Source organism: Miscanthus floridulus, chromosome 13 (genome assembly GCF_019320115.1).
Source record: "Miscanthus floridulus cultivar M001 chromosome 13, ASM1932011v1, whole genome shotgun sequence".
Classification (NCBI taxonomy): Eukaryota; Viridiplantae; Streptophyta; class Magnoliopsida; order Poales; family Poaceae; genus Miscanthus; species Miscanthus floridulus.
This window is the reverse complement of record NC_089592.1, coordinates 80207225-80279313: the sequence shown is the minus strand read 5'-3', so window position 1 is coordinate 80279313 and position 72089 is coordinate 80207225. Positions and strand designations below refer to the sequence as shown.

At 47.0% G+C, this 72089-nt stretch overlaps 3 protein-coding genes and 2 pseudogenes across 3 annotated transcripts in view; 1 reads left to right on the top strand and 4 right to left on the bottom strand.

Moving 5' to 3' along the window:
- Nucleotides 1-5572, bottom strand: part of LOC136502287 (protein NUCLEAR FUSION DEFECTIVE 4-like) — a 5923-nt gene extending 351 nt beyond the window's left edge. Inside the window, exons 1-3 of the mRNA XM_066497738.1 lie at nt 4933-5572; nt 1639-2576; nt 1-596 (exon numbers count right to left, since the gene is read on the bottom strand). The exon at nt 1-596 is cut by the window's left edge and continues 351 nt beyond it. Of these exons, the coding sequence (XP_066353835.1) occupies nt 83-596; nt 1639-2576; nt 4933-5268 (1788 nt within the window). The 5' untranslated portion in view covers nt 5269-5572 and the 3' untranslated portion in view covers nt 1-82. The remainder of the gene's footprint in view (nt 597-1638; nt 2577-4932) is intronic.
- A 3750-nt stretch (nt 5573-9322) lies between these two features.
- LOC136499068 (FACT complex subunit SPT16-like) lies at nt 9323-14194 on the bottom strand (annotated as a pseudogene).
- Nucleotides 14195-39133: 24939 nt separating this feature from the next.
- LOC136500572 (nascent polypeptide-associated complex subunit alpha-like protein 1) lies at nt 39134-41878 on the bottom strand. The gene is made up of 4 exons (XM_066495948.1): nt 41720-41878; nt 40533-40611; nt 39703-39833; nt 39134-39614 (listed from the first exon to the last, which is right to left on the bottom strand). Exons 1-4 carry the CDS (start codon nt 41789-41791, stop codon nt 39276-39278), a joined length of 621 nt encoding a protein of 206 aa, XP_066352045.1. The 5' UTR covers nt 41792-41878; the 3' UTR covers nt 39134-39275.
- Nucleotides 41879-44476: 2598 nt separating this feature from the next.
- LOC136500763 (nuclear transport factor 2-like) lies at nt 44477-47130 on the top strand. Its single transcript, XM_066496190.1, has 2 exons — nt 44477-44961; nt 46770-47130. The coding sequence occupies exons 1-2, from the start codon at nt 44659-44661 to the stop codon at nt 46839-46841; spliced, it is 375 nt and encodes a 124-aa protein (XP_066352287.1). The 5' UTR covers nt 44477-44658; the 3' UTR covers nt 46842-47130.
- Nucleotides 47131-48286: 1156 nt separating this feature from the next.
- LOC136499128 (MADS-box transcription factor 51-like) lies at nt 48287-70762 on the bottom strand (annotated as a pseudogene).
- Between the last annotated feature and the right edge of the window lie 1327 nt (nt 70763-72089).

Below are 72089 nucleotides of genomic sequence, written 5' to 3'. Positions count from 1 at the left end.
CCAACACTATACTATACCTGTACAGGCATGAGGGTACCACAGACTGAATTCAAAATTGAAGTATGTTTTGATGGTTGATCTTTCAAGTACGCGGTTTCCCATATAGGCTTGTGTACACAATCTTTGTCCGATAGACCAGGATCAAGCTCAAGCCAAAAGCAATGATGCAGAACCCAGACATGATCAGGGATGAGAGGAAGAAACAGATGGCGCCCTCACACTTCGATGACTGAGAGGCTTCAGAGACTATGTTAACCACTCTGCCACTCATTGCCAGCAACGTAGAGTTGTGGCGCTGCTGAGCCTGCTTTGCTGCTTCAGCGTCATAGATGCCACTGGCGATAACCCCTGAGAATACCAGGGACCCTGCTGGGTTTGCGACTGTGAGGAAATTATACAGTGCTCCGAAACTTTTCACCCCAAACAGTTCAGAGGCTGCGGCTGGCACAATGGCCCAGTGGGCACCGTAGCCTACTCCGACAAGCAGCGTGCCAATGTACATTGTCCCAGGCCAAGCCATTGCAAAGTTGAAGTGCCCGATCGCCATCAGGACTTGAGCTATTGCTAATGCAATTGCCCTTGGATATGCATAATCTCTGAAAACAGGTCAAGGAATGCAAAAGGATCAGAGAAGAAAAGAGTTGATGTGAATAAAAAACACCCTAAATAAATTAAGAGTTCAGCAACTTGGAGTTATACTTTTGGTTAATTCGTGATTGCAAACTAAATAACACAGTATTGCAAGTTTAGTTCACATGTTACTTTGTTCTGTTCTGTTTGTGGATCCAGCACTGAATATTTATGTTTCAATCTATTTAGTATACACTATAGTTCTGTTCTGTTTGTTAGCTCCAGAAATTAATCTCTATGTTTCAGTTTCCTCGTCTCTGCTATGCATTTGTCAGGGTGGTGTACCACTTTTGTCGACCTTCATAATCAGCTCTCAGTATCAATCCGAAAATCTATATCAGGCAAGAAATTTATTCTTAAACAACATTATGGCAGCATTCGGCCTGTGACCGGAAGGTCATGGGTTCGAGTCGCGGTCTCCTCGCATTGCACAGGCTAGGATACGGCTTGCCACTAACACCCTTCCCCAGACCCCGCACAGAGCGGGAGCTCTCTGCACTGGGTACGCCTTTTTTTTTAACATTATGGCAGCAACAAACACCAGGTACAATTTGGTACACCTTTTGTTCCAAAAGGAAGGTGTTTTAGTTTTATCTTAAGTCAAACCTAACATTGACCAAGTTTATAAAAGAAAATTAACATCTACAATACCAAATAAATGCACTATCAAGAAATATTTTTTTGAGCTGTGTATCTTTGCATTAGAGAGAAGCGAGAGAGACCGTTCCCTTACAAGCAACCGAACTGACTCACCTAAGAGAAAAGAATGGGTTTAATTAAACTAACTTGATGTTTTAGATGGTGATGCATTTTTCTATAAACTTTGTCAAAGTTACAGAAGTTTGACTTAGGGCAAAACTAAAACACCCTACATTTTGGAACGGATGGAGTAAAAACATAGGTCAACATGGAAGGTGACTATGCTGCCAAAAAACATTTGAAAACAAAATATTTATAAGATGGCATGCGAAATAAATTCTATTCAGCAAAGAAGCATAACAATCTTACTTGACAATAATCTCTGAGAAGTACCCTCCACCAATACGTCCAAGAAAGTTCCAGATGCTAATCATTGACACAAAAATGTGGGTTTCCTCGTAACCCAATGACTGGCTCATTTGCCCAAGATTATCAATCACAGTGAGACCAGATCCAGAGCCCAGCAGAAGAGAGAAAAATAGAAGCCAGAAATCTGCCTTGATGAGCGCTTGCATCAGTGTGAAATCCTCTCCTCTCCGTGGACCTTTCCTCCTCTTAACCCTGACAGCACCAACAGCAGCTGCCTGAAATAACCTTGTCTGCAATTCTGCTATCCTTTTTTGCCTCTCTGAAGCTGGAAGTAAATCAACGTCCTTTGGCTTTTCATCCTCCACCTCGCTGAGTATAACCTCCTGTTGCTCCTCAGAAGATGTTGATGCAGTTGGTTCTTCTTTCCGAGGTGATGGCAATAATAGTGCATACAAAGTCTCATCATCATCCGAAAAGAAGCTGAGTAGAACTGGGATGACTATTGGAACTAATAAAAAGATTATTAGAATGATGGTCAACAAGATAGTCACTGACTGGCTTAAGTCAACAAGGTCTTCCAATAACATGACACCCATAAGATAAGCGGCCAAGAGCAAGCAGACGCTGTATACAAATGTGAAACTTGTGGCATCAGAAGGCCGCACTTGTCTGTGGCCTCCAACAGGTCTTACAATGAACATTAAAGCTATAACAACCATTGTTGGGCCAACTGCAACCATGAAGATCAGTGCGGCATCATCAGGAGAGTGTACAATTGCATAAATCTGCGTTAGAATTGCACCACTTAATCCAGCGAATCCTTTGAGGATACCAACAATTGGTCCACGGCTCTTGGGGAAGTTCTGAACACATGAGACAAGTGCAGCAGTGTTGAAGTATGTCTCACCATTGTTACCGATGAAGATTAGAATGCACATCTGGGGAAGGATGGTAAACTCTTAGTATGACACCCACATAAAGGCAATTCAAGTCAAGAAATATAAAAGGTCAATAACAATTTCACTTTGCCCATGTGGCGATTAGCAAAAGGTCCGGTTTTGGAGGCCAAAAGCTGAATAGGGACTTGGAATCCTGTGCCAGAATGTACCGTAGCAGTTGGTTCTTATGTTAATAAAGCGTAGCGTCAGGTAAAAAGCACATTTGGTTTCATATATTGCTTTTTTCCCTTATGTTTGTCATGTGATTTGTGAGAGATAACAGGAAAAATCCCAGAAAATTAACAGTAGATCCACCTAACATTCAGTCAGTGAGACTCAAAACCATGATAGCTAGCCACAACCATACTGTTGGATTACACAGCCTGGAAAAACAATGGCAAGTAGACTAGCCATCAGTTTGCTACTAACTAATTATGCAGATGCGTTGCACACGCATGCTAGTGACAGATTGTTTGCAGTCTAGACATTACTTTTTCCTGATTTATTTTAACAAATTTAGGCACCTCCATGTAGCCATATTTGGCTTACCAGTCAAATTCATATTGAAGGTGCATTGTGAAACGCATAAAGGAAATGGCAAATATCGAGAGGCAACAACAGGGATGCACACTATTCAAAAGGTTACATGTTATCATTTATGTCATACAGTTGAAAGAAATTGTTTCTAAGCAGAACTCTCAGGATCTTTCTTGAGAGCATGAACAAAAAAAAGTGAGCATCAAACTTCCATAATTTTAGATGAAGGTTTCGTAGGAACAGAAATGACTAAAACTAATCAAACTATATGTTATCTTGTTCTTTCTCAAGGACAAATAAGACAGCACAACGTTTCTTTACAGGTGGGAATCAACTAGAGGTGTTATGTTATAAATAGTATTGATCATTAGCCTCTACTTATCATCTAATCCAAGAAAAGAAATAGTTCAGTTTCTTAAATAAAAATGCAAAATAATGTCAACTCTCTATCTATGTGGTATGAACTATAATGTTGCTTGAAATAATATCAACTAACTCGATGCTTTTATGGAAGGGCTGTAGCCTTGTTTGAAACAAAGGGAGATTTGGCATGACAAATCTCAGTTCCTGATCTTGAAACATTTTTTTTTTCTGGAACCTTATCTTGATCTTAGGTATTTCAATAGTTCAAGTTATAGTGGCAACATGAACCAGAACACCTTTTGAAGCCCTAAGGAATGCCATTCTTTCTGTAGAAAGAGATAAGATAACAACTATACATCTCTAATACTTTCTTAACAAAGAAGGAATCCTGTGATGTCATTTAACTTTCTGTACCCCTAAAACAAATCAAGTAACCTGCTGCAACTATATTTGATACAAAGAGAGTAATCAGTGCTGATGTTATAGATTGCAAATTAAGGGAGCAGAATAAGATACCACACTTAAATCACTGTATGATTTACCCTGACGTCATAGCATATACAGGAAATTTTAGATAATAAGGTACAGCTAGAGGCACATGGAAAGCAGGACAGCGACCACATTGACAAGAGACGTACACCTTAGACAACAATTAACCATATTCAATAGGTCGTATGTCAAATTGTCCAATGCAACTTCGAGAAGTTCAGCATTATAAGAGTATCCATTTCCACAATAACTATAACGTCGAGTTCAGCTACAGCAGTGTCCTAAAACAAAAGGAACCAGCTCAGCTGTCCTTTTCTAAGTGAAGAAGTTCAAGTGCTACTCTGCATCCCCGAGGTCCGAGGGCCGAGGGCATGCAGTCTTTTGTATGGTTAGAAATGATTAGTAACAGCATGTTTTGAAACCATGTGAGCAAGAATATTACGGGCATGATCCCGACCTCTGAAAGTTCAACCGCAGCAAAATCTGCAGAACTGGCCCTGTTCGTTTCGCTGAAATTTAGCTTACGCTGATTCGTTGCGAGAGAAAAACGCTGTCCGTTCGCTGAAAAGTAACGCTGAAGTAGTTTGTCAGTATCGATCATCACGGGACACTGGTACCATATGAAACCGAAAGCTTGGAATTTCAACGACGACTGCAATTTGGAAACCGAAAATTCCAATATATATTCCACAGAAGCATCGTGCACGATTCAATCAACAACAGTCACGCGCAAGAAAATGTAAGGAAAATTCAGCCACAAAAAATTGTAAGGAAGTTTAAGCGTTGGTAGAGCGAGCACAGGCGATCGCGACATGCAACCAAGTAATGCAGCCGCAGCCCGCAGGCGCAGGGCAACGGGGGAAAAGAGAATGGAACGGAAGCATCGAACGTGCAGTAACAGGGAAGCGGTGAAAAAAAAAGTAATAATATACAGCGATGAGAAAATGAAGAGGCGTGGGGATCTCACCGCCCAGAGCGGGGGCACGGGGACGCGGCGCGTGACGGCGAGCCAGACCCACCCGTACCCGACGAGGTTCTGCGCGGCGCCGACGAGGAGCGCGGCCCAGAGCGGGAGCACGGCGCAGAGCGTGCCGGCGAGGAAGCCGACGCTGTCGCCGAGGTCCTTGGCGACGCCGAGCCCGGCCACCTGGCGCTGGTTGTACCCGAGCGAGGCCTTGATCACGGGCGAGAGGCTGCCGAAGAGGTATCCGACCCCAGCGCAGGACTGCATCCACATCGCCGCCACGAACACCAGCCACCGGTTCCGCAGGAACCCGCGCATCCGGCTGCCCACCTCCGCCATTGCGCTTCCCGGGCCCCGGACTCGGAGCTCCGACCCCACCCCTGACGCCGCGATGCCCCGCGCGCGCGCGCGGCGATTCAGAACGGACGAGGCGGCGGCGCGACGGACGGACGGACGGGGTTGGGATCTTCTGGGCACGCTCGGATCGTTGTGCGGCACGGCAGGCTCCGGCGCGGCAGCGGTCGCCGTGGCCTTTTGTGGGTTGCCGAATGAATGCCGATAAGCGTGCGTGTGTGGGTGGGTGTCCCAGCCCTGCCTGCCCCAGTGTCGCGGATACAAAAATGACGGACGGGGACGGGGACGGGGACGGGGTCGGGGTCGGGGTCGGGCGGCTAGGGTGGTGGGCGGGTAGGCCCCCTTCTGACTGGGAGCGATGGCGACTCGGCTAGACCGCCGCGAGAGGAGGAGGCCGAAGGCCAAGGCAGGCGAGGCGACAAACACGGGAAAGCCAAGCCTAGCCTTTTCCTCCGTTGCGCGCTTCACGCACGCCTTTACTCGATGGCACGGGCCAAGGCCCAGCTAGCGGGCGACCGGGCTTTTGCTGCGAATGCCGCCTGCCGGTGGGTAACCGACTGAACTGAACGGTGTCCGCGCTCGACGGTGTGGCCCGCGCGCGAGTCGCGACGCCGTGTTGCCCGCCGGGGGAAAGACACCAAGCGGATGCGTTTCATGTCAGTTGCCGGCTTTTGGCGCTTGAACGACGGTGAGCTTAGGGGAAAGTTCCAACGCCGGTCTCAGTCGGTCGGTAGTCCACTTGACTTGACGCCGGAGAATGGCTGTTTGTGCCGTCTGCGTCTTCTGCGGCGTGTCCTTGCCTGCCGTGTGCCGTGCATGCCTGCTGTCGTTTTTCCTTGGTGGGCCGTGGGCCGATGACATACACGACTGGTGATCTATATTTTATTTCTGCGTAATAATAAACTAGTACTCCTGTCTGTTAAGATGGTATATGCTACACGTCAGCCGTGTCTATTCAGCGCTTGCCATTTTGGCTCCGTTCGCTGGTCTAAAACTTGATTGAAATTGGCTGAGAACACTGTTCTGATTGAATTATTGTTTGAGAAAAATACAATTCCGGCTAAAAAAAAACCGAACAACCGAACAGGGCCTTTAGCTAATGTGTGAGCCGGACAAAATATAGCGATTTTGGATGGATGCCTGGCTATCATCATCTATCTCTACTAGTCTCTGCACCGTGGACGACTCCAACGAACCACCGTTCTCAATCCAGAGTAGAGCTAACAATGACAGTCGTGCCCGTGGGGGCGGGTATCCGCAGCCGCAGGTTTCGTACCCGATGGGTATGAGCACGGGCAAAAACTCACCCACGGATATTTAAGAGTAGGCTAATCGTTGTAGGCATTGCTTCTTGGTTAACTACATTGTTCGCTATAATTCTAGGAACTCATTATAAAATATAAATACCAATCACATGTAATGGCCACAAATTCGGTTAGCACATATGCAAGGTGTACGAGCAAATACCATAAATCAACATGACAACATATTCATGCTCTGCCAAAAGAAACTCATGACACGTGAGAAGGAGGTACTAGCCGTATGTTTTTACTACACTATGTAGTAGCAACCTACGCACAATTTTAGATGTGTACGTAACATGGATCTAAAGGGATCTAGATTACACTGAGCATAGGGATATCATATAGGAGATCAGAACTTCTAATTCACATTACCATGAACAAAGATAATAAAGGAGCCACTTCTGTAAGCTAATATATAGTTCAAAGTTTTACTGACAATCTGGAGCTGGACAATTTGTTGAATCTATTTGAAACAACAAAAGATGCTATATCAAGAGAGCATGGGTGCGTGGGTCTCTTCTATGCTCTACATACCTGCAAGATAAGTCGGTAGTCGGGTAGTGCATAGTTAGGATTCAAGATATATTAAAACCACGCATTTTGTATATATAAACGGAAACACCCCAATACATTGTAAGAATCATCAGTTGAGTTGTCTTGGCAGTGTGAAACTAAATATAGGCCATATTCGCTTTGCTGAAAAGCCATGGCTGAAAGTACTGTTCGCTGATTTATTATAAGAGAAAAACACTGTTTATTCGCTGAAATAGTACGGCTCATAAGACATGTGAACAGGGCCATAGTAACAAAGGTCAACTATTACTCTTTGTGGATGATCAGGTTTACATCATGAATAATGGCAGGACAAAATGCCCATGGGAAGTAGTGGGCAAAGACAACTCACATGGTAAGTTCATATCTTAGGCTGCAAATACCAACCAGGTCATGGAGCAAATGGCTGAAGTGTGAAGGAAACATGCATGAATTTTGTGATATTAAAGCTTTAACTCTGACATAGCAATTCTAAGTGAACTTAAAATAATTGCACCAGGTACTAAAGCTCATATTTGGAGGTGTTATAGCAATATTAATCTGATGAAAGTTTGGACTGCAGTAAACTTCACCAGGGAGGCAAAATTGGTTAGCGTCATACTTGTTTATAACACAAAACATATGAATAAAGATCCTCAAAGCCGCAGTGCTCAAAAGAGCCTAACTGTGTCCACCATATGTTGCACTAAACCAAGTAAACCAATATAAATGATTAGAAATCTAATGTCAATAGAAGAGGGGCAGACCCAGTGCCGGAGGCTCCCACATGAGTGGAGTCTGGGGAAGGGAAAAACCGAGGCTTAAGCCTTCCTCCTGCAAAATCTACGGAGAAGCTGCTTCGAACCCGCGACCTGGTGACTCAGTGAGACAACTTTCACCACTGCACCAGGCCTGCCCTTCAATTATATGTTGGTAAATCTAATGTCAATAGGAGTAGATTAATTATAGGCTGAAATCGAGAATCTGAACCGATGCAGACATGTATATGTTGGTATGTAGTGATGTTCAGAAATGTCTATCAGATGGTTGAATGGTGCATTCCTTATTTCAGCAGTTGTAGCACATTGCAAACATGTATATGTTGGTATGTAGTGATGTTCAGAAATATCAGAACAAAAATAGACTAATCTGACAATGAACTAACCTCAGAGGTGCAAAAGACAATGTAGTGCAGAACTAAACAGTGATGGTCCATGTAGTGGAACAGCATGCACGTCCTTGAAAAGAAATAAGAGAAGATGAGCATTTTGGTACAATTTCAGCTTTCTCGTTGATGCTGGCAACCACATACTCGGAAGACACCATCACCAACCCTTCAAATGATGTGTTATCCTAGGAATACTTGGAGACCTCGCCCACCAACCTCAACTTTAAAGCAGCAAAAACCATGAGATTCGAGCTGTGTACTTACTTTCTCAAGAACAATATTGGCTGATACTGATAATCATGTCAAGGAAGCATTTTGCAACACTGAAGGGTCAGAAAGATGAAAAATTGAGAGATCCATGAAGTTCAAACATTATTGACAGCACGTGCAGAAAAATGGAAGTGCGAGGAAAGTGCCATGACTAAACCAGCAAAAGAGAATGGCATAGCTTGTGCGAAACTTGCAGGACTATTCTCTAAGTAGGAACAGATCAGAAATTCAGATCTAATGAAATCGAAGGATACTTGGATATTTAAGTTGGTATGGTTCCTGTCCTTCCACACTGATAGATTTATTCACAAAAATTCATCTTTATTAGATGGAATGGAATTCAGATTCACTCTACATGGATATATATTATTAAGTAATGAGCACTTCATTCCAAGTCAAAGAAGTTTCCACTCACCATGCCCTCTCCCTGTGCACACACCGGAGCACACTTGACATCCTAGTCAAATGCAATCACCATAACATTCCAGAATCCAAACTGGACGCTAAACTTCATAGGCAAACAGATCGATGTAGTTGATGCTACACAGGATGCACCGATGCACACAGAAAACAGAAAAGAAAAGGCAACCAGAAAAAAATTAGGGAAAGTAAACTTTTATCCTATCCCAATGCTTCCACATGCAACAAACATCCTCCTTGTTGCCATATACGATTACAAGTACCAAGGATCAACTGCAAGCATAAATAAAACTTATACAGCCCATAGGTCCACCTAACTAGGAAAATATTACAGGCAATGAGGATATTAACAAATCCATCAACTTAGATTTCCTTTCCTCAATGATGCAAGTTCAACGCTCATTTCATCCACTAAAGTTCAGCTGTCACATTTCACCTAAATAGGCTAAGCTACTGCAGATAATACCAAGATAATCTAGATATAACAAACAACACTCCTACAGACATGTCTACTCCGGGGACGGAGGTTCAGGAAGCAGCCACGGTGCCACGGCAACCGGTAGGTACCACTAACCTGAACTTCCTTCTTGGAGGCAGCGCTCCCTTGAAGCTGCTGCGCTCTGGCACATGCAACTTGCTGAAGGTAGCTTTCACCTGAACTTTGGCTTCTTGGAGGGCGGCGCTCCCTTGAAGCTGCTGCGCTCCGGTGCACGTGACTTGCTGAAGGTCTTTGCCTTGCGGCGCCTCCTCTCCTCCTCACTGTCCGACTCTGCACCATTCTCACGGTCCGCGTTGCTTGCCTCACGTTCCAGTTCCTCCCAGGTCTTGCCCTTCTCCTCCTCTGAGTCCTCAACTGACTCATCATCATCATCATCGTCAGATTCCACCAAGGACTCGCTATCGGAGTCATCATCTTCTGACTCGGACTCAGGCTCAGCGTCGGACGGTACATAGCCTTGGTCTGATTCCTCTGTATCACCAGTCTCTGAGTCGCTCGCCTCCATGTTCAGGAACTCCCAGCCGCCATCGTCAATGAACTTCTGAGGATCATCAATTATAGTTTTCAGGATAGGACGCCAGTTCAGATTCAACCTGCTCTCGTAGTACTTGAGGTCAGTTGTGTCCAGCCATTCCTTTATCGCGTCAAGCGATGCTGAAGGGATGGAATCAATGCGAAGAACATCCTTCTTGAAGTCCTTGAACACGATAGCCATGTCAAAGTTCTTCGTTCCAAAGCCCACCCTCTCCAGATTAACAATCTCTATCTCGCTCAGGCTCACCACAAGGAAGGGAGTCTCAATCAGCTCAACCAAACATGTAGAAGTTGGAATGCATGAAAGCGGAAGCTTTATATGGGACACCATGGAACCCAAGCTCTCTAAGTGGGACATCAAACTCCAGGTCAAGCCCCTTGAACTGTGGTTGCGACCAGTGGTCATTAACCTTGTTCACAAAGTTCTGGAAATCCATGTTTATTCTGTTCTTCCTATCCCTCTCACGCTGCTCTTCTTCAATCTCATCAGGATCAAGTGCCGATCTTCTACTGCCCCCAAGAGTCTGTACAACATCCATAACTTCAACATAGAACTGGACATCCTTTGTCTTTTTGTTTCCAACCATGATATGGTTGTGCAGATGGAAGTGAAGGAGAGTAATCATTTCTTTCTCTGCAGGCTGGAAAAAGGCATGCTTTATATTTCCATACATGATGTCCACAGCGCTCATCAGACCTTGAAGTAGAATATCTGAAACCATTGAAATGAGCCTCAAGATTTCCTGTGAGCTTCCTCCCACGACCACCAAATGCAGGTCGTATCCACACATCAGAAAGTTTCATCATCTTCATTCTGTTGTTTCCCATCTGAAGTTTCTCCTGGGTAACAAGAGTTGCCCTTTCAGCTCTCTCCGACTCCCTTGAAGCAACTTGCCTCCTCAACGTTTTGATCTGCTGAACAACTTCACTGCTATGTCGTGGATCTTTTGAGCGGAATGTAATTTCTTTCAGATAGATAGCACCTTGAGAATTCAGCTTGCTATCATTTGAGAATGGCATGCCAGGCACATTGAAGAAGATGCGGATAGTGCAGGTGCGGTTGTCCTGGTGGCTGGTCACACTCTTGACAGTAGAAACATGGAAAGGAACCATACTGCCATAAATAGGTAAGAGGACAGCTTCATTCTTCTGATCTACTTGGATCACCAAATCTCTTACAAATGGTACATCATTAACATTCTTATATGCAACAAGCTCATTTGAAGCCCTCGCAGGACCACGTCCCTCACCAGATCCAGAACCACCCCCAGCAAGCCTTCTAGCAGTCTCTTCATTCTTTTGGCGAGCAAGTTCAGCCTGGTGCTGTCTCCGGAGCTCTTCCTTCGACATCTCCTGGTTGTCCGACCTGAGAGTTGCCTTGGTTGGCACGACATCTATGGTCTTCGACTCTATCTTCACCTCAGCAGCATCATCATCATCTTCGTTGAACGAATAAGCAACATCTTTGACTGCCTTGGAGCAAGGTGCTGTTAAGATCTCGTGTCCTCTTTCCTTGACTAAAACTGTATCAGCTAACAACAGTGAAAACTGCTTTGTCTTCTCACTGGTTGTTTCTGCCTGGACGTTATGCAAACCAAGGGATACATTAAAAACCATTCCCTGTTTTATCCTACGATCATTCTTGGCATTCAGATTTAAGCCAGATTCTCGGAATTCAAGGCCTATTCCAGTTCCAGCTGACTTTGTTAGATTAGGAAGAAGTTTAGGGGCATCCCTCTCAATCACTGCCACTGCAGCTTGATAAACTGCACTCATCTGATTGCCTGGTTTCACTTGTTCAACAGCAGCTTCATGAGCTTTCAAAAGGGTCTCATATGCTTTACTCTGCGTAGGGGTAGCATCAATAAGATATGTCCGAGCAACATTTGAACAATAGCTACTGTATTTGGAACCAATTGCACAGATGATAACACTTGCTGAATCATAATACAAGTACTCGTCGTTGCTAGACGCACCAGGCTTCAGATCAAACTTACCCCCACTTTGAAAGACTGGAGGGTAGCATATATCAACATTATCAGGCTTCAATTTCACCTTAACCTTGAGCGGATCAAGAATAGCCTTCTCTGTGTCATCCATCAACGATGAGTGTGAGACTTTCTTCTCCTCATCGATAACCTTCTCCAACTTAGGAACCACAAAATTTTTCAGAATAGATGAAGTTAAGTAAGCAGCCTTCTTCACACACGTGATCTCTGTGGTGTCCTTCACAGCAAAGAGCTCAGAGAAGCCGTTTGTTACATCTGCAAGTCGTAGGCCTGATCTGGATAACTTTTCTGTCCATGTTTCAAGAAGCTTACCCTCAGGTACCTCTTTGGCAATGTGTCCAACAACTGGCTTGTCTGATTTCGATTGACTACGAGCAGCCTGCACTATGTTATCCATCAAGTCAGAACCATCACCACTCTTGGTTTTCACATGCAACACAATGTCAGCACCAACAGCCTCGTTTGCCGCCTTCTTGAGGGTCCCAATAAGATTTGCTTTCTTCTGACTGCATAAAACATGTATTTGCTTGTGCATGAAGACAATTAGTCGTTTCTGGAAATTCATATCCAAGTAACCAAATATCCAGGGCAGATGATTTCAAATAACGAAGATCATCAGAAGGAGGTGGGGTAGCAATGGCAATAGCATCAGACGAGCTCCAAAGGTCAGACTTGTGCTCCTTCCAATGGTCATAGAATACCTTCAGTCGCTTACTGAAGTTATCTAGATTAATTGTATAGGCGCCAGATCCCCCTTTGGCATTACCATTATCAGCCATCTTTGTCAATAAGCTAACATTAACCAAGGCAACTGCAGAAAGAATTGATCCGAAGTTAGCAAGCAAGAAAATCACAAGGTTATCCTAACAGTAAGCTATGAAAGTGTGAGCATTAGGAAATACTTGAGAACAAAACAAAAATTGTGCAGGCAAATACGATGGAGCAGTAGCCATGCAGAATATGAAAATTGACAGTGGTTATCAAAATAACACTTCCTTATAGAAAGGAGAGCAACTTGCATGTTACTTCAATTACTATCGATTAGCTATAGTCACAACACGCAATCATTGTCCCAATAACAGCAACACTGCATACAAAGACATTCCTTTTAACATAATACAAAAGGATATTTTCCTAGTCCATAATTGCAATCTTAAAAGCAATATCAATTTCCACGAATCCGATTGGGAAGGGGAATTGGAATCCTTAGGATTTACTTCACCGAAACAGGCCTGCAGTGACTGCAAAACCATGAATATAAATATCTATACAGCTGATAACGAATGTACCAAACCACTTGGATCTATTACTTCAATAAATGTTAAAAATGCTTGTTTTGTGTATCTATTAAGCCATGGTGGTGAAGAAAAAAATATTTAACGGGAGCATTTCAATAATCTGGTATTTGAGACACAGATGATATGCCAATCATGTCGTATAGAACAATTTCAAAAGTTCTATTACTTTGCAATCTACTTTAACTACTTAAGTTCTATTACAGCACAGCGGGTCTCAGATTCTCAAATATAGCAGTCTCAGATTTAGGAAATTAACAGAAGGCATTCAGGCTCGCATCAAGTTTGTTCTTCCTCATTTGTCTTATTCTCATCCACACACCGAGCCGGAGAAATTACAAACCAAAAGACACAGCTTGCACTAGCACTACTCGTATTTGGAGACATATTTGGAGGCGCCATCTATTGCATACAATAAGCATGGTAAACCCTAATCAGTACGAGGAAGTGGGGAACATGAAAAATCAAGCAACGAGAAGTCATCAAGAACTGCAGAAATAGACTAGATCGAGAATGAGAAGGGGAAAGTGGTGGACAACGAAATCAAGCAACGAGAAGTCAAGAACTGCAGAAACAGAGTAGTTCGAGAATGGGGAACGGGATGAACTCACGGGTGGTCGCCGGATCGACGTTGCGGGGGCGCAGGATCGTCCCAGGCGGCTGGCGAGCATGGGCGGGGGGTCGTCGCCAGCGGCCGCCGAGCGTGGGCGGAGGCTCGTCGCCGGTGGCCCGCGAGCGGGGGCAAGGCTCCCTCTATGCGTCGCGCTGGTGTGCGGCAGAGGCGGCGCGAGGTGGTGGCGCGCGGGCGTCGGGCGGGGGGCTAAAGGCGGCCGTAGGGCGTCGGGGACACAGGGAGACAAGGCCGCCGTACTGCTGGTTGAGCTGGGCCGTATCGGATAGGCCAGATAGGTATCGGGCAACGTTATAATATTCTTCGCGAAATTAAGTACAAATTCGGATCGGCCCATGTACTCAACATTTTTTTACACTAATATTCATGTGGTCGTGGCTGCAGAGCTCCGGTGAAACTCTAGCTTGCCCGTAGCGTCACCTGGCGGAGGTCCCCCACCCGGACCTAGCCTGACCGCCCCTGTCATCACCAGCTCCCCTAAGCCGCCCATCGACCACCCCGACTGCCTAACCTACATGCCTCCCCCGGCCAGCCATTCTATAATCCACCAGAGTTGGAAGAAATGATAGGGAGAGCTCGTCGAAAACCTAGCTCAGTGATCCAAGAGGAGGAGGAGGCCTACCTAGCGCAGATTTGGCGGCACCGCCTGAAAGCTCTAGTTTGGTTTTGGTGAATTGATGAAACCCTATGTGCTAACCTAGTTTATCAAAGTGTTCATGAGATAGGTAGCACATTCCAAGTGGTGAAGCGAATGAAGATCATGACATGATGACGGTGATTCCATGGTGATGATCAAGTGCTTGAACTTAAAAAGAAGAAAGAGAAAAACAAAAGGCTCAAGGCAAAAATATAAATTGTATGAGCCATTTTGTTTTAGTGATCGAGACACTTAGTGAGTATGATCATATTTAGGATCGATAGCCGTACTATTAAGAGGGATGAAACTCGTATCGAAATACAGTTATCAAAGTGCCACTAGATGCTCTAACTCATTGCATGTGCATTTAGGATCTAGTGGAGTGCTAACACCCTTGAAAATATTTGTGAAAATATGCTAACACATGTGCACAAGGTGATACATTTGGTGGCTGGCACATTTGAGCAAGGGTTAGGAACTTCACCGGCGGAGTGTCCGCCCGTAGAGTGTGGACAGTTCAACGGTGCCACCAGCGCTCTATATAGAAAAGACGGAGGTCACTGTAAGTGACCGGACGCTGGTCTCGGTAGGACCGGCGTGTCCGGTTAGTGGTAGCAGTGAGCGTGCGGTTTTGGTCTTCTGACCGGACGCTGGCATGAGAAATGACCGGACGCTCAGGGCCTGAGTCCGGTCGGTATGACGTATGATGACATATGCAGCGCACAGGGGAGACGTTGAGTGACCGGACGCTGGGTGAGTCCGGTCGAGCATGACCAGACGCGTCCGGTCGTGGATTTTCATGAATGGAGCGTCCAGTCACTTCGAAGCAGCGCGTCCGGTCACAACTTAAATGTACTGACTACCATTGAGATCGGACGATCAGCTCCAGCGTCCGGTCGATCTGACCTACGCGTCCGGTCGTCCCGTTTTTAAGTGGACTGAGGAGCCAACAGCTCTATTTCGTGGGGGCTTCTATTTAATCCCCATGGCCGGTCCAAGCTCACTCTCTTAGCCATTTGCATTGACATAGCAACCTTGTGAGCTTATCCAAAGCCCTCCCACTCATCTCCATCATTGATACATCATCTTTGTGAGATTGGAAGAAAAATCCAAGTGCATTGCTTGAGTGATTGCATCTAGAGGCACTTGGTGTTCGTGTTTCGCTGTGGAATTCACTTGTTACTCTTGGTGGTTGCCGCCACCTAGATGGCTTAGAGCAGCGAGGATCGTTGAGCGGAGGTTGGTGATTGTCTCCGGCTCCGATCATGGTGATTGTGAGGGGTCTTGTGCCTTCCCCGGTGGGGTGCCGAAAGATAACTCTAGTGGAGTGCTCGTGTCATTGAGTTACCTCACTTGTGGGTAGGTTCTTGCAGTGTCCAATTGTGTGGACGAGGTTCGTGCAATACCTCTTAGCCGTCGAACCACCAACTGTTGATCGACATAATGGGGACTAGCGTGCCGACAAGCACATGAACTTCAGGAGAAAAATTGGTTGTCTCTTGCCCTTTGGTATTCTCCCAGTGATTGATTTAGTATTTATCTTGTGATTGGTTCACTCCTCTACACGGCGTTTTAATCACCCTACTCACTCATTTATATTCTTGCAAACTAGCTATAGCAAGCTCTTTAGTGTAGTTAGAATTGAGAGCTTGCTTTGTAGTTTAAGTTCATCTAGTGGAGCTCTTTAGTGTAGCAAGTGTGAGAGCTCTTAGTGAGTAGTGACATAGCAAATTATGTGTTTAGTGATCATAGCAACTAGAATTGTTGGATAGGTGGCTTATAACCCTTGTAGAGCTAGAGCAAGTTTGTATTTTGCTATTTGTTATATTAATCAAATTGCTCTAGTTGATTTGTAGATTTTTAAATAGGCTATTCACCCCCCCTCTAGCCATATTAGGATCTTTCACCGTCGGATCTGGCGGATCCACCGCCGCCGCCACCATGGCTCACGCGGGAGAGGTGGCGGGGCGCAGGCATGGGGAGGAGGTCGCCGGTGAGGTTGTCGTGAGAGAGAGAGAGGAAGTGAGGGAGGCAAAGGTGTGCGGGAGGGTTGGGGTGCGCCGTGCGGGCGGGGTGTGTGGGCAGAAGCCACAAATAATGCGCGTAGCATTTCCGTTATGTTGTATAGTCCTTCGGGTGCCATAACCCACATTTCACTTCTTATAAAGCTGAAAAGCATATAGGTGATAGGTACGGTGGACAATAAGTCAAGAACAACACTTGTCGAGAAAATTCTTTAAAAAGAAAAAAACTAGTCAAGTGATTTCCTAAAAAAGATTCTATATGTGTGTAATGGCATTAACATATGTTAATGTTTCTTAGATAACAGCAAGATATAATTGTGTTTCCTCTTGCAAAATTGAAAGCGATGCCGCACGTTGGTGCATGGTATATGGAACACCAAGACTCATTAAGTTGTCCTAAGATTACTACCACAAGAGGCATATAGCTGAATCTAGCATATGCTCTTGAGGAATATTGCGCACATCTTTGCACCAGATAGAGATCTTCCATCCTTAGAAAATGCATACAACTCCACAATCCCACCGGATAGGCCATGTTCATGAACCCTCAGGGCAATCATCATCTAGATGACCAAGGGAAAGAACAAAATTTCTATTTGACATCACCCGCAAGGATAAGGTCCATGGAGCTTGTGCACGTGGCCCTAAGCTTCAGCTTTCGTCTAGGGTTCCTCTAACGAAACCTATGAAGCAACAAGTAATCATATGTGGCAGGGTCTATATCAATTCTTATCGAACCTTTACCATACATTCCTGCTGATAGCATTGCTAATGTCAAGTCATATTGGTTTGCATTGATGTTCATAGATGTGTGTTGTATCTTTTTTTTGCGGAATGTGTAGTGCAGCAACAAAGTAGCAAGCCCTCACCAACAACAATGCTAGGCTTTGCTAGATCAAGAGCTCCTTGGATTCCTTCTCCACCAACAGTACGAAGGGCACCTAGATCAAGCCATACCAAAGCAGGAAATTGAACTTCAATCCCCCCTCCATTCGTTGACTATTAGAATTTTGTTGATTTAGCACAATTAGAGCTATCAGTTTGTTAGAACTGATAAAACTGCTAGATCCAGAGAGAGACCATGGGACCATGGTTGGTTTCCATTGTTCTCAAGATTTCTCCCTTTACTGCATTTGTCTTAGCAAAACTATTATACAATGAAATGACAACTATTGTACCATATTTTTTTATTATTCACACAAGCATCTGTCAACACAATGCAAGAGATTTCCAATTTATGGCCCAGCAAAAATGAACAGAAAAAAGGTCTCCAGTTTATGTTCATAGCATAAGGTCTTTTTCAAGATATATGAAATTAATGATTTGCCAAAAAATGTATTAAAACTCAAGTTAAAACACTTGCCACTGGTCCTTTTTGCTCTTCTTTTTGTATTCTATGTTACATTATTTCATTTATATTTTAGTAGGTGCTCGTAGCAACGCACGAGCCAATATCTAGTACATAGTAAAAGTAATCTATTTTGAAAAACAAAAACATATTATAGTAAACATGTGGGTAAAAAAACCATCCATCTCATCTACACCTAATTATGGACCATCCATCCCAACCAATTTCCAAGAAAAAACAAGCCCAAGCCAAACTGACCAGCGTATAGGATAGACAACCCATTACTTAGGGTCTATAGACAATCCATTACCTGGGGTCTATTTGGGACTGCTTCGTTCCATGTTTTTCAGCCAAACAGGTGTAACTCCACATACTCTGCTTTAAAAAAAGTTATAAGAGCATCTAAAGAGATGCTCTAGAAGCTTGTCGGTGTTTCGAGTAAGCACCGACTAGTAAATTTATATATTACGCGTCTAACCCAGATGGTGTGCTAAGGGGACACAATGATTATACTAGTTCGGGCCGAATGTCCCTATGTCCAGTTTTGAGCTGCTCGTGTTACTAGCACCGAGTTTGTAGTAGGGGGTTATAAACTGGCGAGAGAGGGAGGTAGCTCCCAAGTCTCTAGTGTGATGCAGTATGTTTGTTTGATGAATCGCTGTGTGTGATGAGTCGATCCCCTAGTGGGACGTCCTGCTTTCCCTTTTATAGGTCAAGGGAAAGCAGGAGTTACAACCAAAGAGAGGAGGAGAAAGGAAAGAGAAATAAGGCTCCCAGTGTGCGCCGTCTTCCTCTTCGCATGGGTCCTACTGCCCCTATAGATCGTGGTGGTAGCGGCGTTGTATCAGGGTCCTGTTGGCCGCTGCAACTTATGTGTGGGCATCGTGCGCCTTTCTTGTCTTCCGTTCCATCTGAGCGGACAGAATGGTCAAAGGGTCCCCTGACAGAAGCCATGCGGGGGGCTAGCGGTATAGTGCTAGTCAACTAACGCCAGTTGACTGACATTGGATGGTGGCTAGGCAGAGAGTTGTCAACACAGTGCCAGCCTATTGACGCGATGGGCGACGCGAGTTTCCCAGCATGGTCCAATGCGACCACCAGTCACATCAGGACACGTCCGAGATGTGCTCCCGGGCGTGCGCTTCCATGGCATTGTGGTTGAAGCAGTTCAAGCCCTACCCTAGGACCACTGCTTTGGTCCTATAGCAGATTCGATCCCTATGGGATCGGGCGAGGCGAAAATCTCTCCCTAGAAGCTAGGTGAGACAGAATCCGACTCCTAGGGGTCAGATGAGGCAGGGTCCTCCCCGTGGGACCGGACGAGGCATGTCCCGGCTCCTAGGGGTTAGATGATGCGGAAACCTCATCCTTGGCATCGGACGAGATGTGGCCTGGCCCCTAGGGGTCGGACAAGGCAAAAACTTCGTCCTCGGAGTTGGACGATGCCATAGTTGTGTCTTTAACCATCGGATGAGGCGACGTGATGCTTTTTAATCCTTTGGCTCAGATACCTAGGTATAGATATCCAATAGTAGCCCCTGAGCCTTCGAAGGAGTGAGACACTCCTACAAAGGCTTTTTCGTGATTTGTTGCTCCTGTGGCCGTTGTGCCATGGAGGCGGGTCGTTATTGGAACTTCGGCGTTTTTTCCCTCGGTTTGTTAATCCGCGTAGGGTAACCGAGTAGGATTTAGATACCAAGCCTCCATGTGGGAGATTGACAAAAGTGGACATGGGCGCCTAGCCCCCATGGAGGACATACGCTGGTAATTCATTTCCCACCGAGTATGCGCGAGCGCACCTGGTGGGTGTAGCCCCTGAGCCTTTGGAGGAGTGAGACACTCCTGCAAAGGCTTTTTGTGGTCCATTGCTTGAGGGCATATAGGAATACTGTTTGTTATTGTCGTTTTGCAGGATGGTAGGTTACGTATGACACTCGTCATTTGTCTACGACCGCGTGTTTGGTCTCCCTGTGATGTCAAGCCCCCGAGCCCCCATGCGTAGCAGGGGCCCAGTCGGGGGGCGGTTCGTCTTGTGATCGTCATCCCTCATGCGTTCATTCGCTAGAACGAAGGGGCTGAGCCGAGCCGTGCTTTTCTCGTTGGATGGAGCATGGTGCTCGGTGAGTTATTAACGAGCTTGTTCGAGTGGAGCCCCGACATCCCCTTTGTGGGGGCCTAGTTCGAGGTCAGCTGGTGATTGACTCTAGATTCTTGGTGGCTGGTTCATATAGTTCTCAGATCTGTTTGACCGGTCCGAGGGCTCGATGCCTTTCTTTTGGGGAAAAACCATGGACCTTGCATCATCCAAGACTCGAATCGAGGGTCGGGACGCCCGTGGTGCTTCACGTGCTTTGGGTACTGGCCGCTAGAGGGCCCGTCCTTAACCTCCCCTCACTCTAAAGTGCCCTAGAGCGGCTGTGAACCCACTAGTGGGCCAGCCTTTGAACTCATAGGCGTTAACGGTCCATAGGAGCGTTTTTAGCTGCATATCCCTCTTACCTACGGTGGCCCGTGGCCTTTGAAGTCGAACTGTCGCCCGGTGGATCCTTCGTAGGGAAGATTGGGATTGGCATGCACTCATCTCTCGAGGCAGCGAGGCGACTGATGCTGCGAGAAATAATGAGGGCTCGAGCCTTGAAGGAAATAGATTTGGTAGGGCATGTGGTGCGTTAATTTAGGTCGATGGCTCATCCCTTGCCTGTTCTGCCCTTACCTTATAAACGAAGCGGTTTCTCCCTAGCCACATCCTTTGCCCTTCCAATCTTTCTACCTTTCACTCCCAAGTCCTAGCCTTTGTTTGCCTATTTCCACTCTACCATCGGTGAAGTTCTCGCTCTCCAGCCTTACGCCGCCGCCGGATCTTCTGCATTGCCATCCTTATTCTTGATGGAGCCATGGCCTTGCTCTGACGTTCTTTGCATGCGCATGGAGGGTCTAGTCAAGAAGGGCCTTCTCTATGCAAGGACCGCGGTGAATGAGTGGATCATACCTGGAGGCGAGGATGTGTCATCGCTGCCCGACGGCTATGTCGTCTCCTTCATCTCCTTCCACGAGCGGGGGTTCATGACTCCTCCCCACCGATTCCTCCGAGGGCTGCTGCACCACTATGGGCTGGAGCTGCAGCATCTAAATCACAATGGGATTCAGCACATCTCGGCCTTCGTTGCGTTGTGCAAGGGGTATCTAGGGATCAAGCCCCACTTCGAGCTATGGAAGTACTTCTTCGTCATCGAGCTGTAGAAGAAGAAGCCAGACCTGGCGGTGCTGATGGGGTGTGTGAGCATCCATTTGCGAGACAGCCGGGCGTTGGAGTATATGTCCATCCCCTTGTCAAAGTCCAACAAGGGGTGGCACAAGCTCTGGTTCTACCTGAAGAACGACGATGATGCCCCCCTACCGATCTTCACTGACCATCTGATCGAGGAGCTACTAGGGGCATAGAGATATGGGCCCATCAAGAAGGAGCAGAAGAGGCTCAGTGACCTGCTCAAGGCCATCATGATTCTGAAGCGTCATGGCCTTCATGAGACCAACGCCATTGGAGCATACTATGTCAGGTGGCTGGCGCCGCTGATGGTGTGCGCCCTTCCAATGTATAAGATGATGCCAGATGACACGCTCGAAGGGATCATGATGGTCGCCGACGAGGCCCTCAGCATTGGCGAAATGGCACAATGCCTCAAAGAGGCAATGGAGTTCCCGACGAATCCATCAGTGGATCTCGCCTGGGTGTATCCGGTCCCGGGGCATCCCACGATGCGGTCGGATGCGGGTTTCATCAAACTGGTAAGCCTTCTTCGAGTTTCTTTTATTGGCTGACCCTCCTCTATTCTCAAATTCTAACCACCAGGGTTTGCAGCCTGGCCTCATCGCCCATGATTCTGACCCACCGCTGCCAGAGGATGTGGCACGAAGGGTGGCAAACCATGCCACGGCTAAGGCGACAAAGGCGAAGAAGGATCAAAAGAAGGCGAGGAAGGAGCGAGGGAGTCTCCAGTGTGGAAGGCATTGGCAAGGCTTAGAGGAGAGCAATGACAACGTGGAGGAGGAAAAGGAGGAGGACCTCAACATTACGTGGGCCGTGCTAGCGCTTGAGGACGAGTAGGCCGACACGGGGTAGGTCAACTTGACCCCGATTCCACAGTACGCCCCCACGCGAACCAAGGAGGATGCGCCTCCAAGATCGATGGGGGAGGACGCACCCCTAAGGTTGGCGGAGCAAGCCTACCCTGCTCCGACCGACCCTACTAGGGGATCGAAGCGGCCAATCACCAACATGGCAGAGTTAGAGTCGAGTGGCCAGCCCCCGAAATGATCTCGGGTAATGGCATCGAGGTGAGTTAACGACTTCTTTGTCCTTTTTGCCGTGTTCTCGGATTTTGTTGTGTGACGTTGGTGCTTTCCGTAGGACCGACCCCCACAGACCCCTGACATTGGCACCGTAGAAGATCTTGGTGCATCGGCCAACCCCCAAGGAGCTGGCTAGCGTGGTGCCGAGGGCGCGCCATGATGGCGCCGAGGCAGACATGGCATGACCTAAGGAAGCGGGGGAAGCGGAGGCACCGATTGTGCCAGGGGAGGCGCTCATGGAATCGGTGACCGCACCGGTCAATGCACCTAAGGTGGGGCTAATGGGAGGAGGCACTATAGAGGTGTCCCATGCGGAAGCAGCAATGGCTCAAACTTTGGAGCCTGAGCTGCCAGCCTCCTTAGTCATCAAAGGGTCCACTCCTAAGGGAGCGCCAGTGATGGAGGGGTGCCATCAGCCCCCGTCGAGCCAACGCCGATGGTTGCCATGACTGACCCCTCGGTTGGGGCTAGGTCCTCTCAGTCCCTTGTCTAGCTAGGCGATAATCTACTCGCGTGAGGAGGAGGCTGGCTCCGATGGGCCAGGCGGCTGGACCTGAGTGACTCGGTGTTCACCCTCGCGACCAGCGGAAGAGAAGGACTAGACGAGTGTGCGCTCGGGACTTGAGTCCATAGTCCGCTCCCTAACTGACGTGTTGGGGGTGCTGAAGGATGACATCACCCCGGCCAGCCAGGTTTTGTCGTGCCTTCATGTTTTCTACTTTCGTGCCTTGTTTATATGATTCTAACCTGACTTTTTTGTAGTCCCTTGCGATGCATAGCCGGGAGAAGTCCCTATTCCTCTATCGCAAGAGGGAGGTCTGGGGGCTTGCTACTGAAGTGTCGCGGTTGCAGGAGGAAGTGGTGAGCCTCTAGACCAAGAAACGGGAAGCCCATCAACACGCCGATGAGGCCAGGACAAGCTAAAGGCTACGGTCGCAAGGGCGGGGAAGGTGCCATGGAGCTTGGATGACTCCACTCGGCCCTTGACTCTGCTCGGCGTGCGCTCAAAAATGAGTAGAAGTCGAGGGAAGAAGCCGAGGGCCTGGCCACCGCCTTAGCCAGGGATGTTGGCACCCTCCATAGGGAGAAGAGGGTCCTCGAGGAGCAAGTGAATGGTGAGGCACTTGTTACCTTTTTGGTTGTCGTTCAAAGTCGATTTTTTCACTCTTTGGTGTTCGGCTTGGACAGCCCTTCAGAGGCAACTCTCCGAGGTGTGGGGTCAACTCTAGTCGGAGAGCAACGATCACGATGCCTTGTGCACTGCCGTCGGGTTGGTCTTCGACGACCTCGGTGTCACCCCAGCCATGGAGACAAGCTCGCTCGTAGTCCAAGGTACTCAGATCCTGGATCAGGCATGCACGCTCACAAGGGTGGCCCTGCACACCAATGTCCATCTCATGTTCACCATCGCCCGCTCCCACTACATCAACATCGACCTGTTGGTGATCAGTGAGGGCTTTGCGCCTGGCTCCACTAACGTCGAGCTGGACGAAATTAAGAAGGAAGCGGAGTCCCCGGTGCGGGACCAGGGGGGAGTTTGAAGAAGAGATCCTACCCAAGAATGTTTAATTAGATAGCTGAATCTGGCACTGGTCTTTCTATAAAGACTTTTATTATGACCGGAAACTTTGTTTGGCCCCTCTATATATATAAAGTTTGTTGTGATTCGACCCTTGTTTTATGTTAAGGTATTATAAACTTAGGTTGCGAGCGACTAAGTAATGATCACGCTGGTGAGCAAGCGATGCCATAGCCATCGGGGCATAGGCTTTTTGCATTCCAACCAGTTTTACTCATCGTTAGTTTTCAGCAATTCTTATTTCTAGGTCTCGTCATAAAAAAGAAGGGTCAGATGAGAAAATGTTTCTGAGTATATGTACTCCTATCAGCCCCCCAAGTAAAACCTGACCCCAGGTAGTTACCGGGGTTGGGAATTACTGCAGTCCGATCAGATCAAAAGCGAAACCGATAGGAGGTAACATTTTTTAGTTTTTGCAGAAACATCACTTAGTTTGATAAGCATATTGAAAGCTTTGGAACTTGGAAGACTAAGGGAAAAAATGACGTAGCTATTCGATGTTTCAGGCATTGGTGATGGCTTTGTCGTCCTCAGTCTTGAGCTTGTAGGTGCCGGGTCGAAGTACTTCTGTGATGATGTACGATCCTTCCCACGGCGTTGAAAGCTTGTGGTGATTTTTGTTGCTCTAGATGCGGCCATGGACTAAATCGCCTATGTCAAAGGCATGACCCCGCACGCGTCGGCTATGGTACTGTCGTAGCACCTGCTAGTATTTGGCCGAATGGAGCAGGGTGATGTCACGCGCTTCATCAAGAAGGTCAATGGCATCTTCCAAAGATGCTTCATTTCCCTACTCGTTGTAGGCCTTGACCCTCGGCGCTCTGTAGTCAAGGTTAGTTGGGAGGATGGCTTCGGAGCCGTAGACCATGAAAAACTGTGTGTAACTGGTTGCTTGGCTATTGGATGTTCTTAGGCTCCAGAGTACCATGGGAAGCTCAGCGACCCACCGTCCGCCAAACTTGTTCAAACGGTTGAAGATCCTAGGCTTGAGGCCTTATAGGACCATGTTGTTTATGTGCTCGACTTACCCGTTCATGAGGGGGTGCACCATGGCAGCCTAATCAATGTGGATGTGATGGTCATCGCAGAACCAAAGGAATTTCTTTCCCTATGAACTATGTGCCGTTGTCAGTTATGATGGAGTTCGAGACTTCAAATTGATGGATGATGTCCGTGAAGAACAACACGGCCTACTCAGATTTGATCACGGTGATCGGTCGAGCCTTTATCCACTTCGTGAACTTGTCCATGACAACAAGTAAGTGTGTGAAGCCCCCGGACACCCTCTTTTTTGGCCCTACCAGGTTGAGCCCCTAGACTACAAACGGCCACATGATAGGGATCATCTGGAGCACTTGAGCCATCAGGTGAGTTTGTCAAGCATAGTACTGGCATCCTTTGTAGGTGCGTATGACTTGCTCAGCGTCGGCCACCGTGGTCAGCCAGTAGAAACCTTGCCAGAATGTGTTTCTGACCAAGGTTCTAGGTTCAGCGTGATGTCTGTAGCCCCCTCCATGGATGTCTTCCAACAGGTCCTTCCCCTGCTCGGTGGGAATGCAGTGTTGTAGGATTTTGGTGAGGCTGCGCTTGTAGAGCTCCCCTTCGATGATGACGAAGGATTTGGCACGACGCACGGTCGTTGGGCCTCCGTCTTGTCAGCAGGGAGCAACTCATGGAGGAGGCAATCGAGATAAGGAGTTCTCTAGTCAGTCGGAGGGTCGGGCTCTGCCACTAGGTCTTCTATGACTTCCATGACCTTTGGGTCGGATGGGACTGAGGGTCGGTTAGCCCCCGAGCCGAGAACTAGTGGCTCATTGCTGGTCTGTTTGGGTTCCTCATATTGGACCGAGGGCTTGTGTAGGTCGCTAGCGAAGATGCCGGTGGGGACCGGTTGAAGGGTCGAGATGGTGGACTAGAGGGGGGGTGAATAGTCTTTTCTAAAATTAATCGTGTCGGCTAACCGATACAAATGCGGAATTAAAAACTATCGGTCTAGCCAAGACTATACCCCACTATATATGTTCACTAGCACCTTGCAAAGATAACAATAAAGCAACTAAGGTGCCGGGCTAGCTAGAGCTCTCCTAAACAATTCTAGGAGCAAGGTCACACAAACCTATGCCACTAGTACTTTTAAACAACAAGGGAGCTCCTACACATGCTAGTAAGCAAAAGCACAAAGCTAACTAAGCTCACTAGCAATGCTCAATAACAAGGCAACCAATGCCTAATTAGAGAGCGCAAATACTTAGTTACATAAACTAAGCAATGTGACTAACAAGGTTACTAAAACCAAATTAGCCACGCAAGGGAGCTACTTCTATGCTACACAAGCAAGAAGGTAATTAGCAAGCTACACAAGCTATCTAATTACAAGAGCAACTACACAAGCTTAATATGTATAAAAGTAATTGCAAGCTTGTGTAATGGGGATGCAAACCAATGGGAAGAACAAGGTTGACACGATGATTTTTCTCCCGAGGTTCACGTGTTTGCCAACACGCTAGTCCCCGTTGTGTCGACCGCTCACTTGGTGGTTCGGCGGCTAATTAGCATCACCCGCTAAGCCCGCACGTCGGGCACCGCAAGAACCTACCCCTTGAGTGAGGGTAGCTCAATGACACGCTTTACTAGAGTTGCTCTTCGCGGCTCCCACGGGGCGAGCACAATGCCCCTCACAAGCACTTCTTCGGAGCGCCGCACAAGCTTCTTGCGCGCTTCGACGGAGACCACCACCAAGCCGTCTAGGAGGTGGCAACCTCCAAGAGTAACAAGCACCACCGGCTTACAACTCGATCACCTAGTGCCACTCGATGCAACCTCATGATGCAATCGCACTAGAATCGCTCACTCACACAATCGAATGATCACTATCAAGTATATGTGTGATGGAGGGCTCCCAAGCACTCTCAAGCATGGACACAAAGTCCCCCAAGGTGCTCCACACCAGCCATGGCCGAAGGCCACTTCTATTTATAGCCCCAAGGGCTAAACTAGCCGTTACCCCTTCACTGGGCAACGGTCGGGATGACCGGACGCTCCGATCATGTTGACCGGACGCTGGACCTCAGCGTCCGGTCGCTCGCAGACGACCACGTGTCCCGATTCTAACGGTCACTTGACTTGACCAGACGTAACAGCTTCAACTGACCGGACGCTGAACCCCTAGTGTGCGGTCGTTTCCAGTAAGCTCCTGAGCATGACCGAACGTGTCCGGTCGAACGCGATCGGACGCAGCCAGCGTCCGGTCACACTCCAGCTTCTGCATCACCATACGTCAGCCTGATCGGACGCAACCTGCCAGCGTCCGGTGCATGCAGATCCAGCGTCCGGTCAGTTGACCGATGCCAGCATCTTCTCCATTCTCTTCACCCTTGCTCAAGTGTTCTAACCACAAGAATTTGCATCCGGCGCAATAGAAAATAGGCATTCCATTTTCTCGAAAGCGCCGAATCTCACCGAGCTTGCGAGGCGAGAGGGAGAGAGGGACCCAAACCCATCTCACCCCTGCAAACACCACCTCCTTTGTAAATGTGCCAACACTACCAAGTGTACACCACCATGTGTATGTGTGTTAGCATTTCACAATCATTTCCCAAAGGATGTTAGCCACTCAACTTACCACGCCACTCGATCCTAGCGACAATGCAAAGTTAGATCACTCGAGTGGCACTAGATGACCGATATGCAAACAAGTTTGCCCCTCTTGATAGTACGGCCATCTATCCTAAACCCGGTCATAAACTTCTCTACACACCTATGACCGGTGAAATGAAATGCCCTAGGTTATACCTTTGCCTTGCGCATTCCATTCCATCTCCTCCAATGTTGATGCAACACATGCACCAACACGATCAACAATGATATGATCCACTTCATATCATCACATGATCATATTGGTTCATCGATCTTGACTCTACTTGCTCTTCACCGTTGCCATCGTCCATCGGCGCCAAGTCTTGCTCAAGCTTCACCGCCACGCGGTCCATCACTCCAAAGCCTTCGACTTGCCCTTCACGCTTGCAACCGGTCCATCAAGCCAAGTCTTGTCTTGATCTTCTCCACCTTGATCACATGACTCAATGTCATGTCTCATGTGCAATAAGCTCCTTCATCATCACATGTGTGAGCTTTGCAACATCTCCAAGCCATTTTCACCTCCATGGCATATGTTGCTCATACACATGTACCTGTGGACTAATCACCTGTGTATCTCACATAAACACAATTAGTCCACCTAAGTTGTCACTCAATTACCAAAACCAAACAAGGACCTTTCACCGGCTCTTGGCTCGATGCCATCTTCGCTAATGTGTCAGCTGCTTCATTGAGCCACATTGGGATATGGTTGAGTTCGAGGCCGTTGAACTTGTCCTCCAACTACCAGACTTCATGACAATACACAGCCATTTTGGCATTGTGATAGCTTGACTCCTTCATGACCTGGTCGATGACTAGTTGTGAGTCACCTCAGACGTCAAGCCATCGGATGCCCAACTCAATGGCGATGCACAAGCCATTGACGGGTGCCTCGTACTCAGCCACATTATTTGAAACTAGGAAGTGGATGCGAATTGCGTACCTCATGCGCACCCTGAGGGGGGAAATGAAAACTAGCTCGACACTGATGCCCTTCTTCATTAGTGATCCATTGAAGTACATCATCCAGTACTCCTAATTGACGGCCGCTGGTGGCATCTGGGTCTCGGTCCATTCGGCCACAAAGTCAGCCAGTACCTGAGAGGCCATTCACGGGGCATATATGACACCCTGATCCATTAGCTCGAGCGCCCGTTTTATGATTCTCCCCATGGCCTCCCAGTTCTGGATAACCTCGCCAAGGGGAAGGATGACATGACGATCACCTGGTGTGAGTCAAAGTAGTGGTGTAGCTTCCTCTTGGTGATCAGGATGGCGTAAAGGAGCTTCTAGATCTAGGGGTAGCGTGTCTTGGAGTCGGACAAGACTTCACTAACAAAGTACACGGGGCGCTGTACCTTGAGGGCGTGTCCCTCTTCTCCCTGTTCTACAACCAAGGCGGCACTGACCACCTGAGTCGTAGCCACGATGTAGAGTAAGAGCGGCTCTCCCTCAGCCGGTGGGACCAGAATTGGGGCCCTTGTCAGGAGCACTTTAAGTTTGTTAAGCGCCTCTTAAGCCTCAGGCGTCCACGTGAATCGGTCGGTTTTCTTCAAGAGCCGGTAAAGGGGGAGCCCCCACTCGCCAAGGTGTGAAATGAAGCAACTAAGCACTGTGAGGCACCTAGTAATCTTCTAAACTCCCTTTAGGTTTAGAATTAGGCCCATCTTTGTGATGGCTGAGATTTTTACCGGGTTGGCTTCGATGCCACGCTCGAAGACGATGAATCCGAGCAGCATGCCCCTTGGGACCCTAAAGACGCATTTCTTGGGGTTGAGCTTGATGCCATTCTCCTAGAGCTTCCTGAAAGTCTACTCTAGGTCGACCATGAGCTGGTCGGTATGCTTGGACTTGACTACGATGTCGTCTATGTAAGCCTCAATGGTCCACCCGATGAGGTCTCCAAAGCATTTGGTCATGCAGCGCTGGTACATAGCCCCGACATTCTTGAGTCCAAACGACATCATAATATAGCAGAATGACTTGAATAGGGTGATGAAAGAGGTCACAAGCTGGTCGGACTCTTTCATCGTGATCTGATGATACCTAGAGTATGCATCAAGGAAGCATAGGGTTTCACACCCTGAGATCGAGTCACCTACCTGATCTATGCGTGGCAAAGGAAACAAATCCTTCGGGCATGCCTTATTGAGGCTCGTGTAGTCAATACACATCCTCCATTTCCCACTTTTCTTTTTTTAAAAGAACAAGATTGGATAACCACTCCGGGTGGTATACTGTCTTGATAAAATCGGCCACCAAGAGCTTAGCGATTTCTTCACCGATGAGCCTTCGCTTTTCCTCATTGAAGCGGCAAACACGTTGTTTGACTAGCCTAGAGCCTAGCCTGATCTTCAAGGCATGCTCGACGACTTCCCTCAGAATTCCTAGCATATCCAAGGGTTTCTACATGAAGATATCTCGATTGGCACGGAGGAAGTCAACGAGCGCGCCTTCCTACTTGGGGGAGAGAGCGGTGCCAATGCGCACCATCTTGTCGGTGGAGTTGTTGGGGTCGACGAGGACCTCCTTGACATTCTCCATAGGCTCAAAGGATCTGGCCACCTACTTCACGTTAGGCACTCCTTCGGTGATGTCCTTCCCGATGGTTGTGAGTTCCTTGAAGCTAGGGTTGCCAAAGCGAGCTCGCAGCTCTTGACCTCACACTCATAGGCCCTCTGGAAGGAAGTGCTGATGGTGATGACCCTGTGCATGCCTGGCATCTTGAGCTTGAGGTAGGTGTAGTTGGGGACAGCCATGAACTTTGCGTAACATGGTCGCCCCAAAATGGTGTGGTAGACCAGGGGAACCAGACTACCTCGAAGGTAAGGGTCTCTGTCCTATAGTTGGATGGATTCCCGAAGGTGATGGGCAGGTTGATCTACTCAATCAGTATGGCCTGCTTTCCTAGCATGATGCCCTAAAAAGGTGCCCTGGTCGGCCGGATGCGCAATCGGTCAACACCCATGGCATGAAGAGTCTCAGCGTACATGATGTTGAGGTCGCTGCCCCGTCCATCAGTACCTTGGTGAGCCTCTTTGTGTTGATGATAGGGTCGACCACAAGCGGGTATCTTCCTGGGTGTGTGACGCTATCCGGGTGATCAGATCGGTTGAAGTTTATGGGAGACCCTAACCATTTGAGGAAAATGGGCATGGCAGGCTCGGCTTCGTAGACCTCTTGATGTAGACTAGGCCCAATCTTTCAAAAGGTATGATAGCGTCGATTGGTGGAGACTCAACGTTCATAATCTAGGCTTCAAACCAAGACTGATTCGGACCTCCGCAATCGTTACACCACTGCTCCATTGGTTATCAACCACGCGAACGCGATTGACCTCGACGAGAAGGCTTTCCTGCAAATGAATCGAGAACACAAGCAAGAACGAGATAAACGTAATCTGAAATTACAAATAAATATGAGGCTTATGATATTGAGAAAGAGTTCAAGTCTTTATTCGAAAGGACTAATCGCCACAGACAAACAAGATCAAGAACTAGGGCCCTGGTTCACAGCAAGCAGCCTTGGCGACACAGTTGCAGCAAAACGATATATGTTTTATAAAGAAATCAAGAACTAAACAAAACCCAAACTCTAAGGAGAGCGATAGCTGCTATTTATAGAGTCTTGGGCATCATCCCCTGGACACGCCCCCTAATGGGCCTAAACACGATACATGGTCCAACGGACCAAAAGACGGTGTCGCAGCACCCTGGCAGATTCTGGATGCTGACTTGTTTCGACGATTCCTGTTGATTCTGAAGGTCTTTTGATGTGAAACCACTTGAATTGGCTTTCTTATCAAATTATCTTTCCAACCATATGTGGATCGTCAAAAACAAAGTCCGATTGCGTCCTGGGTGACCAGTTTAAGGCATACTGGTCCTGGAGGCCGAGACAGACTCGAACTTGAGTTGCTTTGGGCCTCCACCTCGGGAACTCGAACCAAATTAGCCTCGGACCTCCTTATTGCTTAGGACACCCTCGCTGATCTCCTTGGTCTCCATATGGTTCTCCAAGCATGTTCATATGTATAGAGGTCATGTCCTCATCATCCTCCCTTTCTTAACGAAAAGCCATCCTCGGTGTCGATTTTGTTTGAAGTCGATCCTGCACAACATAAGGACAAACGAGGTTTTCAAAATAATGAGAATGGACAATGTTGTGAGAAAGAATATGACCACATGTCCAGGTTTGTAGCATGTCTTGTCCTACAGACATGTAGTCTGCTCGATTGAAATACACATGATCTTTGCCAATACTATCCTACAAAAGATTAGTACTAACAAGAAATATATGCTCCCTTTCTTTGGATTCCACTTGTGTTCGAAAAGCAAAATTAGAGAAATATGGCATAACAACAATGTTGATTTTACTGTCCTCTAGTTGATCATTAATTTTCACAACTAAAGGAGAATTTGGATTTGTACAAATGTAAACTCATTGTATCAAATATTGCCCTTGGTTGTTATATTTACCAAAAATATGATATGTATGTCTAGAGAACCATGGCAAATCAGCATATGCATAAAGTTTCTCCTCTAAAGAACTAAGATTACACGAAACATCAAATTCAATGTAACCCAAAGTATTTAAAGAAGACAACAATTTTAGCTCATCAACTTCACTAGCATTATGAATAACAAGTCTATTTTCAGCACAAGTGCTCATTTTCAGCACACATATAGCGTGATCATTCTTCAATGATTGCATGGGTATAACATAAATATCATCATGCAAGTCATCTTCGTCACAAGAAACATCAAGCAAATCATCTTGTGATAAAGGTAAATCAAGCGAATGCTCCACTAAAATTTGCTCTATCATAGCATGATTGGTGGAAAAATTTAGCACATTAAGAGAACTCTCACCTTCTGTGAGTTTAGCATCATGGGCATTATCTTTGCTCTCATGTTCAATAGGGGTAATAGTTGATGGTTCTGAATTTTCACATGAGGCTGTGAGCTTCTCATTTTCTGTCACGTCATCCTCGCTCTTTTCTACATTGTCCTGCAAAAGGTTAGGCATAGCAGGAGGAATAATAACAGACTCTTCCTCTAAATGGTGCACCTCATCATATGAAGTCAAAACAGGAGGTGGATTAACAAAGGTTTCTCGCATAAGAAGTTTTATATCATTCCAAGTTTGAGGCTTATCAGAAGGATCTAAAGACTCTCACCAAGATAAAATAGAATGTCGCAAAACACTAACTGCATTTTTTACCTTCCTCCTTGGACACATAAAGCGAGTAGCAAATATATTATCGATGGCAATTTCCCACTCCATGTACTCATCAGCACCTATACCATCATAAGTCGGTGGATACGAACAACCTGTCATTGTTAGAAGATAGCAAAAGACAACACAAAAGTATTATCCCTACCAACTACTTAGGTTATGGACAAGGAAAAACAAGGCACTCAACTCTCAAGCGTCTTACTACAGTCTTACAAGTGTTCTTACCAAAGCAACAGGCGGTGCAATCGGTCGGTGACTGTGATACCGTTGTAGCTTGAGTGTAACAGTTGCAAGGCGAACCTATACTTGGTTAAAAGAAAGTGGAGCTTAGACAGGCACAATACAGTAGCAAGGAATAGCAAAATTCGCAACTGAATAGCAAAGCTAAATAAGTATCCCAAGTACCTGTCTTAGTTGCTGGCCTACTTATGTTCCAAGTACCAGATGTATCAAGTGATGTGAATAGCAAGAATATGATTAGGAACAAGGTAGAAATCAGCACACGCAAACATAGCTCAAATGACGCTCTCTATGTGCTCCTCTAGATATTGTTCCTCTTTTGTCCCTCTCTTTTTTCTTCGTTTTTGGAATGTCATTGTTTTTTGAGACATTTTGACCTTTTCTTTTTCTTTTTTTGATATATTTTTCACTTAGAAGCACAAAAGAAGTAACCATAGAAAATATGAGCTTAAACAAGTGAAAGACGTGGCCTGTGGAATTTCTAGAAGACGTGCTCGAAATCGACAAAAACCTTGTGACCACGAAAAGATGATCTTGTGACCACTTTTTGACCAAAATAAAAATCTCCGACCCCAACAAAGCTAGACCAGTTTGTATGCGAAAAGAGGATTGATTTTGATATATGGAACATCGAAATCCGAGTTCGTATGCGAAAACTAGACTAGTTTTACGAACACACTTCGGATTAGAGGACAAAACAGGAACAATACGCGCAAAATTGGTCACGATAGCAAGGATTTGATGGAAACAGTGAAGACAAGTGTAACAAATAAGATGGCATGGACTAGGGTTTGATGAATACAAAGGAAACTCAACAAGACTTAGAGATGTTCATGGATTATGATAAAAAAACAAAGGGGAAAACACAAACTGGACTAAAAAACGATCTAAAACCAGCAACCAGAACTTGACCTAGGGCACAAACTCAACAACGTGAAATAGAGACGAAATTACACGACACAATGAGGCTATAGGATAGGAAATATGTGATGATGTATATTTTTTGGATTTTTGTGGACTATAGGTAATGTAAAAACAGTAACAATCTAAAGGGAAAAACAAAGTTATACCTAACGGGTAACAAGGTCTCTGATACCACTTGATGTAGATTAGGCCTGATCTTCCAAAAGGTATCATAGCGTCGATTGGTGGAGACTCGATGTTCACAATCTAGGCTTTGAACCAAGACTGATTCGGACCCCCACAACCGTTACACCACTGCTCCGTTGGTTATCAACCATGCGAACACGATTGACCTCGTTGAGAAGGCTTTCCTGCAAGCGAATCGAGAACACAAGCAAGAATGAGATAAACGCAATCTGAAATTGTAAATAAATATGAGGCTTATGATATTGAGAAAGAGTTCAAGTCTTTATTCGAAAGGACTAATCGCCATAGGCGAACAAGATCAAGAACTGGGGCCCTGGTTCACAGCAAGTAGCCTTGGCGGCACAGTTACAGCAAAACGATGTCTGTTTCACAAAGAAATCAAGAACTAAACAAAACCCAAACCCTAAGGAGAGCGGCGGCTGCTATTTATAGAGTCTTGGGCGTCACCCCCCTAGACACGCCCCCTAATGGGCCCAAACACGATACACGATCCAACGGACCAAAAGACGGTGTCACAGCACCCTGACAAATTCTGGATGCTGACTTGTTTCAATGATTCCTGTTGATTCTGAAGGTCTTTTGACATGAAACCACTTGGATTGGCTTCCTTATCAAATTAACTTTCCAACCATATGTGGATTGTCAAAAACGGAGTCCGGATGCATCCTGGGTGACCAGTTTAAGGTAGACTAGTCCTAGAGGCCGAGATAGACTCGAACTTGAGTTGCTTTGGGCCTCCACCTCAGGGACTCGAACCGAATTAGCCTCGAACCTCCTTCTTGCTTAGGACACCCTCGCTGATCTCCTTGGTCTCCATATGGTTCTCCAAGCATGGTCATATGTATAGAGGTCATGTCCTCATCACCTCTTGGCGCGCGAGTTTTTGTCAATGCTTGGAGACATATGCCTTCGACCCACCGAAGATCATGAGGCAGTCATCCGGTGATGGAAAGCCATCGTCCTTCTCTCTGGTGTCGTCAGCTTCCGCCTCGAGCTTCTTCTTCTGCTCCCACTTCTTGGAGCTGCCGGTGAAGAAGCGCTTCATGAGGGAGCAGTCCGTATACATGTGCTTGATGGGGAAGGCGTGGTTTGGGCATGACCCCTTGAGTAGCTTGTCAAAGTGATCAGAGGTGCCCTCAGCTGTCGCTCGATAGGCTTTTTGCTCAACGATGGCCATGAGTGAGCCTCCGTGCCCTTTCTGGTTCTTCTTCTTATTAGAGCGGTCAGAGGGGCCTTTGTCGGCGTCCTCATTCCGCTTCACCTTGCCTCTAGAGCGATAAAAAATTGCTCCAACCACCTCCTCACCGGAAGCGTGGTTGGTTGTAATGTTGAGGAGTTCCTTGGTAGTCTATGGGCCCTTACATCCCAACTTGTGGACCAGGGACTCGCAGGTGGTCCCTAACAGGAAGGCTCCGATGATGTCGGTATCAGCAATATTGGGAAGCTCGTTGCAATGCTGGGAGAAGAGTTGGATGTACTAGCGGAGAGTCTCACCCCATTTCTGTCGGTAGTTCTTCAAGTCCTAGGGGTTTTCAAGGCACGCGTAGGTGCCCTGGAAGTTTCCTACGAAGATTTGTTTTAGGTCCGCCCAACTCTGAACGTAGTTGGACGGAAGGTGCTCCAGCCATGTTCACGTCGAGTCAGCCAAGAATAGGGGGAGATTACAGATGACGAAGTCGTCACTGACCGCACCGCCAGCCTGACAGGTGAGCCGGTAATCCTTGAGCCATAAGCTAGGGTTTGTTTCCTCGGAGTATTTTGGGACGTTAGTCGGCAAGCGGTATCGGGGCGGGAGTGCTGCCTTGAGGATATGCCAACCGAAAGCCCAGGGCCCTGTCGGCTCGAGGCTATGACTCTGGTCCTCCTCGTGGTCATATTGTCCACCCCATCGAGGGTGGTAACCCGACTGGCTCCCTCCCCCACATTGTTGGGGGTACACCGACAGGAGTCGAGGGTGTCACGTGCGTCGTGGTTACGGTCGAGGTGCTCCTGCACCAGAACCATGATGCGCGGCCTATCGTCGTGCGGCGCTTGGTGGACTGATGTGTCTCTGTTGGGCCACATGGAGGGCGAGCGCTGGCAGGCGTCAAGCTCCCATCGCCGAGACATCGAGCTCTCAGCCTGCTACGCAGCCGCCAGCTCGAGCAGCGTTCGAACCTCTCGGTGGACCTATCGATCCTCGGGCGTCGTAGGCTCCAAAAGCCCCCTGAGCAAGGCTGCTGCCGCAGCGATGTTCTGGCTTGCCCATGCAAAGTGCAGGAGTGCCTGATCGTCCTCGACGATCCTTCGATTCACATCATGGGCCATGGCGCGGGCGCGTTCTCCATCTCCATGGTGCTCGATCTCACGATCGAGCTCCACACGTTCCTGCTCAAGCTGGAGTCGCGCTTCCTTAGGCTCCAGGTGTCGAGCCTTCAGCTGCTCCACTCGTAGGCAAGGTGGGGCTCCTGGACCCCCTTTGACCTCGTTGTCGAGGTTGTTGGTCAGGGTAGCCTCCTCTCCATGGATGCTCTTGACATGTCCCTCGGGGGTATCTGTCATGAAGCATTCATGAGAGGGGTGATGGCTCCCCCTGCTAGAGTCAGAGCTAGAGAGCGACTCTGGTTCCCCTGCGAGGAGGTCGTGGAAAGATTCCATGACGTGTTCGATCACCCCCACGAACTCATTGCTCACGGGAGACGGAATCATGCATTGCGCCATAAGGTGGCCAACGGTCTCTGCGGTATTGCGGAGACCGAACGGGAGCACTATCGGGGCACTCCGAATGAGGTATTTTGGGGAGAGCGGCTCTCCCCCAGTAAGCTACGTCATGACATTGGCGAATGAGAAGATGAGGTGGCGCAGGTCCTCCTAGGACAGTTGGGGTCCTAGGAAGACGCCGAGCTGACGCTCCAACCTTCCATAGTTAAAGTCGAGGAGCTGGTCGCTTTTAGGGGCACGGGCCTACGGTGCGTGCAGTTGTAGCTCCTCAAGCGCCTCGGCGATCGCGTCGAGGCTGGTGGAGTGGAGGGGCTGAACGACGACGGGCGCCCGCGTTAGCTCTCCCTCCGCTGTGATGATGAAGTCTAGGTCCCCAAAGCGCACGTGTGCACCCGAGACCTAGGTGATGCATTGACTAGCCATCTGAGGCCTGGTGTTGATGTCGAAATGCGCAAAAAGGCTGCTACATGGCGCACCAACTGTTGGTGTTTCGAGTAAGCACCGGCTAGTAAATTTGTATATTGCTCGTCTGACCCAGATGATGTGCTAAGAGGACACAAGGATTATACTGAATCAGGCCGAATGTCTCTACGTCTAGTTTTGAGCTGCTTATGTTACTATCACTGAGTTTGTAGTAGGGGTTATAAACTGGTGAGAGAGGGAGGTAGCTCCCAAGTCTTTGGTGTGATGCGGTATGTTTGTCTGATGAATCGTCGTGTGTGATGAGTCGATCTCTAGTGGGATGCCCTACTTTCTCTTTTATAGGTCAAGGGAAAGCAGGGGTTACAACTGAAGGGAGGAGGAGAAAGGAAAGACAAATAAGGCTCCTAGAGGTGCGCCATCTTCCTCTTCGCGTGGGTCCCACTGCCCCTGTAGATCGTGGTGGCAGCGGTGTCGTACCGGGGTCCTGTTGCCCGCTGCAGCTTACGTGCGGGTGTCGTGCGCCTTGTCTTCCGTTCCATCCGAGCGGACGGAATGGTCAAAGGGTCCCCTGACAGAAGCCATGCGGGGGTTAGCGGTACAGTGCCAGTCAACTGACGTCGGTTGACTGACGTTGGACGGTGGTCAGGCAGAGAGTTGGCAGCACAGTGCCATCCTGTTGACGCGATGGGCGACGCGAGTTTCCCAGCATGGCCCAATTCGACCACCAGTCGCATCAGACACGTCCGAGACATGCTCCCAGGCGTGCGCTTCCATGCCGTAGTGGTTGAAGCGGTTCGAACCCTACCCTGGGACCACTGCTTTGGTCCGGTAGCAGATCCGATCCCCTAAGGATTGGGCGAGGCAGAAATCTCTCCCTGGGAGCCGGGTGAGACGGAATCCGACCCACGGGGCTCGGACGAGGCGGGGTCCTCCTCGTGGGACCGGACAAGGCGTGTCCCGGCTCCTAGGGGTCGAACGATGCGGAAACCTCGTCGTCGACGTCGAACGATGCGGAAACCTCGTCGTCGACGTCGAACGAGACGTGGCCCAGCCCCCAGGGGTCGGACGAGGCGGAAACCTCGTCCTCGGAGTCGGACGAGACGTGGCCCGGCCCCCGGGGGTCGGACGAGGCGGAAACCTCGTCCTCGGAGTCAGACGAGGCCGTAGTTGCGTCTTTAACCATCGAATGAGACGACGTGATGCTTTTTAACCCTTTGGCTCGGATACCTAGGTATAGATATCCGACAAAGCTCTAGGTTTTTGTGGAGCTACTCAGTGACATTTGTTGAACAGAGTTTATAGAGCAGTCCCCTAAAAAGACCCAATCACCCAAGCCAATACGGTCTGACCATAATTCACTAACCCAACCTAAAAACACCCGGCCCAACATAAGAAAACAAAAACCATGCGCCTATTTGGTTCATGACCAAACTTGCCATGCCTAACTTTCAACATGTGTGGTGAGCAAAAACAAAGCCACATTTGTGGCGAAGTTTGATAAGAAAACGAGTCTACGACGTATGGGACAAGATGCTCAAAAAGTGTGGCATGTCATAGTTGCAGCAGTGAATCAAACACATCTAAAAAAACCATCGCACGACAGACTTGCGACGCGGCAAGTTATGGTCATATAAACTTAACAGGTCCCAAGAAATAGACTGACCCAACCCAACCCAACATTGCCCATCAAGTGGTCAGGGCAAAAAAAAAAAAGCCCCACACAGCCCTGATTAGGTCTAATCTTACCCAGCTCGCCAATGATGTAATAACAGCAATAGAGGTACAGAAAAATGCCCAAAAGAAAAAAAAAATCCTGTGGCATCACTGGAATACCAGAGCCATAGACAAACAGCCTATGCCATAAACTGTTGCTATGCAGCAAGCCAGCAAAGATGAAACCATGTTTGAATGACCTTGATTCCTTGACCGAAGAAGCAAGCATGATAAAATTATCTAAGCAAGTATATGGTCCACAGATAATGCTCAAGCTGCATAGCATACCATACATCTGGCTTTAAAAAAAACGGGTTGACAAAAATAACACTAATTAGTCATCTCCATAATGGCAGTGACGATGTCCCCATTAGAAGCCTTGAGAGCCTTGACAGCCTTGGGCCTCGAAACAGATGCCTGGGTCATGACCAGCTCAATGTCCTTGGCCTCAACACCAGTTTCGTCAACCTCCTCCTCATTGTCCTCCTGACCCAGGCCAGATGTCTCAGGCTTCGAGATCATTTGGCTCAAGTCAGGAGCCTTGAACTGTTCTGCAGCCTGGGTCTGCAGCTGAGAGCTGAGGTCCTCGATCTTGGCCTCGCCAAACATGACATAGGTGTCTGAATTCGGGCTCTTGAACACATCTGGCTTGGAGATGACGAAAAGCATCTGGAAAAATAGCTTGTTAGCCAAACATCAAACAATATATAATATACGTCAGTTTGCGTGATCTGACTACAAGTGAATGATGAATTACATTCTTGCTTTTCTTCACAGTGACGCGGCTGACACCAGTGATGGGCTTCATGCCAAGCTTCAGCATGGCCTTGCGGCTCTTCTTCTCACTCCTGCTTTGCTTGGACTTGCCACTGGCATCCCCTTCTTGTCCTGAAGATGAAAATGTGATCAATACTTGTCAGAGCACAGGAGGTATAGTAATTGTTCCACACACCAGAGAACCAAACAGTCAGCAAATTCCCTGTGAAGGGATACAGGGGAAACAAGAAAACTCATGGCATAACATTTGTTTGCCCAGTCTTCTTGGTCATCAACAAATGAGACTGCCTAATTAAGCAATGCAGTTTACTTGTCTATAAACAGTATGTGACTATGCAAAGTTGGCATGTGTTTTTTCCTAAAGAATGTGGTTGACATGTACCTGATATGTATATAAAACTATACACTTATGCCGTATAAGCTATATATGTAATATGTAAAACAATAGCAGCAAAATCATCAACTACCTACAAGTATTCAAGGCAAGCTAAAAAAACTATGCACGCCCCTTGCTCTAACATGTACAGCATTTAACAATTAAACATCCAGACTCATGGACCTACAGTAGCACCACTGATGTGGCACCGAACTGATTCTAGTAGCGCTTAATACAAAAACCATTAGTGATAAATCATTTCATGAGGGCTGAAGAGTGACACTTCAAACATAACCAAGCCAATGACAACAAATTATAAGCATTACGAGTTTCAACATATAAGACGTTTCTTTTGTCACTACTTTCACATATTTACATTCTTATCATCAACCTAAATAGCGCTAAACAGACAATACCAGATCGTAATAACTCACCATCCAATTCATCATCATCCTTGTCATCATCGTCATCGTCATCATCATCATCGTCCTCATCCTCCACCACAACCTCTGCCTGACCACGGCATTCAACAGATAAGTATGCCGGCGTCAAGATCAGAATAGTTGGTGACAGCATTATATCACAAAAACATATAGCAAAACAGCAAGTGAGATTAAAAGGATCACGTCACAACGCGTAAAATGAATAACAGCACCAACAATTTTCCACCAGCCATAATAACAATAATAATACTAAAAGATGAAACTTTACATGATCAACTAGACCCATGTATGAAATCAAGCCACTTCAGGTTAACGAATCCGCAGCTAGCTGAAAAAACATCAAGTTTCTATTGGACCACAGTATCCTAGCCTATGCATCATTGATTCTACTTCCGATTCAGAATGATGAACATTGAGATTTTCTTTGTGTGAAATCTTTTTTGAAGCAACCTCTGAAAGGGGAAGGGAGTTCCTAAAGTTCACTATAGGTAGAAAAGAATGACCTGGTTTATGAGAAAAATTAAGCCCAACAAAAAAACATCAGAATTGCATGGTTAATTAATCAAAAACTTGCAAAAACCCACTATGATACTGTGTCTGAAACAACCAACACAACACAACGGAGCCCAACCCAAGTCATCATTGCCGAGGCGTCGCCATGGCCAAACAGCTCCAACTTCCTACACCGGACCTCACTTCACCCCCAAACCAAGGCACTACACACACCTACATGAAAACTAATACCACAGACAAAAAGCCGCTAAGAATCAGCGTCTCCAAGCTAAGCCCGCGCCGACGGTGGTTCCCTGCCCCCGCGTGGATCCGCGCTAATCCAACCTCCCAACCAAAGGGGCCACCCGATCCAACTGTGGAGACACCGGATCTGGCCGTCGCCGGCATCCTGAGCCTGGGAAACCACGGTCGCAGTCCGTCTCCGTGGTGACCACCGTGGATGATGGATCTCGGGGGAAACCCGAGTGAAGAAAAGCACCCGCCGCCGCCGTCCCTAAGGCCGCGCGGGCGACTTCCGGAAGCGCCGGCGAGGCTAAGGAGGGAGGGGTGTGGTGGCGGCGGACCTTGTTCCACCCGATCTGACGCTGATGGCGACGCGGGTGTCGGTTCGAATTGGGTTCGTGAAAGCTATTTGTAGTGCAGTACTTCTCGGTGCGAAATCTCACCTCGGTCTTCTGCTCCTCAAGCTTCTGCTGCTCGATCTGGGCGGCGAGCTCCTCCGCAGCCTGCGCCGTCATCTTGGTGTATCGGTGGTGTGGGAGGGGCAGAGCGGCGGCGGCGGCGTGGCTAAAACCCTAGAGCAAACAAGCATGAAGGGGGTGGGCCGTGGGCCGCTTTGTCCTGTATTTATTTAAATATGTGAAAGTAGTGACAAAAGAAACGTCGAGGAGTGGGGACAGTGACTCAGTGAGCGCATATGGAAAGCTCATTGCAAATTTTATTACTAGTTACTAGTAGATAAACTAACGCCAGTTTGCAATCATAGACGAATTATTATAAACCGGATTATACATAGGATTATTATAATCAAGATTATAGATGACACTCCAGTAAATAGAGTATTTGGCTCTCTTGATTATTATGGGTGATTATAGTTGGTTAAAGCGGCAAAATCCCTATCTTGTCTTTTTAATTTGGCAAGTTAGACAGCTGATAGAAGATCAAGTTAGACTTTTAGCACCCATAATCTCTCAAAAAGCATGTCTCATAAGGATTATGGGCTTGTGATAATGATGGGTTTTGATTATATGTCAAATAACCAATCATGTTTGGATCATAATTTAATTATATAAATTGATTACTATAATTGTAGGGTATCCCAGTAGAGCCTAAAATGAACAAAATGAGCACCTGGGATGCACATGCAAATTTGTGAGTTAATAGTGAGATTCAGCCATTTTTTTGTTTTTGAGAGTTTAATATAAAAGTATTAGAGAGCCTAGAAACAAGAATGTGAGAGCATATGAAAAGCTCTATTTTTTAATATTTTTAGTAGTTAACTAACTTTTTAAAACTCAAAACTGTACGGAAAAGGAGAAAACCATGAGGGAGCATCCGGAACACACATGCATATTTGTGAGTTAATGGTAAGATTTAGCCATTGTTTATTTTAGAGAGTTCTGATGTACGGATAATAGAGGGTTTGTCGAAGAACGATTTATAGAGTTCTTTTAGAGAGCTCATGGAGATGCTCCCACTGACCTCTCATGAGTCCTATTTGGTGGAGCTCTGGTCGGCTTTGGTGTTGGCTCTAATTTCTTCATGCACTCAAGGAAAAGGTTGTTTTATCTCTCAAAAAATGAGTTAGGAGCCACTATTTTTTTGTTTCATGGGCTTCAGCATCTATGTGCACTGTAGCAAGGAGTCGAAGCCATTTGGAGTCATGTCAAACAAACCTAAGCCATTGTGTATCTTAATCTTCATCTCCCATCTTCGGACAGCTCACATGCATCGAAAGAGAAAAAACTTGCTTAGCACCTTTGAAACACAGTAAATTTATTGGAATCGTATAATAATATACAAGAAAAAACACAAATTTAGAAAACACATGCATTTGAAAAGGAGATTTTAGCAGTTTTCTCACTGGAATATGCTTCTCTAGCATTGTACGTCAAGGCAATATCAGCATTGATAAGAAGAAATTGAGCGCTACGAGAGACATATTGGGTCACTTTTGGAGTTCCTAAGCTGCATGTTCTTATCGGCACGAACACTACAAAAATAGTAGCGGGTGCTGCCATTCTTTCATGTCTGGACACCCACTAACCACCAAATGCCCCCGACTCCTAAGCATGTATTTGGGCAGTCTTAGCATGCACAACTCTTGGCATCTCAATGGTTGAAGACGCAAGTGAGGGAAAGAGAGGGTATCTGATCGATTTCAGTTGCCTGTTAAGATGAAGATTGATGCTTGGGCATCCATCGATCTGCCTGTGAGGGTAGGAACCAAACAAAGCCATGAATGCCTCACGGTTTGTGTGGTGAGGTACAAGAACTAAGCAGGGTGCTAGCTTAACTTCCTTCGCAAGATGGCTTCACATTGGCAATCTGCAACAAACTATTAACAACCCGTCATTGATGTAGTTTGTACATAATGGGTGGCAACACTCGTTGGGGAAGAGTCTCTGCCAAATGTTCCCATAAGATCCATAATAATACCAATATATGGCCTGTTCGCTTGAACTTATCAGCCGACTTATCAGCTAGAATCTACAATATTTTTCTCTCACAACAAAACAGCTTCAGCCGGCTTATCAGACGACTTTAATACCAGCCGAACATGCCCTATTGATGGCTTATAATTTTTTTCTTTACTTTTGTTGGTGTCACGGACAAAGCCAAAAATTTATCATAGGAGGCTATTGTCAACAATAAAAAATAGAAAATTTATGCACACTTAAGTTACATAACAATACTTCCACTACTCAAACATTTGTTTTGCACTAAAGAAAAAGAAGAGCAACTCACTCAAATATACGTTTTTTCTCTAAGACTTTGAAGTGGTACATAGGTACGGGAGGAAAGAGATTGGTGCTCTCTTTTGTCCAAACACTATCCTCATCTTTTTTTTCTTTGTTTCGTTTTCTCCATTTTTCCTAAAAAAATTTCTTTGATCCAAATTGAGCCTAAGCTAAAGCGCCTTGAGAAAACCGGGCATCTCTCATCTCATCTCAACGGAAGAAGATTTTTTTTTTGGCAGAATCTCAACGGAAGATGTGTACTCAGTGGATGCGCATGCCGTTAAAGCCCAACGCATGAAAGCACTTCCTGCCCGTCGCATGGGTGATGCTGGGCCCCCACTTATAGCCTAGGCCCAACCGCCCAATCCAGATACTGTCGCGTTCTTTCCACGCCAACCCCTACACCGCGGCCCCACCACCCAGAGCTAAAATGGGCGATTTGCAAAAATAATACTCGAACCATCGCTCGTTTACCGATTTGATACCGGACCCACGTCAGGAGTCGATCTTTCAGTGTTATTTTTGCAAAATTTTCGAGCCAAAATCCCCTGCGCTCCTCTCCATCGTCAATCCTCGCCTCTATCTCTTCCCCCCGAGCTCCTCGAAACCCTAGGAGCGTGCGGACAGGCGGCGGCGGCGAGGTGATGGCGATGGATCCGGACGCGGTGGCGAAGGCCTTCGTGGAGCACTACTACCGGACGTTCGACACCAACCGCGCGGCGCTGGTGGGGCTGTACCAGGAGACCTCCATGCTCACCTTCGAGGGCGAGAAGTTCCAGGGCCCGAACGCCATTGCCGGCAAGCTCGGATCTCTCCCCTTCCAGGCCTGCGAGCACACGATCGTCACCGTCGACTGCCAGCCGTCGGGGCCCCAGGGAGGCATGCTCGTCTTCGTCTCCGGTTCCATCCGCACCGGCCCCGAGGAGCACCCCATCAAGTTCTCCCAGGTATGCACCCCCTCTTGGCCTCTATCCGCCTTCTTCTCACTTGTAGGAGTAAGGCTTATTTTATTGTGTCTGGTCCGCGATGACTTGTCACCTGATCTGATCCGTTGTCACTCCTGTGATTCCTAGGTTGGTTTGGCCCTGATCTCGTGGTAGTCCGTAGAAGGCCCGCTTTGTTTGTTGTTTTGATTGAATGGTGCCAATCATCTGTGCTTACTGTTGTGATGGTTCGATTGGTCTCATGATTATCTGCTTAGTATAAATGTCTGGTCCATGATCCTTGTGGTGGAGTTTGTTAACTGTTCAGAGCATTTGTTTTTCTACTAGGCAGCTTGTTTCGTTTAGATCTATATGTAATTGTTTATGGCTTTATGCTAGTCCTGGATCGATCCATTTTTCAGTTCTATTTTGATTGATCGGATAGGCTGGTGTCTTGTTGTCTATACATTCTGTTGGCCTTTCGACCCTTGAAGAAATTGTTCGTGCTGTTGTAATTGACTGTGCCGGTCCACAATTTATGCCTGATTATGCTTGTCCTTAGTTGTTACTGTTAGGTTGTTTCTAACATACATACTTTTTATTGGGCACACTATCATTGAAATTTCTGTTGAATGTCAGCTAGTCTGTTATACAGACGTTTCGATCAAAGTGCAGAATTTCTGTTCGTCTCTGTGGCTTTAAGTTCCATGGCAAAGTCACTGGTTCTTGCAATATTTTTTGCAGTGCTGCTGAGTACTCGAGATAGACATGCATCATGTTCTGCTGCATTTTTTTTAATGATTCATAGACTCTGGTTGATCGAATTTGTTTTTGCCTGTTTTTTTTTTCTTGAAGTCTTGAACTCCCACTCAAGAAATCCTTTTAGCATGCAGTGAATTTGAAGTACTAGTGCTTGTATCTGCGGTCAGGAGGTCTTCCTTAAACATTTGTGGACCCTGTGTTCTGCCATTATCTCCTAAAGCAGTTAGATATGAATTCATTGCCTCTGTGGCAACAAATAAACTTCATTTCCAGTGTGAAACTTTTAAACATTGGCCCATGTACATTTTAGAAAGTTTAATATTTACCTGCCTTCTATTTTTCTCCATAGCAAATTATGTTTCAAACTTTGGAGTACTTAGAAGGCTAATGACACTTAGTTGTATCGCTTAATGGACGTTAGTTTATTAATGTTTGCTTGTATAACATGTGCATGATGTCTTTTGTATATTCTCTGGCTGCAAATGTACAGTTTACCTTAAATCAAAGTATATAAAGCTTTGATTTGATGGTACTTCTGTATCTTTTGATCATAAACTCCTATGTTGGAAGCCATAGACAGAACGATCAACTTGCCTTACTTCCTGCATGACTAACCTTATGATGGTAGTAAGGTTCTGGTGTGCAGGTTGTGGTTTTAAACACTGGATTAGCACTTGCTCCTGTTTGAAATTATAATTTTCATTTCGTTAGGACAATTGTTTGACCGTCAATCAATTACTCTATATTAGTATGTCATTTATGTGATACAAAATGATACCCATAAAGTCATGCATAATTTTCAGTATGAATCTAGTAACATCAATTCTGTATTACAAAAATCATGTATTGGCAAAGAAATTGTTGGCCAAAGGCTTGTATAGTTTGTGTAAAGTATGATTGTATTCCGATAGCAACCCCTGCTTATCCAATTCATGGTTTGTAGAACTGTAAATTGCTTCTAGTGCATTCTTTTTATGCAGAGTGCATATCTTGCCTTATGTTGGTTCTTTATGTTCCTCCACCAGCACAAGTATTCTGCATTTCATTGATGTGATACTCTGTCTCTGTAGGCATTCCATTTGCTGCCGGCGGGTGGGTCCTTCTTCGTGCAGAATGACATGTTCCGCCTGAACTATGGCTAAAGACAGCTGAAAACTCTTGTGATGAACGAATTGGTTAAGGGTTTGATGTTGAAACGATGAATACTGAATGTTGCTGCTACTCTTGTCTCCTTTGTATCTCCTTTGTTGGCTGCTTCACTGTATTACAAGAAATTGCTAGACTTTGTATGCCTGTGTTGGACTATTTCAGTTGTTTTGAACCATGTACTATGGTCGCACGGGTACCATTTCTTTGTGCAATGTGAACTGAAACGATCCAGATTTGCTGGTGTGCCCTTCTACAAAACCAATGTTAGCTGGTTGATATGCATTTTGTTACAATAGCAAGCATTTCTGGTGCTTTTCTCCTGAGGGCCGTTTGGATCCTTTCTTTTATAGGAATTGAAATCTACTTAATAAATTAAGCTATTTTGTTTGGAATTTGACTTTATTACTTTACATAGTTCACATATAAGTCTATCTAAAATTCATAATGTTGGAGATGGAAATTGATTCTGTAGATCTCCATTATATGTTTTCTACTTCGTAACCTATAACATTGGTCTTCAAGTCGCTCTATTACGGTAGAAATGTAACACATAAGTATCTCTCTCAGTATAACATATAATAATATACAAATAATATATATATATATATAACTATATTAGTTTAATAATATGTGTCTAAATAATGATTATAAAAACAAATATAATCCAGTATACAATCATATTTGTAGAAGTTTGGAAATTTTTTGTTCCGAGCATGAAAGTCTTAATTCTTGGGATGTGGCAAAAAACCTCAGGGCCTATTTGGAATGTAGGAAAATTTTCTGTTCTTGCGCCTGTGAAATCGAACTGATTCTTGAAAGGTTCCTACGAAATTCTTCCATCCCTGGTTAGGTAGCTCGAATTGCTTTCATGTCTACAACTAGCATGGCTGGTTAGGGAATGATGACTTTTGCTTTTCTACAACTAATGAAATTGAATTCAATGTGTACCAGAAAATTTCGGTGCCTGCAACTAATAAGATTGAATTTTCAAACTATAATTTCCAAAAAAAAAAAGTCCGTGACAAATTTTGAGAACTAAAACTTCAGCTGGGAAGGAGATAGATCGTGGTGGATCCTAACAAAAGCATATATCAACAAGCAAGGTGATAGCATATGGGCCAAAAATAGGCGACGAAGCCCAGTAAATAGAGCCCGGAGGCCAGAAGATAAGAGCTAGCCCGGAACACCCGGCGCAAGGAAACGAGCAGGATTCTTCTCGAGAAGACGACTAGGTCCAGGTTACAATATGTAACATATAAAACCTATCTTATACAGAACATGAGAAATAAGTGCACCTATACATGCTTTATAGTGTTGCACTATATGCACTTGCTACATTGAACTTGAACAGGGCAAATGTTTGAGAGAAATTATTGTATATATATGCATGCCCGCTTTGTGCATCTCAGAAGCTTCAACCCGTTTGACCAGAGACCAGTTACACAATGCCAGTTAACGACAGCGCCCTTTCTTATTCAGAAAGCTTTCACCTCTTTCTGGTGAAGAAAGCCAAAACCAGGCTTAGCCAGTGCTAGTCTGCTAGACATAATTAAAAAGTCATACGTACAGAGAGATATGACTTCAGAAAGCTTTTTCCTCAGAAGCCACCACTCTCTGAACATATGGCTTTAAATTGCCAGACTGATTGTTGCTAGCTTCATACTAGTTTATATGTTCATCAATTCGTCTAGTGACGTGCCGGAGAAATTAGCAACCGTAGTAGACCCAGAGCAAGATGCTAGTATCATACAATTTGAAACTTCCTTCTTACTGCCGATTAAAGAACGTGCTTACTTCAGGTTTAGGGCCACCCCCTTGATCGTCAGTTTGTTCTGCAATTGAACTAAGATACTCTCAGAAAACTCATGCGTCAGGCAAGAACATTGCACTGGGATGCAGATCAGTACTGCAAATTCATGCTACTCCACTATGGAATCAAAGAATTAGATATATAAGAGTCATAGGATCACCCTGATAAGTGCCAAAGCTTCGCCCAGTCCTTCCTCCAAGCCTCTTATCCCAGCCATGTTCAGCTCATTTAGATTTTCTTCCATGGCCCTGAAATTTAGTACTTGAAAAATTAGATATAGAAATTAAGGCAACATAGATCAGTGGCTGTTTCATAAAGTGCATTTGTTTCATTACCATTGAGCAATCATAATTAGCAGGTCAGGTAACGAGCCTCCAATTGGCTCCTCATTCTGAGAAAGCTGCAGGTAAAGCAAGAAAATACATGCATACTGTGAGAAAATCACACTAAAGTACACTAGTCCTTGATTAGAATACATATTTGACATATGAACAGTGAATTGTATAATGTTCAGATTCCAAGTCCTGAAAGGACTTCTGATACTAATCAATTTCTTCGATTTTGCAAAGGCATTTCATGAGGTAGAGCAGAAAGTGAATTAGCATATATGAGATTGAAACTAGCATACTGGTCTGCACCTATTGTCTGATTGTATTATTTGCCAGGGGGGTGGGGACCAAACCAATACATGATAGTTACATTACATTTTCATGATCATATGATTGTGGTTGTTGAACAAAATTCAGTACATATAACTTCACAACACAATTCACAATAATGGCAGAATTTTCCTTAAAAGCTAGGCCAACTCTTATTTTTGTTTTCTCATAATAAAACTTGTGGCAAAGCTTTTGCCTTCCTTTAAAAAATGTCATATTGTCCTTGAGTTATGCCCGATGAAAAAGTATCAGAGCCATCAAGATACAAGATCAAATACATGAAGTTTATTCAACTAGTTTTGTTGCAACTTGCAGGCCACTTGCATGAAGGACTTGGATGTGGACATTCTTTTCCTTCTATTTTACACCAGGTTAATATAGAAGGCCACATCTGTGACATCAAAGAAGGAAAACAAAACCAGATCGTAATAAAGACATCACAAATAGAAAAACCAAAAACAGCGAGTCAGATCAATGGTGATATGATAGAGATGGATCTACCAATGACCGATGACCGCCCACTTCACAAATGGCTCATAAAAAGAGAACCATCTATGCTATAGATATAGATGAGTTGGGCTTGATTTAACCTATCTATGATAGTATTGTTATCACACATATGGTGCTCAAAATGACTTGTATGGAATATCTAAGGTCATTGGGACATGAATACATTCTTTAAATCCATTTTTCTTTGTATTGGTCTCTGATACAACTACCTTATGGCTGGTCCATGGTGTTGTCAACATTATTCTCCTTTACGAGGTTGTTGTCTGCTAGGTGGCTTTCCATGATAAGTAAGAGGCCGAGGAAGATAACAAAGAGACCATGAGGGTACAGGACGATGATGTCTCTCCTTGTCGAGGATCAACCCCTCATGGAACTACATGAAGAGGACTAGGAGCCCTACGAGGATGAGTGCAATGAGACTCAATCTACAATGGTGCCTAAGGAACCTAAGGTGGAGGGCAATAACGTCAAGGTGGAGCAACAACAACATGAGGAAGAAGATGATCTAAGAGTGGGGGGAGGCGGGTGTTATGGAGAGAAAGATCCTAACAAGGAATGTGAGGATGAAAAATAACAGTGATATCTACTATTACTTTGATGATGACGACTGACTTAGTCCATGGGGTCAATAAGGCAGCGGCGGTGGAGCTCTATGATCGCAATTGTCCCACCAGATGTAGACAAATTTAATACCATCGATTAGTTGTGATACCCCTATTATACTATAGCAACCCTGAGGTCCAGTTCGGTAGGGCCCCAAATGTCGATCTAGATTTCAGTTCCATATCCATGGATGTAGAGTGGATCATATCTAGAGTAGACACATGAAGCTCCATCAAACAACATCAACTCTAGTTTTTCCTTCACCATGGACAAGAAGATATAAGCCATGATCATCGTCCACTATAATACCCACCACTCCCTAACTCACTTGATGACGCTCCCTATCAAAGGTGATAATGATTGCCACCGGTAGCAAAGATTAACTGTAATCAGTGGCGTACTAGTGATAGGGATGACTCATATGGTGACTCCTGTGTGTGCTCGCAAAGGAAGGAGAATAGCTATTGTGCACGCCTGCAAGGTCATTGGGGCGGAGCTAAACACTACTCGCTCTAGGTGGCGGCCACCTTTATCAGGACAGACTCGTTAGCAGTAGATGTCAACATAGGGGGTGACCAACCAAGTTAGAGAAAACTCCATCGTCGGTGACATAAGACAATAAAAGGGGCACCTAACCAAGTATGGGAACACTCACTCATTGGCGTGGTGAACTTCCTCATAAGGGGCACCTGACCACCTTTGATTCGCTGGTAGGGTGCTTGAGTACAAGTGTGTCTAAATAGAACAAAATGGATCCTTGTCAATAAGATTTCAAGGTGGGAAAACAACTCAAAGGCCTTCGCCAAGCATATCAAGCCTTTGAAGTCTAGCAACCTAGGATGTGTTGCAAGATCTCAACCATCGTGGCGTTAGATCATATCCTATTTAGCTTCTAAAGTTGAAAGAAGCAACCACCTTTTGAAATTTGCTCCTAAGGGGCTATTTAGGTCTCCCCTACCATACCAAATTCAGCCTATCGAGTGAAAGGAATCCCAAAAATATGTACTCTTTTTTTTGAGGGGCCCAAAATATGTACTCAGCCTAAACTTCAAATTGTGGAATTCGTAAATCTAGAGACAAATCCATGGATTTGATGGAGATCCTTAAAGGTGTCTAGAAATTCACTTTCTCAACCTCCTCATGTAGTTAAGGGTAATTAACCACCAATGCCACTAGTTCATACCCCATCCCTCTCGTGTACTATTTTGTTATTTCTCTACCCTCATTTCTCTTCCTCAACCCACGCCTAATCTTTTTTTCTCGAACACAATGGAGAGATTGAAAGGATCAAGATGCCCAAGAGGGGGGGGGGTTGAATTGGGTTAATTCTAAATTTCTTTCAATAATTAAGTTCCTACACTTAGCCCATTTAACCCCCTTAGTGCCTAGAAATGTTTCTATTGTTCTATCGCACAAAAGTTTTACACCCTAGGTTCCAATCCTACTCTAGCTTGACAATTCTAAGAATGTAAAGACATAAATTGAATTGCTCAAATATTAAATGCTCAAAGTAAAGAGAGAGAAAGGAATGCGTCGACGTTTTTTCCGAGGTATCGGAGAGTCGCCACTCTTCACTAGTCCTCGTTAGAGCACCCATGCAAGGGTGTAGCTCCCCTTGATCCGCTGCAAGGATCAAGTGCTCTCTACGGGCTGATTCTTTGACACTTCGTCATGGTGAATTGCCCACAACCGCTCACACCATGATTTGGGTCATCCAAAAGCTCTGCCGGATGATCGCCAAGTTTCCAATCACCACCAAGCCGTCTAGGTGACTGGCGATCACCAAGAGTAACAAGCACAAACTCTCACTTGACCAAGACAAGCCTAATGAGAAAGGTGGATGCACACTTGCTACTCCCTATGCACTAATGAGGTCCTTAATCTTGGATTAATAAACCTTAATCACCCCACTAGACTCTTGCTCTCCCTTGCACTCTAAATATGTTTTTAGCTAAAAAAATAGGCAAGAGACCTAAGTTGGATGAGTGGGGGAAGTATTTATACTTCCCACTTCAAAACATACCTGTTGGGGTCCAACTCAGCACATTTCGGGGTGACCGGACGCTTAGGTCAAAGTGACCGGACGCGTCTAATCAGTAGCTAATGGCTACATGACGCTAGCACAGTCATCAGAGACTGGACTCTGACCAGTGTCCGATCACCACTCATCTTACGTGTTCGGTCAGCAATTTTCTTCTCTGGATGCTTACTGTTGTTGACCGGACACGGCCTCTAGTGCGTTAGGTCACAACATCTGATCCTTCATGAGTGTTGCTCGCTCTATAGTTGTGCACACCTATGCGTCCAGTACTGACTAGGAGCCAGCATCCGGTCGATGAGCAAGCCCTAGCTGTGCGAGCTAACGCTGACCGGACGTGGCACCTGTGCATCCGGTCCAGCATTCGGTCATCACCCAAGTCTCCATTCACCTCAAATTCTACCAACTTTATAAATGACATCGACTTCAACTGATCTATGGGCTGTCCTTGAGCTACCTAGTGCTATCGGAGTGAAGTGCTGAGCCTACTCTATCCCTGATGAAGCAAACCACTGAGACACCTGCTCGGTGGGTGAGGCAAACTGTGCAGCCATCTGTCCCTAACTCTGGAGCCCACTAGGTTGTATAGCTAGAGTCACTAGGGTAGTAGTAGCAGGCTGACCGAGCTGCAATGTGGGCTGGTGAGGAAGCTATCCCTATAGCCGAAAAGACATGCTGCATGAAACCAAAAAGCTACTATTGAATGACTAGCTGCTGCTGCTGCATGGCCTGCTGCTGCTAGCTGGAACTGATCCTGACGGGTTTGCAGCTGAGCGAGAGCGGTAGCTATGGCCTATGCCTGGCGAGTCTGCTCCTACTGCATCCTGTCAAGTATGGCTATCAAAGCAGGGTCTATCTATGGTGGCTAGGGTGGAGCTGAGCTAGAGCTACTGGCCTTGCTGTCGTGAGCCCATGGGGAAATCGATGGAATAGGCTAGTAGTCATCATCTGAGTTAGTCAGTCGGGTAGCTCTCGACCACAGTACTCCTACTGTACCTCTAGATGCTCGGTCTCGGTCTCAGCAATGGCCCTGATGGCCTCATCCTGCTCAGCTGTAGTCTCTTGCACCTCTGGCATCTAGCGATGGCTCGGCGTCGGTGTCCTACTCCTAGTACTGGAACCCATCAGCTAGCGCATGTCATACTCGGGGAACTCAGTAGTAGTGCTAGTCAACTCAGACACTACCTTAGGAGGTATATGTGAACATGCCTGAAGTATAAGAAAACATATCCAATGGGCATATGGTAGTTGACTGGTGGCCCTTGAATCCCTCTGCAAGAGTGTCCTCCTATCTCTGAAAGTAGCAAGTCCCAAATATCAAACGATGTCTAAGAGATCAGGTGGTGGACTAGCCAAAGCTGAATACGAGTCAAACCCTCATGGTAGCCACCTCTCGAAAGCAAGGTCTTCCTCATAACGATGTCTAAAAGATGAGCCATAGGTGTAAGGGCACTAGGAGTTTGTCTCGAACCCTCACCGAATGACTCTCGAAAGTAGGCCCTGACTAGGTCGGTGGGTGGCTCTGCTTAGCCGTGAGGACGTCTCAGTGGCTGAGTCTGTCCATAGCAAATCTAGTGAATCTTGGTGGCTAACTCTGGAATCCTTAGTATCTCTCGGACCCTGTCGCTGTACAACCTACGGTCACATCCTCTGAAGGTGAAGTGAATGAACCTGTGATCCGGGGTCAATCCATAGAGAGGCTGTAGAACTCTCTGACCTAACTAGCAACGTACCTGTCGGTTTGCCCTAAGAGATCTGCCAACCTAGGTAGAAAAGTGAGGTAGGGACAAACGTGCTCTCCTCTAGCTACCACTATAGCCTCTAACCGACACACCCTCTGAGATCTGAAGGCTACACCACTGTTCAGATATGCATTATAGAAATCCTCCTAGAGCACAGTGTATAAGCCCTCTGAAGCCCTCTCATCACGCTGAGGTGGGAACCATTGCTCAACCTCCACAAAGCGAAGCAGCCGCACCTGCCGAGCTATGGCAACCCTCAAGTCCAAGTGCTCTACTAGCAGCAGGCCTTGTGGTCTAGGAGGTGGCCGAGAACCATGCCTCTACCTCTCTTGCCGGTGAGAGCAGGTGGCACGGGCCCCCTGGTCAGACCATCGACACGCACCCCAGGCATGATCGCCGACCAGACGATCGGAGTCCTAGCTCGGACGGCCCAGGACCACGGGCCTTTGGCCATCACATCTAGAAAGCACCATTCCCACAGTGCTTCCGACCACCCACCAACATCGCCAAATACACTGAGGAAATAAATCCTGGTATATGACTCAAAGACTTTCGGCTCATCTATCGAGCCAGAGGAGTGGATGATGACACTTCATCATTCAATACCTCCCCATCTGCATGGGGGAGCATGTTCGAGCATGGCTTGAATTCCTCCTGCCTAACAGCATCTACGACTGGGCGGATCTCAAGAGGATCTTCTTCGGGAATTTCCATGGGACGTATGTCCATCTTGAGAATTCCTGAGACCTCAAGAGCTGCCAGTAGGAGCCAAATGAGTCCTTGTGGGATTACATCCGTAGGTTCTCAAAACGATGCAACTCCCTTCCTGATGTCATTGACATGGACGTCATCAGCGTGTTCCTCTCTAGGACAACCTATGAGTCCTTGACCCACAAGCTTGGCTGTCTGAAGCCCCGTACCACCCACGACCTGCTCGACATCGCCACAAACCATGTCTTCAGCGAGGAGGCGGTCAAAGTGGTCTTTAGCGGAGGCCAGGACAAGGGCAAGGCCAAGCGCGAGGACCAAGGTGAGGGCCCCTCCACACAAAAGGGCAAAAAAAACAAGAAGGATTGGCGCCGACCGGCCAACTCCGCTTTGGTCACTGCGATCGATTGTGCGGGCATGCAGCCCTAGCAGGGTCAGCCCGACCACATCGACAAGCTCATGGAGAGCCCATGTACCAACCACACCTACCCTATCAAGCATCTCTATAAGGACTGCAAACTCAAGCGCTTTCTACGATAGGCCGATGGGCCGAAGTAAGGAAAGGGCAAGGAGGCAGCGGCCAAGAATGGAGGTGCGGCAGACAAGGATGATGATGGCTTTCCCAATCCCAAGGAATGCCTCATGATCTTTGGGGGATCTGATGCCATCTACTCCAACCGTCATGTTTGGTGACTGAGCCAACTTCTGCTCGAAGGTCCTCACCTTCAAGGTGATGGGCTTCCTAGGGTCCTACCGCGCTATCTTGGGGCAGCCATGCTACGCCAAGTTCATGGCGATCCCCAACTACACCTATCTCAAGTTGAAGATGCCGGGATCGAACGACATCATCACTATGGGTAGCACCTTTTCGCACACCTACATGTGCGATCGCGAGCATTACGAGCTCGCCACTACCGTCATCAACTCAGCCGAGCTCCCTCAGCTCAGAAATTTGTCGACTCTAGCAGTCCCAGACTGCAACAAGCCAACCTGCTCGACTGCCTTCCACCCAATTGAGGAAACTAAGGCTATGGGGATCGACCCCACCGACCCAACCAAGATGGTGCGGATAGAGGCCAAGCTCTTGGCCAAATAGGAATTGTGAGCTCACCGACTTTCTATGCATCAATCATGATGTCATCGCATGGAAACCTTCTGACATGCCGGGCATACCGTGGGAGGTCATCGAGCATGCATTATGCCTCATCTCAGGCTTAAAGCCCACCAAGCAATGCCTACATCGCTTTGACGATGAGAGGCGCAGGTCCATAGGCGAGATCACCAAACTCCTGGTAGCTAGATTCATCAAGGAGGTATACCACTCGAACAGGCTAGCCAATCCTGTTCTTGTTAAAAAGAAGACCAGGAAATGAAGAATGTGCATTGATTATATTGACCTCAACAAGATGTGTCTAAAGGACCATTTTCCTTTGCCACGCATAGACCAGATAGTCGACTCCACCTCAGGATGCAAATCCTCTCCTTTCTGGATGCCTACTCAGACTACCACCAGATCGTGATGAAAGAATCCGACCAGCTCGTAACTTTATTCATCACCCCATATGGTTCGTATTGCTATGTAACCATGCCTTTTGGTCTAAAGAACACTGGCGCCACCTATCAATGGTGCATGCAGCAATGCTTCACCGACCAAATCAACCCGCTCGACCAGCCTGACTAAGTCAAGCGGCCAAAACCTAATAATCACCGTCTATGTAGATGACATAGTGGTCAAAACGGCTCAAGCTTGCAACCTGATCGCGAACTTAGCCGCAACGTTCACAAACATCTGAAGGTTCAACATCAAATTGAATCCCAAAAAATGTGCTTTTGGGGTTCCGAAGGGGAAGCTGCTTGGATACATCGTGTCCGAAACGCTGGCATCGAAGGCCAACCCTGAAAAAATCACGGACCATCTCCAACATGGGCCCTATATGCAACGTCAAGGGCGTACAAAGGCTCACCTACTGTTTGATCGCCCTGAGCCAGTTTCATCTCCCAACTAGGTGAGTGGGGGATGCCTCTCTACAAACTTCTCAAAAAGACAAACACATTCGTCTAGACTGAGGAAGGCAAAGCAGGCTTTGGAAAGCCTCAAAGCATCACTGACGTCGGCCCCAATCCTCATCGTTCCTGAACGGGGAGAACCCCTCCTCCTCTATATCGTGGCAAGCAACCACATGGTGAGCGCCGTCCTAGTCAGTCAAAAGGGAGGAGCCAGGACACCTCAGAAGGTCCAATGACCAATATACTTCATTGGTGAGGTACTCACCAACACCAAGGTTCGGTACCCCTAGGTGTAGAAACTTTTATATGCCATGCTGATGGCGACCCGGAAGCTCCTGCACTACTACAACGACCATGAAGTCATGGTCATCACTTCATACTCACTGGGAGACATCGTCCGCAACCATGATGCCATGGGACGGATCTCCAAGTGGGCACTCGAGCTAATGGGCCACGACATCAGGTATATCCCCCGCACTGCTATTAAGTCTCAGGCTCTCATGGAGTTTATCGCCGAATGGATGGAGGTCTAGCTCCCGACCCCAACGTCACCCATGAGTACTGGACGATGTACTTCGACTGGGTCAGGTGATGGCTGCTCGGCTCAGGGGCTAAAGTGGTTCTAATCTCCTCAGATAGGAGCAGGCTCCGCTACGCTATCTATCTCCATTTTTTGGCCTCAAATAATGCCACAAAATATGAGGCCCTCATCAACGGACTACGCATCGCCATCGAGCTCGGTGCTACGCGGCTATACGTCCACGGACGACTCGGAGTTGGTCACCGACCAAGTCATAAAGGAGTCCTCTTGCAAAAGCCCCCTCATGGTAGCATACTGCTAGGACGGTGCGTAAGCTTGAGGACAAATTCTAGGGGATCGAACTACAGCATGTCCCCCGAAAGGACAACGATGTCACCTAATTTTCTCGCAAAATTGGTTGCCAGGCAGGTTCCATCTCTAGATGGGGTCTTCATCAACTGACCTTCATGAGCCATCTGTCCACATCGTAGAAGGTCTGATCCAGACACACTCTGAGACCTAATCTGGCACTTGGGGGCTCCGACCTCGATGCCTCCATGACGATGTCGCCCACCGACGTCGCCGTGGTAGCACTCGATCAAGCTAACTAGACCTACCTCCTCGAGGAGATTCTCCCACCAAAAAGAACTAAAGCATGACGAATCACACTACGCGCCAAGACATTCGTCAATTCAGCAATGAACTTTACAAGCGAAGTTTGTTGAGAGTACTCATGAAGTGCATCCCTACCGACCAAGTGAAATAGCTCCTCCTCGAGGTCCATGCTAGAATCTATGGACATCACGCGGCCCCAAGGTTGCTGGTCAGAAAAGCCTTTCACCAAGGTTTTTACTAGCCCACCACGCTGCGAGATGTAGAGGAGGTCGTCCATAGGTGTGAGGGATGCCAGTTCTACGCTCGGCAAACTCATTTGCTGACGCAAGAGCTTCAAACCATCCCCATCACCTGGCCATTCGTGGTCTAGGGCCTCGACATGGTTGGACCCCTCAAAAAGGGCCTGGGTGGCTTCACTCACCTACTTGTAGCGGTGGACAAATTCACCAAGTGGATAGAGGCGAAGCCCATCACCAACATTCGCTCGGAAGAGGCGGTCAAGTTCTTCCTTGACATTATCTATCGTTTTGGTGTTCCTAACTATATCATCACTGACCATGGAACTAACTTCACCGAGAAGAAGTTCCTGGACTTCTATGATGGATACGGCATTTGGATCGATTGGGTCTTGGTCGGACATCCGCGCACTAACGGTCAGGTCGAGCGGGCCAATGGCATGGTCCTCTAAGGACTTAAGCCATGCATCTTTGACCGACTCAATAAGTATGCTGGGCAATGGGTTGCAGAGGTCCCAACGATCCTCTAGAGCTTGAGAATGACCCTGAACCAATCCATAGGGTTCACACCTTTCTTTCTGGCCTATGGAGCTGAAGCAGTGTTGCCCTTCAACCTCGACCATAGTGCCCCAAGAGTGAAAACCTTCGACCGAGACCAAGCCAGGGAGGCTCAACAGGACACAGTTGACCTACTCGAGGAGGCTCATGAGATGACCGTCATCTGCTTCGCTTTCTACCAGCAAACTCTCCATAGGTACCATGAAAGAAAAATCTGGGGGAGGATCCTCGATGTTGGTGATCTCATGCTCTAGAGAACCCAATCAACCAAGGAGAAACATAAACTCTCTCCACCATGGGAAGGACCCTATACGGTGACTGAGGTGATTTGACCAGGCACCTACTGGCTGAAGGACGACAACGGCAACGTCCTCACCAACACATAGAACATCGAACAATTACATCAGTTTCTTCCCCTAAAGCTCGGTCTTACCATTTTCTTTCATTCAACATTCGCTCCTACAAGCACCCTAGCCTGAGCACTCTCATCCTAGGCCACTCAAGGGTTCAACGAGGGAGCAATACCACCCCTCTTTTTTACTATCATATAGTAATACTTTTCACCCAAACAAAAAGGTAGTCTGTTCCTCCATCGGGTGACGTAGAGAGCTCGGTTTCCCACCTCTCTTCCACCTGCAGTTGTTGGGGGAGGGATCGCAAGGGTCACCTCTACCGTCACCATGGGGATCACTGCCATCACTGCTGCCACCATACTTGTGACCGACCGAGAGGACGCAACCCCCAGAAGGGAAGGTCGCACCACCGCCAATCTGCTTTCCCCGACACTCGTCACGACTCGCTGCAGGCTAGGTCTCCACTCCTCCTGCATGGGAGGCAGGGCAATGCCCAGTCCCACCAGTCCCTGGCTGCTATCAAATAAGTGCAGGATAGCCACGCTCAAAAAACTTAGCTGTGAGATCAAGAAGGAACATAAATGCATACCTAGACGAAAGCGGTAGAGCCCTAAAGCCCTGACTCGCTGGCAACGAGCCCATTGGATGAGGACCGCTCATAGGTCGTGACCCATGCCCCCTTGTATCGACCGAGAGAGGAGCCGCCCGGCCGGTTCCCGATCGGCCCGCGAATGGCCATGACAGCCAGCTCATGGCGAACCCACCGGAGCAACTAATGGGGCATCTCCCCATTGTGGGTCGCGCACATGCGCCGACCCCAAAGATGTGGGGGGATGAACACACTCCTCCGATCAGCCAGTGTGCCCTGCCATGCTCAGAATAGGGGGGGTGTAGAGCCAATGACGCCTCCATAGGGCATGGTGACTGTGCCCGCTTCGCCTCTCATTCGACGGTGGTATATTCGCTCGCGGCGTGCTTCCTTGACTCAAGATCATTGCCGTGCTTCTCTATATCCTACCCACTACCGATGGACGTGGCCGTAGGCTCACGACGCTCCACCGAGGTCATGATGACACCCCTGTCTCCTCATCCTTGGAGGTACTCACGTTGCCACCCATCTCTATGGGCTCCTCCTGACTCAAGCTTCGCCTCCTGGTCGCTCTGGACTTTCACCTCCCCAGGACTCATTGGCCAATCTCCTTCTCCTCCTCAAACCTCCTCTAGGCCTTCTCAGCCCTCTTCTTCTTCTTAGCAAGCACTGCCTCTTTCTGGGTAGCTTGCCAACCTACGCCCATCGCCCCCTTGGAAGATGCGGCCAGGATTTGTAACCCGTGAGTCCCTACTGAAACGAACAACTCAAAATCAAAACAAAGGAGAGCAAGAGGGAAAAGGTCACGGAATAAGAAGAAGGGAGCATACTAGATTGGATAGCTTCATGGTGTGAATAGGTCTAGGCGTTCCTTCAAGGGAGTCTTTATCCCTCAGTTGCAGTACCCTGATCAAGTCGACTCCAGACTTCATCCTTCAGGCAACTCCACCGGCGACACGCGGTCAGGATCCATTGGGCCAGAGTACGGCCACATCGTCTGCCTCCTCTCCGCCAGCGGAGTGACCCGATGGAGGAAGAAGGTGTGGAAGACCCACATCCCATTGAGGCCATGCTGCACCAGCTTCTAAAGCTTCGTCTCAATGACGTCCAGCTTGTTCTACCGACCAGAGGGACCCCACGACTAGCTTTCCCTCCTCTCTGGCCTTCTTCCGGTGAATGGCGAGAATGGCGCCTCCGCTGGGTTCTTGATGTAGAACCACTTGCTATGCCACCCTCAATTAGAGTCATACGAGGAGTACGCGGGGTAGGAGGTCAATAGCTTCGGCTTATTCTGCAAGGCAAAAGCCCCAACCGACACGGTTCTAGGTGGCTTCCCCTCAGACAAGGCTCGCCCGCTGAAGATCCACCGGAAGAGGTCCACTTGTGGCTCCATCCCGAGGAAGGCCTCACATACGATGACAAAACTAGCGATGTGTAGCACCCTAGTCAGATTGAGGTGCTACAGCTCTAGGCCCCACTCGTGGAGAAGCCCACGCAAAAACCAGTGCGTAGGATATCCAAGCCCGTGCTCATGGAAGGCGAGGAAGGAGACAACCTCATCGGCCCTTGGTCACGGAATAGCTTCCCCTGGCGTAGGAGCCCTCCAATGCGCCTCCTCCTTCGACGTGAGCAGCCCCTTCTTGGCGAAGGCAGCCAGCACCTCCTCATCTACGTTGGATGGCCTCCAGTTCGACGTCATGCCCTGGATTCACAAACGAATCTGTGAGTTCTCCTCTCCCTCGCTTTACCCTCTCTCTCTCCTAGAAACAACCACGGCGCATGAACGAGCTTGGTGAAAAGGAAGAAGGAGGAGAGTGTTTACACCAAAATTTGGAAGGAGAGTCACAGGGACCCAGAAGCTCCTAGGATCGTATCATCAAGGGATAAGTTGCGGGTGGATCAGAAACAGCTGATTCAGATGCAAAATCTAGGAATCGGCTTTCTTCGGACAGCGCCAGCAGATAACGATGGAGGCTACGCTCGACGCCAGGACAAAAACATGTTGGACTCTACAAAAAGGAAAAGATTAGAGTCCAAGTTATCTTAAATTAGGAATATTTTCATTATGCCAAAGATTGTATTAAGTCGTACTCGAATAGGGTTCATGTTAGGCTTCGGGTATAAATACCAAACCTCGGCTATTGTAGGAGAAGGAACACCATGGAGAGCAACCTCCCTAACACGATTCGGGATGTCATGCAAATGAACCACCGGAACGGCGCCCCTGGCATTGACAAATCCCATCGCATGATCCGCAGCTGATCGAAGGCTCTCCAGTTGGGCAGATAGATCTAAAAGATTCAAAGGGGAGGTGATCGGAGTCTCAGAGACAAAATAGAAAAGAAAGCAGAGGTCACAACAAGTATCTCACCCGCAATTCTGGCCTCGGCCTTGGCCAACCTATCCTCCACCGAATCGACCGTAGGAGGTGATCGGCATCGAACCATGGCTAGGGCCGATTCTATGAGGGATAAACACTCAACGAGACTCTGGCCCTGTCGATCAATGGAGGCAAGCAGATCATCATTATCAATTCGCCTCATCTGATGGCAAAGGGGCTGGCGGCAAGCCGTCGACGAGGAAGGCCCTGAAGGCCGAACGGAGTCGGCCCTGTTCCCCGAGGCAGCAGAGGCATCACGGGATATACCCTCCTGATGATAAAGGCGCTGATGCGATGATGCAAACCTGATGAAGACCTTCTCAGGAAACCACTTGCTGTTCTCCATGATCTCTGACCTATGAAAAAATAGGAACTATGCTAAGGGTGCAGAAGGTTTGAGGCAAAGTGAGTTATCTTTAGATTAACTACCAAGGCCCATTTATATAGCCCAGGAAGGCAAGGAGATAGATTTCTCCTAGAGTGTGAGGTTGGAATCAGAAACAGAAGCGGAACAACACTCCAGAAGTTTAGGAGATGGATAACGAGGAGATAACATATTCAGACTTATTGCTTCCTCAAAAAGATTTGGAGATTTTACCAGAGATCAGCCTATCTAGTTTATTTTAGATTGAAGGGAGTCCAGGCCCCAACAAGACCAAAGTCCATCGCGAGGCATTGACATTGGCCCATTGCTAACATTATGCCCAAGGAGAGAGGAAATCGCCCACATAAACATAAATTTAACCAATTTTTCGATAAATCGGAAAACTATGGGGAAGAAGCCCGTGGCTTTCCTAGTGGGCATTCAGTGGAGCAAACAAGGGGAAGGTGTCCACACATTTTAGCCCTTGCAAACACTAGGATAGCTTTGCGAGCATGGAGAGAAGACTCAGGTGATATCACAAAAATTCTTCTAACTGCAATAGCTGATCCTCTTGCTCGACAGGACGCTAGAATGAGCGACACAATCACCCTATACACAAGAATTCTCCTAACCTCTCAAGATCTACATAGCAAAAGGATAAACCACGGAGGATCTAGCGGGATCCGAAACACCCGAGGAGGCAGATAAAGGTAGAACATGGCTGAATCATTGAGTTTGCTCTCACCAAGGTCAGATAGCCATTTTTATAGGCGGCTTGGAAGGATGAATCCAAAACGCCCGTGAAGCAATAATGCTCTGAAAAAGTTTTGAAGCATGGACTCATGAGTTGATATGGGCGGTGATAAATAGTAGACCCCAGATCAAGATTCCTTACCCATGACAACGAGCCTATCGGGAGCACGGACATGGTAATTTTGGAACAAAATTCCTTTTGTCCCAAAATTGGGGGGCATGTGCTTACACCAAAATTTGGAAGGAGAGTCACAGGAACCCAGAAGCTCCTAGGATCGTATCATCAAGGGATTAGTTGTGGGTGGATTAGAAACAACTGATTCAGATGCAAAATCTAGGAATCGACTTTCTTCGGACAGCATCGGTAGATAACGATGGAGGCTACGCTTGACGCCAGGACAAAAACGTGTTGGACTCTACAAAAAGGGAAAGATTAGAGTCCAAGTTATCTTAAATTAGGAATGTTTTCATTATGCCAAAGATTGTATTAAGTCGTACTCGAATAAGGTTTGTGTTAGGCTCCGGGTATAAATACCAAACCCCGGCTATTGTAGGAAAATGAACCAATCAATCAAATACAAGTCAATTACTTTTTTCGGCTCCGGCCACCCCTTAGAAGTAGGAGTAGAGTAGATCTCGGCGAGTTCTTCGACAAGTACGGCTGTATCGATCTGGTCAACCTCCACTGCTTGTTGTAAGTACCGTCATGGTTTATACCTCTGTTCGTATGGCTACATCGATCCGGTCGACCTCCACTACAGCTCTGGTATAAGCTAGTTATCGACTCTTGTCTAATTCAAGTATGACCTGTGTGATTCTGCCTCACACCCCACTGCTTGAATTGGATCAAGGTCAAGTTATAAGCTCTATCTTAGAGTGGCAGTCTTTGATAGAGTCATTATGTTACCGATATTGCTTATTGCTTTTATTGTTTATCAAATTACAGCAATATCACTCTGCCCGATTGAGATTGATCTGGATCGGCCTTATATCTTATTTAACTCATCGTTTGCTAATCTATAACTGATCTAATCTGCATCTTAAGCGATGAGTTATGTTTTTATCAGCTGTTTTGCGTCAATCTTAATCGTGCATAGCGTGCGGTTAAGGCATGTTCGATCTTGAGTAGATCTATCGGTTAGCGAGAACCGTTTCATGGCCCGTCATCATGGCCTTTGGGATTCTGCCTCTCACCCTACTGTTGGCACCGTGGAGTGGGGATCGTTGGTTGATAGACCCGTTCTTGAGAAGACATGACCTTAACTATGCGCTATGCCTGAATCGGCTGTTTAGCCAATATCAAATGCTTTCACGAACAGTTCACATCACGAGATCGTTGAAGTAGGGATAAGTTGAAAGATGTGTTAGCCCCATGATCTAGTTATTGTATTACGGCCTACATGATTCTGCCTCATGCCCCACTGATATTAGTAATGAGTTAGGGTCGTCGAGTCTATTGTTGTTTCTACGGCCTGCATGATTCTGCCTCATGCCCCACTGGTCATGGTGATAGATGAGATCTAACATGTTTATTAGATTTATCTTTATTAAACGATTAAGTGATGTTGAATTGTTTCTTTATAAGAAGGAGTTCGGTTACTCGTAATCATTGGCTCAGTATGGACCGATCATCATTGATATCTTATTGCCATTGATTAATATTCATTTAAATGATGTTTATCCTGAATGATAACCGATTCTCTTCACATGACCCCATGAGCTCTAACTGACTTATTCTCATAAATATACTGGAATCGGCTATTTAGCCAATTTCCTCCTATATCGGCTCTCACAGCCGTACATTCGGAACTGTCTAGCAACACCGGCAAGTTCCGCCCTTAATTACTGATGAACTTTCTCTCCTTGTTAATTGCAGGGTCAAATTAACTGGCACACCTCAGGAGGATTGCACAGGATCAACCACCCCTGTGCTAAAGCTAGGCGAATCTGCTCCATCAAGTGGACCCTTCCGGCTTGCTGCGTGTGTCCTCGGCATGGGATAAAATTCTATGTCGACAGAGAGGCAGTAGTTGGAGAAAGGCGAAGGAATGGGAAGAAAACCCTCTCCCTTCCCCATATTTAATGCGGATAGGCATGCGGTGGGACACGTCCTGACTAATGGGACGTGCCTTGCCCAACAAAACGTCGCCTGGCTAAAACAGGATGTGGCCTAGGTAGGGCCCACCACTACCACAACCTAGGAGCAGGAAACAAGGCTCAACTGCACGCAAACAACTCTCTGCCTTCCCACGTAGGGTTTGGAAGGGCCCACCAATAGAATCACCATCAAAGAAAGACCAATGGGCTACCTGAGTCTATCGGACAGCTCAGGCGACTGCTGAGAGACAGGTAATGAGCAGTGGGATGCCCCATGCGGGCTATGCTGACTCCGTCACAAATGATGAACACAGATCCCATTCAGACATATCTGATAAGAACTCCTCTAACCCATCACTCAAGTCATCAAGGTAACTTTACCAAACCTTCTTACTTTATTTTATTTTATTTTATTTTCTAATACATGACCATTCATTCATCCTTTCTCATACACGCATTCACACATTCATCCATATAATCATTCATTCATCCCATACAAATAAAGCATTGCATATGCAATTAATGCATCACATCGCTTCATGTTGCGTCACGAAGCGGTAGTCGCCTCATTCGACTTGAGCGATGACCGACCGGGGTTCAAAGGCTGGCTCATGAAGAGCTCTAGGCCGCCTCACATCAAAAAGAGCCAGGGGAGAAAACACAGATGAGCCCAAGCGACCCTCGCTCGATCTGCTCAAAAGTAGATAGGGTCATCTCGACCTTCTCGTTCGATCCTAACCTCAAGCCATGCCCATAGAATCTCCATCGAGGGGAGGCTAGTGGGCCACCTGAGCCAGTCTTTGGAATGACTCAGGCATCTATTGAGAGGTGGGTTAAGGAGTAGTGGAATGCCACATGAGGGCTATGCTGACCCTGTTATGAACGATGGACCTGGATTCCACTCGGACATACCCATTAGAGAGCTCACCGAGCATGTCACTCGAGCCATCGAGGCAAGCGATGTTAGCTCAGCCCCTCTTGTTGTGGAAACCGTGGATAGGGTAACACACAAAACTAGACCAACCCCTCGGCCATGCCCGACACTTGGGTCCACACTCCATCGTGCCTGACCCCTGGCCGCACTCGATGTTTGGGTTGGTGACCCAACACCTGGGTTCGTGCTCCCAGAAATGATGGCTCAGAACCTAGGAAGGGAGACGTGCGAAAAACAAGAGACGTTTTCCCTACTAATTCCACTATCCTCTCCTCGATCTTTAGTGACACCTGACCCCAGCAATGGTAATGGGTCGGATCTCACTTGGGGGCTACACCCACTGGGTGCGCTCACATGCACCCGCTGGCAAGTAAAAAAACCCCAAGCAATTTCTAGGACCACCAAGGCTACACCTCTTGCCTAGCTTCGCTTCGGCTAACCCCCGAGGGCAGACTCCGCCTAACCCGATGTCTGAGGGCTACCTCCGCCTCACCCGACGTCGGAGGGCTAGCTCCACCTCGGCTGACCCCCGAGGGTAGGCTCCACCTCGGCTAATGTCTGAGGGCTGGCTCCGCCTCGCCCGATATCTAAGGGCTAGCTCTACTTCACCCAATCCCTTGAACACGGTTCCTAACGGAAGCTCACGCTGCCGCCAACCACTATGGGCTAGAAAGTACAACCCTAGGTCAAACTTCTGGCATCTTGCATGGAGCGGTCACGTCTCAGCACGACCCATCTCTACAACATGTCGTTCCAAGGGACTCACATCAACCCGCAGTGATGGATGCATGGTCACTATATTGCCTACTCCCTGTACGACCGCTGACCAGCATGCTGGTTCATCGGTCTGACGCCTAGGTCCGTGCTCCATCGCGCCCGACCCCTCGGCCATGCCCGACGCCTAGGTCCATGCTCCATCTGCCCGACCCCTCGGCCTCGCTCGATGCCTGGGTCCGTGCTCCGTCATGCCTGACAGCGACTCACGATCTTACACCCACCCGTTGCTCTCGTACAATGAGTATAAACAGCCCCTTCATGACTTCGCAGAAGTCCCAAAAGGGCTCGGGGGCTCTTGTCGGGTTTGTAAACCCAGGGCTCCCGATGGGCCCGCTTTCCAACAAAAGCTCGGCGCAGCTAATGGTATTACAACAACACGCGACTCATGGGTCGGCCTAGATACCTAACGACAGGCCGGAAGAGCGATCTAGTCTTGGACCGAAAGGCCTGGCTAGAGAGAGAATGACGCTCGCTTCTGACTCTGACCCGCCTTTCTGACCGGGAATACACCAAACCTCTGCTTATAGCTCTTCTCCGACCGACATGGTCGGAGCCTATTAGGAACGACCGACCGAGGACACTGGCTTGGTGAGGACCCAAGAATCAGGCGGAGCAGATAAGGCAAGACGCTCAAGTCAACCGCAATACCGAGGACCGTACCCTGCACACCTACAAGACAATACCACCAGGCCATGCTAGAAGGGTGCTTTGCAACCTTCTAGGCATGTCAGAACCCAAACAGTATTGTGGGCGTCGACATTTGCCCTACAATGTTGTGGGCGCCGTCATTTGCCATACCCAAACAATGCGAATTTTTTAATATGGAAAGTCATCTCCCTCAAAGATGAAAGGGGATCCATCCCCATGGGACATCTTGCTCTAGGTGGTTAAGTCTAATTCAAGGAGCACGAGGCTTTGATACCAATTGAAAGAATCAAGATGCTTAAGAGGGGGGTGAATTGGGTTAATTCTAAATTCCTTTCAATAATTAAGCCCTACACTTAGCCCATTTCACCCCCTTTTGCCTAGAAATATTTCTATTGTTCTATCGCGCAAAGGGTTTTGCACCCTAGGTTCCAATCCTACTTTAGCTTGGCAATTCTAAGAATGTAAAGACATAAATTGAATTGCTCAAATGTAAATGCTCAAAGTAAAGAGAGGAAAGGAACGCGTCGATGTTTTTTCGAGGTATCAGAGAGTCGCCACTCTCCACTAGTCTTCGTTAGAGCACCCGTGTAAGGGTGTAGCTCCTCCTTAATCCGCGCAAGGATAAAGTGCTCTCTACGGGCTGATTCTTTGACACTCCGTCGCGGTGAATTGTCCATGACCACTTACACCATGACTTGGGTCATCCACAAGCTCCGTCGGATGATCACCAAGTTTCCAATCACCACCAAGCCATCTAGGTGATGGCGATCACCAAGAGTAACAAGTAAAAACTCGCACTTGACCAAGACAAGCCTAATGAGAAAGGTGGATGCACACTTGCTACTGCCTATGCACTAATGAGGTCCTTAATTTTGGATTAACAAATCTCAATCACCCCACTAGGCTCTTGCTCTCCCTTACACTCTAAAGGTGTTTCATAGCTGAACAAATAGGCAAGAGACATAAGCTGGATGAGTGGAGGATGCATTTATACTCCCCACTTCAAAACATACCTGTTGGGGTCCAACTCAACACATTTCAAGGTGATCGGACGCTCAGGTCAAAGTGACCGGACGTGTCCGGTCAGTAGCTAATGGCTACATGACGCTAGCACAGTCATCAGAGACCGGACTCTGACCAGCGTCTGATCACCACTCATCTAACACGTTCGGTTAGCAATTTCCTTCTTTGGATGCTTACTGTTGTTGATCAGACACGGCCACTAGTGTGTTAGGTCACAGCGTCCGATCCTTCATGAGTGCTGCTCGCTCTATAGTTGCGCACACCTGCGCATCCGATCCTTACTAGGAGCCAACGTCTGGTTGATGAGCTAGCCCTAGCTGCGCGAGCTAATGTTGACCGGACGCGGCACCTGTGCGTCCGGTCCAGCGTCCGGTCATCATCCAAGTCACGATTCACCTCAAATTCTACCAACTTTGTGAACGACATCGACTTCAACTGATCTATGGGCTGTCCTTGAGCTATCTAGTGCTAAGTTTGACAAGTGTGCACCACACCTAAACTATTAGACTCACCTAGGTCAAGTTACTAGTTCATACCCCCTTAATAGTCCGACCAAAAGAAAATTAAAGCCCTAAACAACTCTAAGTGTCTCTCCAACGTCAAACGGCACTTAGAACTAGTCCGCCATTAACCTTGTCGTTCATTATTTGAAAACTGAAACGATTTCTATCGACAGAGGCATGAAAACCATAATTGTCCAATCAATCACTATTACCATGACCTAACTCAAGTTGCCTCTGTAAAACACACATTAGTCACAATAATCTTGTGTCGTCATTAAACAGTGAAACCAAACTAGGGGTCTCGATGCTTTCAGAGATCACTACTACACATATTTTTGCGAGGCGATGCCCAAACATTAACCGATGCACTCACAAAATCCAACCGCCTCCAAAAATACCGTGCGATTAAGAGAGGTTGTCGTTTTCATTTACAAAGATGGTCACATCTGCCCGCCTCATAATATCGATTTACGGAGACGGACAAAAAATAAGCACATCCTAAAATCGATTTACGGAGATGGTCGTTTTAAGACAACCGCCTTAGCCATGACACAGAGAGATTTTATTGTTATATAGTTAATTAAATTGAGCGTTGCAGAGAATTGCTCACGTGAGTGGAAAAATGAGAATATGGGAGGTGGTCTTCTTTGTGCATATGAAAGTAGTTTGATATATCAACTATTAATTTATGCTTAACCTGTGGTATATTGCAGTCAACCCTTGATGAGTCTCGTGCCTCGATATTGAGATCAATCGATGTGTTGGCAAGGTCCCAGTATCGACCAAATACTTTTTCAATGCTGCAAGAAAGAGTGCAACAAAAGCAGGAAGTTTCATTAACTCAAAGGAAAAGTGGGTATACAATACACATACAGAAGGAACAAATATGTTGCCAATTAACTAGATGCTGACTGAATTAAAGCACGCTTCGACACACACGGTACACAATAGTGCACAAACTAGCTTGACACGAAGGATAATTTAAAGCGAGAGCGCAGCAGAAACACCAGCTCAGCCATGCCCCATGCATGGAGTAAACCCGAGGATCAGTGTAGCTCACCTGGAGCTTGGGGAGGCGAACTCGTGGAGGCGGCCGGCGGGGGAGAAGACGACGACCGCGACCTCGGCGTCGCACAGCACGGAGAGCTCGTGGGCCTTCTTGAACAGCCCGCTCCGGCGCTTGGAGAAGCGCACCTGCCGGCTCGTCCGGTCCTCGATCCGCCGCAGCTCCACCCGCCCGCGCTTCCTCTTCTTCTCCTGAGGCGGCGCCGCCCTTCTCGCCGCCTCCCCCTCCATTGTTCGAGCTTGTTCCCACCAGCCGAAACAGCAGCACCACCAACCAAGAGCCTCGCGATGAGCTCGATTGCGCAGTCACTTCCGCTGCTGTGTGGCAGCGGAGGGAAAGCGGGTCGTAACCATAAGAGGATCGGAAGAAATTCTCGGTGAGGAGAAAGGGAGACAGAGACAGAGACAGAGACACAGAGCGATGGAACTTTGTGGCCTATAGCAAGACAGTGTGCAGGGTCACCGTGGCTCCCTGCTCGACGAACGGGTAAAAACTACAGTATCCCTCCCCTCCCGGGCCGGCTGTCAGTGACCACTTCCCCGACAAGATGACGATCGCTTACGTCAGGACGCGTTTCGCTACACCATTGGTCCATGGTGACCGGCAACTGTAACACAGTACGTAGACGGTGGAGGCTACAGTTAAGAGAAACAGCTTATTATTCTCATTCTTTACACGCACATACACACAAAAAAAACCCAGCTTATTCGTTCTCATAGACAAGCCATGCTTTGACCGGAAATCCATCAGAAATTTTCGTTTCGTTCTGTAAACAGGTGACACGCGGTTGGCCATAAAACAGTGTTTTTTTTCCATAACGAATCAACGAACAATACTTTTCAGTTGGCTTTTCAGCGAAGAGAACATAGCCATTGCTCTGCTGGCTGCTGCGTATATAATTAATGGAGTACAGTACCATCTCCCATCACGAGTACTCCATGCCTCGACCAAAAATCCATATCCTATTTCTAAAAACTTTGTCCAACAATAAGGCTAAAAAAAGTATTCGATCAGTAATTCAGTATGGAAACATAACAAAACACACACACACACACACACACACACACACACACACACACACACATATATATATATATATATATATATATATATATATATATATATATATATATATATATATATATATATATATATATATAGATTTGTCTTAGAAATAATTAATTTTCACAATCTTAGACTTAGTAGTAGATGATATATCTATATTTTATTGGGGCAAACTAAAAGATAATAATCAAATGTAAAACTCAATCATAGACCAAAAAATTCAACCGCATAAATTTTTTTTGATGGGAAGAGTATGTTATAGCTAGGGATTCATGCATAATGCAACAAAGAGTAAAACAGAACGTTCAAGCGATTGCGAAAATACTACGTGACTAGCTCGATTTCACTACTACACAACTACCATGAGTGTCAACAGTGGCGGAACCTGACTCACAATCAAGGGGGGGGGGGGGGGGGGGTAAGTTGTCCATAGATAATATGAATATATACTAGGTTTATTACCAAATTAATCATGGTTTGGTGGTCAGCTAATACTATTTGCTGGAGATAGATGGGTCATGAGACAATTACATATTTACATGCACAGTTTGCAAGGAAGCGAGCTTAGGATATCTAGCTGTTGAAATAAACTGTGTAGCTAGACATGCAAATAATCAATATATATACATAAATATTCATTAAACTTTGTTAGCCAAGAGGGGGCCGGAGCCCAGTGTGGCCTC

What these genes read in the sequence shown, in the direction of transcription:
- LOC136500763 (XM_066496190.1), top strand. Translation starts at nt 44,659, where the DNA reads ATGGCGATGGATCCGGACGCGGTGGCGAAGGCCTTCGTGGAGCACTAC. An exon ending in ACCCCATCAAGTTCTCCCAG is followed by an intron (nt 44,962 to 46,769) that starts GTATGCACCCCC and finishes CTGTCTCTGTAG; the next exon opens with GCATTCCATTTGCTGCCGGC.
- LOC136500572 (XM_066495948.1), bottom strand. Translation starts at nt 41,791, where the DNA reads ATGACGGCGCAGGCTGCGGAGGAGCTCGCCGCCCAGATCGAGCAGCAG. An exon ending in TTGAGGAGCAGAAGACCGAG is followed by an intron (nt 40,612 to 41,719) that starts GTGAGATTTCGC and finishes TGCCGTGGTCAG; the next exon opens with GCAGAGGTTGTGGTGGAGGA. An exon ending in GGATGATGATGAATTGGATG is followed by an intron (nt 39,834 to 40,532) that starts GTGAGTTATTAC and finishes TTTCATCTTCAG; the next exon opens with GACAAGAAGGGGATGCCAGT.